The sequence below is a fragment of the Metopolophium dirhodum genome, chromosome 1 (genome assembly GCF_019925205.1).
Source record: "Metopolophium dirhodum isolate CAU chromosome 1, ASM1992520v1, whole genome shotgun sequence".
In the NCBI taxonomy this organism is placed as follows: domain Eukaryota; kingdom Metazoa; phylum Arthropoda; class Insecta; order Hemiptera; family Aphididae; genus Metopolophium; species Metopolophium dirhodum.
In genome coordinates this window covers 126,587,341-126,659,429 of record NC_083560.1, presented here as the reverse complement: position 1 = coordinate 126,659,429, position 72,089 = coordinate 126,587,341, and the positions used below count along the sequence as shown (strand labels likewise).

General features: G+C 33.5%; 7 protein-coding genes across 7 annotated transcripts in view; 2 read left to right on the top strand and 5 right to left on the bottom strand.

The window, feature by feature from the left end:
- LOC132933689 (uncharacterized) overlaps positions 1 to 474 on the bottom strand; it is a 769-nt gene extending 295 nt beyond the window's left edge. Inside the window, exon 1 of the mRNA XM_060999969.1 lies at positions 1 to 474. This exon is cut by the window's left edge and continues 132 nt beyond it. Coding sequence (XP_060855952.1) covers positions 1 to 474 — 474 coding nt within the window.
- Positions 475 to 728: 254 nt separating this feature from the next.
- Positions 729 to 1,827, bottom strand: LOC132937397 (uncharacterized). The gene is made up of 4 exons (XM_061004214.1): positions 1,141 to 1,827; positions 992 to 1,084; positions 878 to 934; positions 729 to 821 (listed from the first exon to the last, which is right to left on the bottom strand). Exons 1-4 carry the CDS (start codon positions 1,825 to 1,827, stop codon positions 729 to 731), a joined length of 930 nt encoding a protein of 309 aa, XP_060860197.1.
- Positions 1,828 to 19,311: 17,484 nt separating this feature from the next.
- Positions 19,312 to 20,305, bottom strand: LOC132953651 (uncharacterized; the record flags this gene model as incomplete). The annotated part of the gene is made up of 2 exons (XM_061026024.1): positions 19,312 to 20,073; positions 20,234 to 20,305. Coding segments are annotated over 2 exons (834 nt in total), but the record flags the coding sequence as incomplete, so codon positions are not given.
- Positions 20,306 to 25,672: 5,367 nt separating this feature from the next.
- On the bottom strand, positions 25,673 to 29,717 carry LOC132936742 (uncharacterized). Its single transcript, XM_061003492.1, has 2 exons — positions 29,607 to 29,717; positions 25,673 to 29,497 (listed from the first exon to the last, which is right to left on the bottom strand). Exon 2 carries the CDS (start codon positions 29,037 to 29,039, stop codon positions 25,686 to 25,688), a length of 3,354 nt encoding a protein of 1,117 aa, XP_060859475.1. The 5' UTR covers positions 29,040 to 29,497; positions 29,607 to 29,717; the 3' UTR covers positions 25,673 to 25,685.
- Positions 29,718 to 40,349: 10,632 nt separating this feature from the next.
- LOC132953650 (uncharacterized) lies at positions 40,350 to 43,898 on the bottom strand. The gene has a single exon (XM_061026023.1). The coding sequence runs from the start codon at positions 43,896 to 43,898 to the stop codon at positions 40,350 to 40,352; it is 3,549 nt and encodes a 1,182-aa protein (XP_060882006.1).
- Positions 43,899 to 44,445: 547 nt separating this feature from the next.
- LOC132953649 (uncharacterized) lies at positions 44,446 to 45,622 on the top strand. The gene is made up of 2 exons (XM_061026021.1): positions 44,446 to 44,461; positions 44,856 to 45,622. Exons 1-2 carry the CDS (start codon positions 44,446 to 44,448, stop codon positions 45,620 to 45,622), a joined length of 783 nt encoding a protein of 260 aa, XP_060882004.1.
- An 11,662-nt stretch (positions 45,623 to 57,284) lies between these two features.
- LOC132953648 (uncharacterized) lies at positions 57,285 to 58,022 on the top strand. The gene has a single exon (XM_061026020.1). The coding sequence runs from the start codon at positions 57,285 to 57,287 to the stop codon at positions 58,020 to 58,022; it is 738 nt and encodes a 245-aa protein (XP_060882003.1).
- Positions 58,023 to 72,089: the final 14,067 nt, after the last annotated feature.

The following is a 72,089-nucleotide window of genomic DNA, read 5'->3' as shown; positions in this document are numbered from 1 at the left end:
ATAATCTTCAACATCGTTTATTTTTGTATCTTTGGGTAACGGCATTTCCTTTCCAAGATACATTGCAATTTTACTTGCCTGATTTAATGCAGTAGACCGTGTGTATACATTTTTCATCTGAATGACTTCTTCAATGGCATCACTTAATTGCAAGATCCTTGAAACATTCTCTTTAGTTAATTGCACATCTTGATCCTGTTGCAAACACTTTATTGAGAGAACGTTGTCACCGTTGTATTTTTCTATTGATATCAATTTAAACTCCTCCAACAGTAAATGAGATGGTAGTAAAAAATTTATGTTGTTAAGAGCTATATTTAGAGATTTATATAATTCAACACTCATTTTAACACACTGCAAGTTATTTGAGACGCATATAACGCAATTTAACAAAAAATCAGGATCTAATCCTATATTTATAAAAATATTGCTATCAACAAAAAATGTAGTACAATCGATCAGATTATTAGCCATTTTTGTTATGTACGTTCACGACTGTCTCGATATAAGTTAGTAATAAGGCACACGCGACTCGTTTGACGGAAGACTCACGACTGTCTTGTAGTGTGATACCGGGGCGCTAATACCGCTAGTATTAATGGGGTGGGTGTCTTTAGATAGGTGAATCTCAAGGGGGTCCCGCCCCTTTTATGGGCGGGAGTAAAAACACATATGATTTAGAGAAAAAAGATTTTTTTATTTTTTAAATATTATACAAATTGTATATATCAAAACAAATATTGAGAAAAACAATTGTTTTCGTCTGCTATATTGTCGGCTTCTATTGGAGTCATCGTTGAATCATATGTCTCGAAAAAATCCTAAAAAATTAATACAATTATATTCAAGGTTTCAAATGATTATATACTTTCTTTACTTTTAAATTTTTTGTTTCGTCTCTGGCTGGGGCGGGTCCATCGTATTCATCGTTCACCTGATTATAAAGTATATTTATTATTATTATTATTATTATTATTATTTATAAGATTACCGTCTTCTTTGACTGTTTGCATGGCCGAGACATACAACTCTGAGTAAACGGAGGCGAGAAGAAATCTTCCGGACCGTAATTTTCTTCGACACCCTAATTAAATAGATATTTTAGTATAATTAAAATAAATAAAAATCACGCATTCATACTTTTAATGATTTATTAAGTTTCTCCATCCATCCGATTGCTAGTTGGTCAGTTGCAAGCAGTTTTATCTGATTTATAAAACTATATTTGTTCTTCGGTACATGTTTAGATATTAATTCAATTTGAATTCCTTTGATTATTGCTACAAATTCTTCGAGTGTCGCGTCTTTTTCAATATTATAATCATTTTTAAAATATTCCGTTATCTGATCAAGTTGTAATAGAATCATTGGCCGTACGACCATCGTTTTTCTGCTTACGGTTTCGAAAATAGTCCACTCCATGTTTTGAATTGCCATTAGTTCTTTCGGACTTAATAAAATTCTACATCCATGTTCAACTTTTGATTCTATCACCAACATACACTCCCCTCTATATATCATAGACGTAAGCAAAACAAATTCGTTCTCCAGAAAAATACATCTTTTGTATTTTACTGTAGTATCCAGTATATGTGATAGAATATGCCCCATCAATGAATATATACGTTTCAAAAAGTCCACGGAAATGTTTACAAAACGCGACGGAGTAATTATACGTACAGAGACATTGAACTCATGTGTAGGATCGATGCCGACTTGTAAAAACTTGCGGTTTACAAAATCGATTGTGTAGTTGGTACAGTCGATGAGTTCGGCCGGTGGTTCAGGCGCAATATATTTGTATACCCGTTCACTGCTTGAAGCCATTTTTATACACTGTGTTACAACTTGTCACTATGAAAGGAAAACTGCGACTGAAGATTGCGCGTGTTTCAGTCGGGGTTACAGCTATACAAGGTAGGGTGGTCTGCCGGGGTAGTGGGGGGGGGGGGGGGGGGGGGTGGACAGCCGAACATTATACAAGAATATTTTTTAAATAATTACTTTCTGACGTACACATATTAATTGTATTGTGATAACGCGTGATAGGGTTGTGCTGTGTGGTATGGCGGGGGTGGAGTGGGGTCGGTCCGGGTGGAGTGGCGGTGGTGGCGGTCTGCCGGGGTGGAGTGGTGAACTGCCAGGTGGGGTGGTGGTGGTCGGTCCGGGTGGAGTGTGTGTGACGGTGGAGTGGTGGTGGTGGTGGTCGCCCCGGGTGGAGTGGCGGTCGGTCCGGGTGGAGTGGCGGTGGCGGTGGTATGGGTGGAGTTTGTGTGGCGGTCCGGGTGGAGTATGTGTGGCGGTGGAGTTTGTGTGGAGTGGAGTGTCGCCTCTATGGACCCACTTACTACTAACTAGCTATAGTGTACTTTATAAAATTAATTCCCCTACCTATACATCAATAAACCGAATAAGCCAAAGTGTATTATGTATATATATGTATACTTCAACATTGTATATGTGTGTAGTTATATTTAGATATAACATATAATATTAAATTCCTAAGTATAAATAGTCAAGAATGTGCGTCTTATTGAATATTGACTGATTTCTCTTGATAATTAAATAACTTGTTTTCTTATAGATATTCAAAATGGATACAGTGTATTTTCCAAACGTATTGAAATAAAACGTTATTATCATATCTATTGCAATTTACAAACACTGATTTATCAAATATAAATATATTGTTTTAAGGTTTATACGAGTAGATTAGGTACTCACAATACACCGACGTCCAGCAGACATTAAAATCTTATAGTTTAGTAAATCTCGTTCATATAAATTATATGAATTATTGTACATAGAACTACAAGTACTCCTAAAGTATGCAATGCGAAAACATTTAAATATTTTTTCGTTGAATAAAAATTACTTTTTAAAAATAATATGCATTTAATTTTTTTGAGAATATGCAAAGAAAAAAAGCAATATGTTTTACTATTTTGTTTGTCAGACGGATGGCGGTCTTAGTGAAGACCACATTAGATTAAACCTTACAGTATATTTAAATGCGAGTACAACGCACAGGGTAAAACCCAAGGGGCGATTTTCTTTTTTGTTCGCCGTCACACCTCTCCCTCTCCCCGCCCCGCCCGTTAGATCGTAAATACGCCCCCACTGAACACACCGAGTGGAGGTTGATTATCAAATGCCCATTTCGTATATTACAATATAACGTGGCAATATCACCGACCGCGGTGGTTACCCTGCAAACAAAACGTTTTCACGCGCGCATATCGCGTGTCTGGTAGAGGTTAGGTATAATACCTAATAATAATAATAATTAAACGACTTGCAGGGTCGCCGAGGAAAGAGATGCGCGAGAAGTATAATATGATATTAAATTAGTACATGTGCACTATATGCATTATAGGTGATAAGTGTGTATACGCCTATGAGGCCTCCAAGACTTACGGTTATTCGCGCGGCGCGTAACCACATTATAGCGACCATAATATACGTTCGCGAGTTTATTATTATTTTTGGACGCAGGGGTGTTGGTTCTTAGTCGGCAAATATTTAAACTTACCGCCGCCGCACTTATCTCCGGTGCGCAGTTCCCTCCACACCGTCATTCGCGCGACGTCTCTCCTTCTCGCCCTCTCCTCCGCGTACTATCCTTCCATACACCAGCCTATATCTATACATATATAATATTTATATATTATAGGTATCGCCATATCCTTATAACGACACACACGCGCGCACGCCATATAATAATAACAATAACTACACGCTGTAATTCGGTGCTCATTACCTATATACGTAACATTATGTGTGTTTGTATGTGTGTGTGTGTGTGTGTGTGTGTGTGGGTCTGTATGCGTGTAGGTGTGGGTTGTGTGTTAAGTATAATAATATATTAATATCACACGATGAGGGTACACACGCGCGCGCGATAATATTGTACGACGAGCGTGGGTCACGTTATTATTATTATTAATATACGCGAGTATATATAGGGTGCTGGAGCGTGGTCAGATAGGGTGCGAATTGTATAGAAGGATCGCGTTGTTATTATTATTGTCTATCGACACGATTTTTCTCTCGGAAAACGCCATCAACGTTTGGTATATACCCGCAGCTATTGTCATCAGACGCCTTCTCGTAAAATTATTATTGCGCACGACCCATCGTTGAGCCGCGGCGGGATGACAAAAATCGATAAAAAAAAAAAAAATGAACAAATTGTTGAATTTTTCGACAATATCGTCAAAATATATATAGCGCGTGTTCGACGACTATATGCTCGATTTCGGTATAAAACTCGTCTGGGGTCACGCTTTACTGATTATATTATGCATGGAGAGTGTAAAGAAACCGACAATTACACACGCGTGAAAGCCATATGACTAAAATGTTTGCCCAGTGCGGGTTGATAATATATTCGATGGCGTTGACGTATGCGATAATAATAAAAGCTATAAGGACTAAAGCATCGTAATATATAATATACAAAAGTACCTAATAAAATTATAAGTGACTATTTTTTAAACGTAGGTATAGACACTTATTATTTTCTCGATAAGTAGGTAATAACGTTTTTGGAAATATTTACTTAAGAAAATTTCAAGACATTACAAAACAACGTTTTTGAGAAGAAAAATGTATTCTATTTTTTATTCTTATCATTATAATTTTTAAGATGTTTACTTTTATTAAAGACGTCATGCATTTTAAATTTCATGTGCTCCAAAGTAAAGTATTGTCTGAGAACTTAGTCGATAAAAATCGAATTTTGAACTGGTAGTTAATACTTAATTATAATCGTACGTACCTATTTAAAGTTTTGTATGAATAGGAGCAATGGAACAATATATTGCAGTTAACCACACAGATATTTGAATTTTAAGTACCTATCTTATAAAGAAAATACTAATTAACTACAAGTTGAAAATTTGATTTTTGTACATAATATAATATATTCTGGCTTTATAAATTTTTATGGTATGTAGACCATGATGGTATAGTATGTTTTTTTTCTTAATTTCACTTAAGCACCGCGTGATTATGGCCTTTAGCTGTTGCAGGGGTTATGAACTGTGGTTGGTAAGGTTGGTACGGTAAGGTGTTGTTACGGTTGTTACGGTAGGTAAGCAACACGTGTATGTGTGGCAAGGTTTTAACTACTACGAACCCAAGTGGTCGCCCATCCGAGAGCTTGTAGCCACAGTTGTTACTTACTCTCAGTCGCATTGCGGGACTGGGAATAGCCAACTCGCCACGCCGATAATTTAAATAGTAATAAACATAAAATTTATTTTTATTGGGCTTAATCCCGGCAACTGAGGCAATTAGCTGTAAGATGCTACTGTAGGGTTTTTGGTACGGTAGGGAACGGTTGGAGGAACACGTTTTTGTGTTTGGCTGAATTTTCAAGTGTACACCCGTAGGTATCTGCCATGCCCGGGGTGGGGGATGGCAGCCTCTCTCTCCGAACACCATGACTGCCCGAAGAAAAATGCCACCCATGGCCGGGACCGAACCGGCGTCTTAACGCGTCACAACAGACGCCTTAGTCCGCTCGGCCACTCCGTCCCCCACTTAAAATATTAGATCGTTAAAAATAATAAAACAATTTAGTTTTTTGATTACCTCGAATTATGTAAGTAAAAATATTAAAAATACATACTCACTTTTTTTTGTGACCATTGGTGTGTACTGTAAAGCCACATAAACATTTGATAAACGTTTAAAGTTAAATATTGATGGCATTTTATACTACATTTTTAAACATAATAAAATGATTTCTCCTTAAAAGATTTTTGGTATTCATCTTAATTCATAAAAGGTGGGTAAGTAGATGTCGCTCTGCTGTACAGTAGGTTACAAGTGGGTCACTGTAATGGATGGTGTTAAATTTGATTTCAATGATATAATATCATTGTGTAAGAAAAACGATTCTGAGCGAAAACGGTCAGTCAGCCTATGATATCACCAAGTATAATTGATGATATTATTGTGAATAAAGTAATTTATATATAACATTTTTACGTGGAGCCTTGTTTTAAATTTTCAATCCTTAGCTATAAAAGTTGAACATTTTATACATTTTCAACTTCAAAATAATTATTAAATTTTGTCAAAATTCTAACTTTAAATGCTTCTAAAAAAAAATTGTACCTATGTATTTTTAATATTTTTCAACTGGTATTGTAACATTATATCAGAAGTCTTGCATTAAATTTTCACGCTTTTTTACCAAACAAATAAAATGTTATTGATATATATAGAAAAAAAAACTAAAAAAATTGAAAACTGACTATATCTGTAAACAGCTCAAAAAGAGTCAAATTATTTTATAAATTTTATCGTGTACAGAAAATACTAATATAAAAATTCAGTAAAATTGTGAAGTATCTACAGTCATTCGTTTTTTAATTACAACAAAATAAGAAAATCGTTACATGAGAAATGGAGTGAATATCAAATGTTGTAAAAATATGAATTTTAAACGCTCATAATAATTTAATTTAACTTTCTTGAAGACATTTTTTTTTTTATAAAGGTAGACAAACGTATGGATAATCTTGTATTACATTTTCAAATTTTAGATTTAAAAAAAAAAATTTTATGAATTCTTAATTCAAAATAATTTGCTAATTTTCATGATTTTTCCGTATTTTGTCAAAATTTGAACTTTAAATGCTTATAATTAAAAACTGTGACTAAGGATTTTTAATTTTTTTCATCTGCCTTTGAAACACTAACCTAGGAGCCTTCTATTAAATTTTCAAGCTTTTTTACTCAACAGATAAAATTTTATTGATATTTATAGAAAAAAAAAAACTAAAAAAAATGGAAACTGAAAATGTCCGTAAACAGCTCTAAATAAGTTAAAATATTTGGAACATGTTATGGTGTATAGAAAATGCTAATAAAAACATTCAGTCAAAATTTCATGTACCTACGGTCATTTGTTTTAGAGTTGCACCAAAAACCAAAATCTATTGTCTCGAAAACAGATTTTGCCTAAAAATTCCCGTTTTTCCTTAATTTTTCATTTGTTTTTCATGTCGCTTTTGAAAAATACTGGGAAATTTTTACTTTGAACATGGATAAATTAATTTTCAGTTTTTTTATATAAATTTCCATTTTCTTACAGGTACATAGGTGAACTATACGATAAATCCGGTTAAACACGTTTTTTTTTAGATAAGATTAAATTAATATGTGAACTCCCAACGGACAAGGCATGAATCCAAACGTTCCAACCACATTTTTTTTTAAAGTTCTGTTGTACAATATTTACATAATAATATTAATATAATACATGTTCTGAAGTTTAAATATTCAACATCTATGTAATAAACATACTAATATATTATATAATGTAAATAAGGGAAGATATATTAAATATGTTAAACAATGCGTAAATGCGTATAAATACGAAAAATAAAAATGACATAATACATTCTGAATCTTTGTAAAATAAAACAATTTCGTTGCTTGGTTAGTATTGTATAAATATAGCTCTTATACGTAGAAAAAATAATACAAAATTCATCAAAATCCTTATAAAGTGTTGTTACAGTATTATTTGAAAATCATCAAAAATACATAACAATATCATGTATACAATCCTATTGTACCCCTAGATACCGCTTATCACTCGTGTAGTCTATAGTATTGATGATATTATGATCATCCCGAAATTGTGCAGATGGATTGCTATGTACCGCGTATATTGTTTTACTGCAGACTTAGTAAAACAAGGGTAGTGATATTGGCGTTAAGGTACATGGACGGTGGAACATGTGGCGCATACGATCGATTACAAATAAGTAATAAGAACGTACCTACAAATAACGACGGTGCGTATAAGTTTCATCCCGCGAAGTTTCAAAGCGGAGGTGCCATTATGCCGGCGGGAAATGAACCTGCGACGTTCGCATGTCGAGTCGCAATGACGTAGCGATATTAATTGATGTTACGCCTTCGCGTTTGATAATATAATAGCGCTATAGTTTAAAAACTTTTATTGCACCTATACAGCTATTATAATACATAGGTAACTATAATGTCGATTTCACTTTTCCAGGCCGGCAGACGATAACTCGCGCACTGCACATGACCGACTAATATTTTACGGTTGTTTATGATTGTGGTTTACCTACAACACTAATGTCGGATGTATCGTGTGGCTGCACGGGTACGGGTATATCCAGAATTTAATTTCGTAGCAGGTTACACGTGAAAAGGGTTAAGTCCATGTAAAAATAATGAGCATATAGAATAAACCACTGACCCGTCTTTATTTTAATAATATAATATAATAAGTTATTTTTGCGAAGGCTGAAAACATTATTAATGAGGTGACTTCGATGACTATAAACACACTTATATTTTTTCTATCAGTATATTTTATTATCTTGTGTATTCAAACCATTTATAGTACCTATTTAATTTTAAGTAGGTACTATTATAAGTTATAACACAATATTTCTGAAATAACCATTCAAGTCGCATACTAATTAAAATTGTTTTTTTTTTTCTTATCACAAAATGTAAAACAAAAATGTTGGCTACCAGCTTGTTGAAACTATACGAAATAAAAATAATAAATTGTCATAACCATTTAAACAGTTCATAAAACCTTAAATTTCAAGTTAGTAAAGCAATCACTTAGAATTACTATTGTAATTTAGTGAAAACTGTACTCTATATTTTAGTTTAATTACCTTAGTTACTTAGTTATCCAAGCTTAAATAAGTGCGTATTTAAGTTCGTAAATATTATGCAAAAAATCAATCTAAGAACGAATAGGAATAGGGTATGAACCGGTGGCCGGCCAATAATTGTCATAATGAGACAATCTTGACAATTGTAACAAAATTTGTATTAATTATTAAATTTAATATTTTAATTTTCAACACTTGTCTGGTGCACTCGTTTCACAAATAGCGATTGATTAGGTATATGTTTTTGAAAAAAAGCGGTGATCATATTTTTGTTACCTGTCTAGTACCTGTCCTATCTTATGTTTTATGCGATCTACTGATATACGTGTTAATAATTTAAAATAGTAAATTAATTTATATCTTGATTAAATTAACCTTTGTACCTAGCTTTAAAACTTTAAATCTTGATATTATGTTTTAATCGAACTACGCAATAAGTGGACAAATAATTTTACAGATATTATATTAAAAACTAGTGTTTGTCGTTTGAAAAAAAAACACAGAAACACCACTGCCCATCATCGAAGAAGGGATACTACCACGTACGTGATACTACCATAATATTATTTAGTAATAAATCAAATACAAGTACCACATTAAACCAACGTCCAATATGTCAACACAGTAAACCATTAAAGTCCATAGTGGAAACACAGGGGCCAACACTCGAACAATAAAAAGCCTGCGGAATGTAATTTAAAAAAATCCGAGATCAGGCTAAATGGATACAGTTACTACCATATTATCACTATAATGTCATGTAAATTAATTATATCAATCTTGGATCAATCTATAAAAAAAACGTAACTTAAATCATGTAAGTACCTGTAATACCTTATACGAAAGTAGAGTAATTTAGCTGATTAACATATGAGTATATGACTCCTCCTCATCACGTATACTTAGAGATGTAAAAGCATACTTTACGCAACTCATAAGACACTTGAACATTATTTAGTCACTCGAAAAGTTGAAGGGTTTTGTATATAAAATTGTTTCTGAAACATGAAATAAATGGCATAATATCCGGATTTCGACCAAAAACAGGCAAGTGCGCAAGTACAATTTTTCATAATATTGTGGAAGCATAGTATATTGAATTAAGTTAATATAATATATTATATCTACGAGTATAGAACACACAAAAGAGCTACAATAATAATTAAAACTAAATTCGTTCCATATATATATATATAGAATATAGGTACCTATACAATTACTATATAAGCAGCCGTTATAATAATATATTATAAGTCTAACGAGTGGGCCGTACATTAGATTATAACTTCAGCCATCGTATAGGTAAGTCAGTATAGTGTATAATGGACACAAACGCCATAAATTGTATCTTTATACAATGTAGATAAGTAGATACTTAATATATTATACGTATCAAAACATCAGCGTTAAACAAAAACAAAACACAATGTCAAAAAACAATCAAACTGGTACAGTTCTAAGAGAACACAAATAATGATACTCCGGTAGATGGAAAAAATCCTCAAGGGACGATGGCTCCGACGACCATTCATTTTCGAGCAGACTCAAACTCTCACAGAAAGTTGCAGGGTTGGCTATATTTGATATACCTATCGCAAATCAGTGGTTATACTGCTGTGGAACAAATCAAAATATATCACAATAATAGTAAAAATTAAACGTTCACGAAAATTCTTAAAGTTTTTGGAAATTTTATATTTTTTTCCCGAAAAGATGATAAGTAGCACAATATCCATAATTCGAGCAAAAAACGATTAATGCATATCTGAGAACAATTTCTTAACAATTATGAAGCCTATAATAAGGAATCAAATTAATAAAAACGTTTTATAAGAGTTTTTATTATTTAAATATATAATGGCTGCTTGTATTATTAATTATAGTCAGGTGGCGTCTAAACATAAGCGGCTGTATATATACATATAGTTTAGACTCCATAGAAGTAAAACATTCTGATTATATTACACTATTACCTATATTGTGTTTGATGAATTTATGTGTCGACAATTAATTCTAAGAATAATAAGAGATAACAATTTGTTAGCAAAAATAATAATAATAATGGTTCACTCATGTCAAAGCATAATGTGTGTTGTCTATAATAACAAGGCTTGCAAACGTTATAAGAACGTTATATTTGGCAAAAAACTATTGACGTTTGTAAACGTAATTATAACGGAAAGCTATAATCAAAAATTATTAAATACCGCAAAACAAAACATAACAATTAACAAAATATATTATACATCATTAAACAAAACATAACGCAAAAAGTAATATATAGAATATAATTAACAAAAAAAAAAAAAACGCAAAATGAAATATTTTAAGATCTATTTATTTAAAAGGCCTATTGGTTTCGTAGAAACATTTATTTCATGCAAACAATCTAAATATTGGTACTCCGTTTTTTTATATTCCGTATCTGTTCCATTACCTACCCACAGTAGGTAGTTATTAATTTTAAATTCAATAGGTTTTAACCCTATTTTAAATAGCGATAAACGCAACACTTGGATAACGTTTTAATTCTGTATAACGATAAACGCAAAAGTTGAATAACGTTTTTATTCTAAACAACAATAAACTCAAAAATTGTGTAACGTTTTAATTGTAAATAACATAAAATGGAATTTTTTTTTGAAATGCAAGACCTGGTCTATAAATATATAGGCTAAGAATAGTCTAAAATTGTACATGTGCATTTTAAGGGGGAGATCGTCCAGAATCAGTTAAATTGTTTTAATAGGAAAATTCGCAAAATAACTTTCTTTTAAAGTATTAGATACCTACCTGCCTACAGTTTTAATTAAAACTACCGAATGTCGTCGTCACAGATGATGTGAAACAATAATGTTTTCTGGTATATTTTAAGTCCTCTGTAGACTACGAGAGAAACGAGAATGGCTTCTCAGTGAATGCAAAATATTAGTACCTACATATTATTTAATTTTATTTTGTATTATTAGTTTAAGGCTTCGACGACTGAGGTCATTAGCCTAGCTGCTGTACGGTGGGGTAGGGTCGGTACGGTTGGAACTGCTGGTATGGTTGAAAATTGTTGGTCATGAACTACACGTGTATGTGTGGCAAGGATTTTGGACACTACGAACCCGGGTGGTCACCCACCCGAGAACTAGTTTCCATGGCCGTTGCTTACTGTCAATCACGTAGCGTGATTGGTTTCAGCCACTGCACCGCACCGAGCCACTTACATATTATTATTATTATAATATAATATGATATTGACATTTTTCAATATTATTATTATTTTATATATACATAAACAGAAATAACCTAGAGCTACTTATGAAAAGCCCCAGGAACACAATACGTGTGCGCTGCGGGTGATTTCTTTGTTCGGTTAACAGAAATATTCAATTTATAATCTCAAAAACGCATCGATTGAGTCACAAGCACATTTCATCGAATTAATATTTTATTATTATGATACATATTTTCTTTCAAAAACAGCGTAATATTGCTGTAAATATTATAATGATATAAGCATGTATGACCTTAATGGTTTATACCTCGGTGCATATAAGAATATAGTAAACTGACACTTTAATAAGATTATAATAACATAATAATAATTGTGATTATTATAAAAATATGTGTGACGAAAAAATAATAATATTATGTGAACACTCATTTGAATGCGCCCGCCTGCGTCGAAAGGAACGAGTGCCTTCGAATGGAATACGAAACAAAACACTTTAGGGCCCTAAGTCGACGTATTCGCGGGAACCAAATACGAAAACTGAAACGTATCTAATTGAAACGAATTCCTGGAGGAGAATTCGCATAATAATATTATATTGGTCTGGTTTTCTCGTACGGCTCCGACGAGCTGCATAATGTCATTATAATACGCATTAAAATAATAATAATAATACATAACATTATTATAATATGATACGTTACGATGTTTAAATTGCAGCAGGTATGCTATATTTAATATTAAAGTCGTATGCATAATGGTGATATTACGGAACTTACGACGTATAGGCACATGCTCTGTGTGCAATAAGAACGTTTCAAACCGCAAATCGTAATATCATTATACATTATAATATTATAATATATTGTACAGTGTAATGCCCTCGATCGCACTACGTCGTCGTTGACAGCGCGACGATACATAATGTCATATTAATAACTCAAAATATAATAAGCGATTTCGGTGGGGTATTTCGAAAAGTTGAAATGCCCAGAGGAACTACGTCTCTGAATGAATTACGGTAAGATCGATTTTCTTGTTTTGTTTGTAATCCAAGTACGATATTTTCTACACGTCACGTCACGGTTATAGTTTTCAAAATAGTTTGACTCGTCTCGAGCCATTTATTTAACTTTTCATTTTTTATACATATCGATAAGAGCTTTTTCTATCGGTCAAAAAGTTTGAAAAAATTCTTCGTCAGTTTTTATTGTAACTACTAGCTATATTTCCTCTATAGTTAAATCACAAAACTGTGACTATACGTTATATTGTAATATAATACCGCAGTGATCGCACAACGCCGTTGACAGGGGTACATAATATTATATCATAATAAGCGATTTTGGTGGAAGTTTTGAAAAGTTGAAATGTCCAAAGGTCCAAATGCATTATACACAATGCACCCCACCTTATTGTTGTGTTGTGTAGGACGATGATAGGTACATATTATTATATGGGTAGGAGATAAATTGTAGGTACTTATGTAGGTACATATTCTCTAACAATTTCTCGTCGGCAGTCATCACTCAGACATCATTATTATGGCAATAATTCATCCTAATTTAAATCCATGATTTTATGAAGATTTTGTACAAAATAATCATACTTTTTAATTCTGAGTGGAAAGATGAATTTTATTTATTGATTTTACAGTGGCAAATCAATATCTTTTTAGTGGAAAATGATGGTATTTTAGGATGTTAAAAGCAAAAATAAATTTTGTAAAAATCTTGAATTTTTATGTAATGTTGGTTTTTGAAAAAAACCTATTTTCTTATTTTATTGTAATTTTAGAAAAAACATGGATAATGGAAAATTTCACTTTTTATTAAATATACGGTGATATTATCAAAATATTTTGAATTTTTTTTGATCTCTTATAAATTATAATAGCCATTTTATATTATGGAGAGAGGAATCTATAGTGGTTTTACAATGATCTTTATTTTTTTTATCCTGTAAACAAAATTTCTACCAGAAGGAGTGCTTCGATTTCAACATATAGTATCTTATCTTTTATAAAATTGGATCAAAATGGTACTTTAGAGGGGTAATTTTTCGATTTTCTCAATAGTTTTTTAACGCCTCGAGAAAAACCACCAAAATACCCTAATGCTAAGCTATTTTAACGCTTTGTTTATCACCATAGAAACGAAAACAATTTTAAGCTAACCGCTAAAAAAAATGAAAATTTATGAATTAATAATAAATTAGTAATTTTATATTTATTAAACATAGATATTAATTTATATATTATATAAATAAATATATTGTTACATATAATTACTAATCGTTACACTGATCCTTTTCTCAGATTCGTTTTTTATCGAATGAAATCATTGCATTCAAATCGAATACCGTAGTCTGTTATAATACACTATCCTGTCCGAGGACCGAAGGGACGTTGGACAAACTTTCAACATCGCTAACATACTACACCCCGATGAACATGTTTTTCTATTAATATCGATAAAAAAAACTTCATTCGGTCAAAAAAATTAAAAATTGGATACAACATTTTTCGTAAGTTGTTATTATAGATGTTTTATCGAAGTTTTTTCCAATTTTATTCCATTTTTTTTAACACCGATTATGATGGGAATTTTAAAATGTAGAAATTCTCTGTTGAACGTCTAAATGAACTAATATTGTATTGTCGTGTAGGATAAAGTCATGAAGGCATATTATATAATTATAATATATCTAATATATAAAAATCTAGTGTCACGGTGTTTGTGGTCGCACTCCTCCAAAACGGCTCTGAAACAGACAAATATTTATATCTTCCCTAAGCATAGTCCATATTTTGTTCTCGCCAGTATCATATGAATTATGGATTATAAAACTATTACGATTATCACAATTAAATTTAATCTCTCCACAAAATTATTTCATGACAAAATGTCCTAAGCAAATTTATATTATAGTTCAAAGTTTTAACATTTATTATAAAAGTTGCGGTTATTAGTAATTTCCAAAAATCCATATTAGGTACCTAAAAAAAAAAAAATTAAACACCATGCATACATCAATAATTTAAATAGAAATACAAAAATTAACCTTCCTTTTCAAAAATGCTTTAGTAAAAATGAATAATAAAAAATGTTAAAAATAAATATTAAAATACATTTTTTGTCAAAAATTCTATTTAAAAAATAAAAAATACTATTATACCTGCAAGTTATATGCAATTGATTATATTATATATTTATTTTGATTTGTTTCATCGTAACATTTTATGACTGCATTTATTCGCCTTTAGATTGGAGAAAATATTTTTTAGTTTAAAATTAGAAAAAGTGTTGGAAAATGTAAGTTATGACTGTTTAATGGCGACACGTGATATAATAGTATAAAACGACACACTACCTGTATAAACCGTTTTGAAAATAATGGATAGCAACAACACTTTAGATAAAATGTGATAACTGTTGCTCGATCAGAACTTCTAATCGCAACTTTCATAATAAATAGGTTAATATTTTGAAATGTAATATTTTATCGGGGATATTTTGGTCTTGGGATATTTTGATGTGGCACCTGAAAATATAGCTTGATATGACCTGACGTAGCTGACGACGTTCTCAACCTAACCATCGGCGCCTACCATTGGGGGGGGGGGGGGGGGGGGAGAGAGGTGAAGACGAGATATTTGCCAGGAAAACCAGGAAAACCACGAATACTTCATATTTTATTTAATAAAGATGTTGTATTTTTTTTTTGTCGTCTTATCATTTCAAGAATAATAAAATCAAATTAAATTAAATATCCATTAAACAATATCCAAACGTACAAATATTTAGAAAATAATTCATTTTCCAAACAAAAATTCTGCAATTCTGTATAAGCAGTTGAATTGCGTGAAATACAATTTGAACGTCGAATGATATTATAACGTACCTATTATTGAAACATCAAAAATAAAATGGATTTATGGATTTGATTAAAAGCTTGGTCAAACAATACACAACAGTAATAAATATATGTATTATGTGCATAAATAATATTAAATATTTAATATATACATAAAATATGAATGTATCTTTAATAATAGTATTCTATGTTCAATGAGAATAAACATATATGTAGTTATCATTCTATATGCATCTCCACTAAGCGGATATTCACATGAAAACTTCAAATCTCTACAAACTGAACCGAAAAAGGCAAATCCGAGAGTAAAATGTGAAAAGAAAGAAAAACACTAAGCGAGTATTAAAAATGCGACGAAACGATGTTTTGATTTAAAAAGGCTCTTAATCACTACAATGAATATTATTTTCCTTTTTAATAAAAATTATAAACACTTATAAAATATCGTTTTTGCCTTGTTGTAATTATTTCGGAATACCACTAGGAATTTTCTGAGTACATAATATGTACATCAGTTAAAAAGTATTTAAGTATCGAAAACCGAAGTGGTATATTATTGTGTTCGGATCTCATTCGGAAATGAATTTGTGAAACTATTATACACATATTATTATTATATATAATTTAAAACAAACAACCATACGAATACTTTTAAGCTGTAATACGTCTACAGAAATATTGCATTTTTATGTATAGGTGAAATATTAATATTTTTTAATTATTTGAAATATAAACTGTACCTACTCAAATATTATATTTGTTTGATACCCATACTGGTCATTTACTTATATTTATCGATGATGTACAGTGATCTATGGACTATGGAATGATATTTTTTTAACTGAAATCTATGAAAAAATGTATTTCAACTAGCCGTGAGAATATATTAGTTCAATAACTTTTTGTATTTATTAGTAAACATTAAACAAAAATAAAAACAAAAACAACTGTTTTTTATTTAAATTAATTTATAATATTATATATTACTTATTTTTATTCCTGATATTAGTTTTTTGGAAAGTGCAATGATAATACAAAGATTAAAATAATATAATACTAATATACTATAGGTATAAATGTTATATTTATAATCTTAATTAGTTAAATCTATATAAAATTGAAAATCATGTCCAACACTTTACATTTTTTAAGGTGGGAAGGGAGGGGTACCTAAATATCAAAGGTTTTCGACTAACAACTAACAACATAATAGATTACCAATGGAAATGTTAAGTCTCTGATCATCATATAGTTCTGGGTGTTTAGTAAATTTGATATAAGAATAATACAGGATATTTATGATTCGTAGATTTTCTTACGTCCGCTTAGGATCGGTTTTAAAATTGCACTTAAATCGAATACTGTAATAATACACTATCCTGTCCGAAGACCGAAGGGACGATGGACAAACTTCCCCCAACGCTGACCTACCTATTTACCTACCTATACCTTGCTGCTTATTTTGTAATTTTTTTTTTATTTTTGTGTATCTTCAGTATCTTGTTCGATGGGAAAGTGAATCTAGTTGGTGCATTTGGGAGGTTAAAATTAAAAATTCTCAGAAGTTGTTGAAAGCATCGGAAAAAATAAATATTTATAATACGATTTTCTATAAAAGGTAACTTGTACATTTTTGAAATATTTTCGCTCTATATTTGAGCTGTTCAAAACTTTGAGACATTTTTCAAATGTTGTAAATTTTTTAAAACTATTGTCCACAAAAACATTTTCACAGAGTAAGAAAGCTTTATAGTTAAATGCAAGGCGCCTCTTATAATAGTCTCTTTAATAGCATGTGGCATGTCAAAAATATTAAAGATACAATACCGGTTATATTGTAAGTGCATTTAAAGTTCAAATGTTGACAAAATCCCGAAAATTTGCAAATTAGTTTTCAATTAGAAATTCATAAAAGCTTCTCTTTGCATAACTAACAATAAAAATCGTATTGAAGATTTCACTAAAAAGCCTACACTATTTATAGCCATGGATAATTTCAATTTAATTTTATTATTTATACAAGTATGGTAAGATGACACACTACAACGTATTTGCTCGAAATCGTTTTTCATATGCAATGATTTGATATGAATTTATCATTGAATTTAAATATGACACATCCATTATAAAATTACTTGCTCAACTACAGCAGAGCATTACCCACTTGTCCAAATTTTAGATTATGAACGGAGCAATTTGAGTTGATGTGTGTTTTGTGTGTGTGTGTACGCTGTAAAAAATTTAATTAATGCTTAGATTTTTAACTTAAACATCTTTTCCTGTGGGAAAAAGAATCTAGTTGTTGCAATGGGGAGGTAAAAATTTAAAATTCCCAGTAGTTTTCAAAAATGAAAAAAATTAAGGAAACACAGGTAATTTAAAGAAAGCCCTCGTTTAACGTCAATGTTAGATTCAAAACACAACGTAAGCAAAAAAAACGTTGAGTAGTCACATTTTACACGCACTTATTTTAAATGTGTTCCTAAAAATAAATAAATAATACGTAATAATTATAAGAAATATGAGGTGAAAACTAGTGCAGGACAGGATAAGACGTGTCGTTAAATAACTTGTTGTCGATCAAATGAAGAACTAATATGACATACTACGAAATTAATATGTTACTTTATTACAGTATAATAGTGACTCCCAGAAACACATTCCCTCCATGGGGATGATGCCTGGTGACGGTCTTGAAGGAACTGTATGTAGAAATATGTATTAAATATAAGCACAGTCTATTACAGGCAGACACAGGTCTCGCTCACCTCGTCCGGGAAACGGACCGTTGTCTCCGGATCTGAGAAACACACTGCTTGTCTGGATGATGACTCTCGTCCACATCTATAAAACCAATAACAGTATATCGAACCGTCGCGGGACGTCTGGCAGATGTGAAACATCTAAATTATTTTGTATAGAAAATATACATGAAAATTTAAAGGATGGTTTATTTGACGAAATAAACATGGCAGAATCAAGAACAAAATATTCAGATTTTTCTAAGAAAAATAATTCTTTTTTTTTTTAAAGATACATTAGATGTTTTACATCAAACAATAGTATTTACGTACTAGTAATAATAATACAATCCGAGTGGGGAGGGGTAGACCGGGGACTCCCCCTGGTTGCGCCACTGATAAGTTCGTATGCACTGCACGCAAGGTTGACTAAAATTAAATTACATGCTGTCCTATAAAAAACAACGTTCTACTGAAACTGTTGCATTGTTAAAACGAATACGTTAAGGATTTAAAATTTTACGACGTAATGGTGAAACATATTTAAATAAGTCAATACTAAACTAGTCAATGTTAAACGAGGATTTGAGGTTATGCTGTACAGTAATAATTACGGTTTTATGTATAATCCTAGTGTGGGAATAACTATACACGATTTGGTTTTTTTTTTTTTTTTAAATTTGTATATTTATTTACGATTAAACAAGTCAGGGCAATAAATAAGAATCGGAGAGGGGTCGTTTTAGATTGAAGTGGAGGATGGACGGGTCACCATGCTCGATGTGTCTTAGGCATCTCCCTGAGTGCTATCGGCTGTGTCAGGTTCAGCGCTATTCGAAGTGATACATATGTGGCCTAATATTCCGTTTGCCTGTGGTGACACAGTAACCACTACTACTTCTCCTTCTTCTCCTCCTCTTCTTGCACCCCGGTTTCCGTCTAATCTAGGACCTACTCCTTCTCCTCCTTCTCTGGTGACGTCTGCTTCCACAAGGATTTCCGCACTTGGTGCCTGCTGTTGTGAAAATGCCACAACCGCTGCCGATGGTCGACGAAGCGTCTGCGTTGGTCTCTGCATCGGTGTCATCTGCGTCGGTGTTATCGTCGTCGTCACTACCACTGGTTTGATATTGAAGGCGACGTCGCCGACTGCCCTTCCATCGCCCTCTTGACTGGAAGTCGTGTCCACAGTTGACGAGTCATCGTCGCCTTCTTTAGTGTCTGTAGTCATGTCATAGTCGTCTCCTTCGTATTTTTCTTCGGTACCGCTAACGCTACGTCTCCTGTCCCGACGGCGACTGGACCGGGACCGGCTCCTGTGTCTCTTCTGCCTACGCCTCGTGGATCGGCGACCACGTCTCATTTCTACTTGGCCACTACCGACGGCCAATGTGATGGTGAGACCACCTGATACGTCTTCGTGATTTCTCAGCATCTCGCATCGTTTTGCTAACTTGTTTGCCGTTGATTGCTTTTCAATGCTTCGTTTGTCAGCCTCATCCATAATAAGCGATGCGGTTTGTTCCCAGGATACAGTGACAACTGACAACTACAGACAGCACTCATAAGATTTAAATACTAATATTTTTAATATTCTTCCCTATAGTAGCATTTTGTAATGATAATATTATAATATTATTATGATAATGTTAAACTAATATTATAATCACAAATAATATAAGTATAATGTATAAACAAAAAATTGATACCTGGGATTCATTCACAATACTATCGGAGAATAAGCAATGTGCCCGTACAACGCACCGTGTGAATTCCAAACACGGTGGTCATATTTTTATTTCGGCCAGCAACAAAAAAATTTAAATGAAATCCGATCGTCATAGGCGTGTTCAGACTTTAGTCACCGAGGGGGCACAACAAATTTTTAAATTGTGAAACCTATTTTATTTTTTAGAAATGAAAAAACATTCATTTTTTATGTTACAAAATTCACAATGATAGGAGTATTTTTTAATTATGATCAAAAAGTATAACCATTGTCAAAACAATAAAAATACTTTTTTCCCATTAATTATACAAGGTAAACAACATACAAATTGTAAAACTAATAACTAATCAGTAGGTAATATATTATATTTTGAGTATCTGACAAAATTTAAATTATTTTAACAAGTCGTAAAATATCTAAAAACATTTTTGAAATTATAACTGGTAATTGGATAATATCAACTGATAAAACTATAATATGATGAACATAATATTATAATATGATAATATAATCACTAGTTAATAAATGCGTAACTAAAAAAAATACAATTAATCAAAATCTATAGGTACTGCAGGGTACACACCGCACGACTTTTTTTTTTATCCTGTCATTTTTTTTTTTTTTTGGAGGCACAGTCTGCCGGGGGGGGCAGTGCCCACCCGGCCCCTCCCGTAAACACGCCTATGCCGATCGTCACTAGTGTAACTTTTTGTTTTAGTGTGTTTATTAAACATAATTTTACAGTTAATTATGGCCCTATACCTAGGTCATCTTACAACCGTGGCGTTAAAATGCAGTCCTTTGACTAAATTAAGTAGGTATGATATAAATTAGTATAAAAGCTTAACACCCTGCAGAGCTTGCATAACATGGTACCACGCTTAAAAAATAACCTAAGCGCCATAGTTATTTTGCCATGCTTTATCAAGTCACAATACTTAGTACGTATTACGTAATATTATAATATGTAATAGTCTGCATTAAACAATTTTGGTTAGATATTTGCTTATTGCATGTCTTAAAAGATGAACTGTGGATTTTCTACATTCGATTAATGTAAAAGTGACATATATAGTTTATAATCGTATTATCTAGATATCTTACCAAAATGCTATGTTATATTTTTGAATTTGAACAATATTTAAAAATGATTTTGTAGTTAAGGATTAAAAATTTAAAACAGGGTTTGGTTATTCTATAGTTAGTCTTCTTTTATAGTTATTTTATGTTCGAATTTACACAAAATTAGATATTTAAAAGAAGAAGTTGTTCTTTTAGTTTCGTTTTATAATTAAAGAATATTATTATTGGATACTTGAAACTTCTAAAATATATTATTATATATAAAGTATGACAAATATGATAAATATGATAGTAAACAAAATATAACAATTCAACTTAACCAGCTACCGTATTATTAATAACAAAATAAGTATAATATATAATATCCAAGGCTGACAAACTGTTTTCGCTCGGAATCGTTTTTCATATACAATGATATTATATCATTGAATTAAAATTTAACACTATCCATTATAGTCACCCACTTGTAACCTACTGTACAGCTGTGTGATATCCACTTACACTCTTTTTATTGTTGTGATAAAAATTCCAATGAAAGTACTTGATTACACAAAGCGATATTACTGTTGTGAGGCACCTAAATTACTATACTGCCTTAATTTTTCACCAAGTGTCAGACGTCAGTAGTAGGTAGGTACTCAATACTATTTCGTATATTTAAATTCACCTATGTGCATATTCAAACAGTTCTGTTTGACGAAAAATGTCAAATATTATGTCTGACCACGATTTCGTATGAGAAGATGCAGGATAACACAAAACCCGACTGTGTTGTTGAGAAGGGATGTCAGGGGATGACGCAGGATAAGGATAAGACCAAAACTACAACCGATTGATATTTGTATACAATCAAATTATGATAATTGAGGTAATTCAACTCTAGAATTATTTACATTGATAAACGGAAGCCGTATTAGTTATTTTATTTGGGTTCTTTGTAATGTTTGGCGGGTCTTTGACCTTTAATCCGCCACTGCAGACGGAGACGCCACCTGGAAAACGGTTTGGCAATAACAACTCAATATAATAATATTATTATTATCGTCTCGTTACCTATACATATTATAATAACAATATACTTATCGTCGACGACAGACGCGTTATCGGTTATCGGCCGCGAAGGCGACGATTCGTCTGTGGTTGAAATAGCTGCGCTGTATCTGTAACAGCAGCTTGTCAGCGTATAGTTGTAATATTATAATACATGTTTGGAGAGTACTCAAAGACCTACGTTTATATTATTACTATCGTATAACACACGGGAGCGGAAGATCTGTAAAGATTTTTTGGAGTGCGTGGGTAGGTAGGGGTGCTCGCGTCCTGCTCTCCTGCTCCGCCCGTGCCGTCGTCGTCTATCTCTCCGGAACACGTCAAGTGCATTCGTCGTACAACACAAACCGCACACGCACAGACTCGGGATGGAAGCCGTATCGTTATTATTATTATTATTATTATTATACCGTCATCGTGAATCGCACAATAATCATCGATACGCCTGATTGGACCGACCGCCGCCGCCGCCGACCGACAAACGCCGGAGACGTCGGTCGGGGATATAGGAACGCACTGCGCCCCTCAGTGTTATCAGTCTATTATACAATTATTATTATATTATTTTGTCGACGACGACGACAGTACAATACGTTTCCCGAAAACGAATATCAGCCGCAGTCAGCAGTCAAGGGTTGGGGCGGAGAGTGGCCTGCGATAAGAGCGTGGAGAACGATGTCTTTATAGCCGTGCATGAGTGTATAGTGCACGGTGTATAATAATATAATAGGTATACAGACCGGTAGAATATCAACGTCGACTTTGTAATACGTCTGTTATATTATTATTGTTGTTAATTCGTTCTTGTGCATCTCAGATATCTCTTTCAGCGCGTGTCTCGTCTGGTTCGTTGATCTTACAGTCACTCTCTCTCTCTCACACACACAGTATCTCACTCACTCTCTGACAGCTATCATCTTCGATGACGTTACACAAAATTTGAACCATATATTTTCTCCCATCTACTCGAACATGTTATCATCAGTAACCAATGGCGTACCTATACACGGCAGGGTGACTTTTTTCACTATAATATAAAAACCCGAAAATGTCTTTAATTTGTATAAAACATAATTTATAGTTTCGTAGGAACGACCCCTCCCCTCAAGTGAAAATTCCTGAATACACTGTACACTGCTACCAGTAATAGGAAAAGTAGACAAATTCAGATCAATAATTGAACAGTGTTGTAATGAAAACAGACGGTTGTCTTTTAGGTTATACTTGAATAATTCGTTTATTTTCATCAACTAATATTTTAACAATATTTTTGATCCAATTTTTACAATATTTTCTTTTACTGATCAATATTAAAAGAGTTTACAAAAATACAAATGATTTATCTGGGAATACATTTAGTGGTGGGAATCATACATTGAACTCACGATGTGGGTCTGTGGATTGGTATGAGGTATATGTCTGTGGGGCAGCCTCGTGGATGTCGTACTGCTCCGGTCGTGATGGTACAACGGGGTACAGTCGGGTGACGGCGGCGGCGACGGCTCGGCGTTCTCGGATAGACCTACGTAACGGGTTGGACGACGGCGTCGATGGCTCGACGTTCTCAATAATGGTAGCGGCACAACTGGGTCCGGACGGCGGCGGCAACGGCTCGGCGTTCTCGGATAGACTTACGTAACGGGTTGGACGACGGCGGCAACGGCTCGGCGTTCTCGGATAGGCTTACGTAACGGGTTGGACGACGGCGGCGATGGCTCGACGTTCTCAATGACGGTATCGGCACAACTGGGTCCGGACGGCGGCGGCAACGGCTCGGCGTTCTCGGATGAACTTAGCGGCACAACTGGATCAGACGGCGGCGGCGATGGCTCGACGTCCTCAATAACGGTAGCGGTACAACTGGGTCCGGACGGCGGCGGCAACGGCTCGGCGTTCTCGGATAAACTTACGTAACGGGTTGGACGACGGCGGCAACGGCTCGGCGTTCTCGGATAGGCTTACGTAACGGGTTGGACGACGGCGGCGATGGCTCGACGTTCTCAATGACGGTATCGGCACAACTGGGTCCGGACGGCGGCGGCAACGGCTCGGCGTTCTCGGATGAACTTAGCGGCACAACTGGATCAGACGGCGGCGGCGATGGCTCGACGTCCTCAATAACGGTAGCGGTACAACTGGGTCCGGACGGCGGCGGCAACGGCTCGGCGTTCTCGGATAAACTTAGCGGCACAACTGGATCAGACGGCGGCGGCGATGGCTCGACGTCCTCAATAACGGTAGCGGTACAACTGGGTCCGGACGGCGGCGGCAACGGCTCGGCGTTCTCGGATAAACGGGCGTAACGGGTTGGACGGCGGCGGCGATGGCTCGGCGTTCTCAACAACGATAGCGGACAGGGTAGCCAACTGGACGGATGAACGTCACTAGTTGGTGGGAACAGTCTGTGGCATCACCGTATCTGCCGGTCATTAAATACCGGCCGGCTTCTGCAGACTGGAGGCAAGGCGCTGTTCTATTGTTTGGCGGAAGTTCCCGTGTCTACCGGTCACAAAGTACCGGCCGGTTTACTAGCTCGCCGCACTCAGCGAAGGGGACGAAGGGTGCTGTTGCTGTGCTCGTTGGCCCATACTTATGTTAAGTCTGGCCGTAGCGATAGGGGTGGTGTTATGGTAGCGGTTTTGGTCTCTTTGGGTGGTCCGGTCGTACCTAAAACCACTTAAAATATCCTGGGAGATAGCTCTACTGGTCTGGATTCTGGATTACTTTCAACTTTGGTTTTAAGTTGAGGGGTTTTTATTTAATCAGTGATTTCCCGGAGGGCGGCAGGCGTCCGGAAATCGGGTACTGCACGGGCGCTATCTGTGGCTGTGTGGTGCGGTTGGGTTTGGGCGTTCGCCGGTGTTTCGCCGGTTCTACAATCGCAAGAGCGCGCGGTAGTCTTTACAGGTGACGGTGTGGTAACGGGCCACGAGAGTGCGCCACCTAAATGAGCACTCCGTTTTATCCCGTTACATAGTCCCCTTTTTTAGTTTTACATGAATAGTGAGATCCGAGTTATTCTGTAAAACTAAAAACTTTAGATGTGGCTTGTTTCTTCATTGCCGATGCTGTTGTTTTAACGCTTTTATCTGTCTTGTCTTTTCTTTGTACATCTGTATTTTGAGCTGGGTCTTGGACATTCCTTCGAACTCTTTCATGAATTTCTTTGCTGTGAATACTGTCTCCTTGAGCTTACTATAGGCTCCTTGATAAGTTTTTTTTTTTTTGTGTTTTTTTTTTTTTTTTTTTTTTTTTTTTTTTTTTTTCTTTTATATTTTTTTTTTTTTCTTGTATAATTGTTAATGTTCAACTGGTACCCCAGCAGGCCGTCCCACTTCGTGGTACAGTTTGATATTTTTTAAGTTGTATGTGCGTTGGGTTCCACTCTGACTACGTATGGTTACCGTATTGTTTTGGTGTACTTCGTGGATCTGATAGGGCCCGTGGTACAATAAGAATAACTTATGCGTCTCGTGGTCCTCAGCTGACGATAGCCGGTGTTCTTTGACTAGTACTTTCATTCCGACTTCGTATTTCGGAAAAGTTTTGCCTTTGTCCTTTAATCTGTTTCGCAATTGTGCCTGTTTCTGAGTCTTCTTGATCACGATCTGAATGACATCCGGGACAGGTTGATCATCTTTGTATGGTGGGAAAGTGACGAGTTTGGTGATGGGCAGTTGGGTGTTTTGTCCAAACATCACATATTGAGGCGTGTAGCCGGTGGATGAGTGATTGGTGTGGTTAACCCAAAATCCAATATTGTTCAACCATCGCAACCAGTTGGTATGCTGTTTGTGACAATATGTTCGTAGTAACCTACCAATTTCTCGGTTCGTTCGCTCCACCGGGTTACTTTCAGGGTGGTATCCAGTGGTATGTACAATTTTGACTTTTAATCCTTCCATGATCCTACTCCACTTATGGCTTGTAAACTGCGTTCCATTGTCCGTGAGAATCTTCTGGAACAGTCCAACCGTTGGTATGTAATCCGTCACTATCCTCTTGACTATAGTGTCCGTTGTTGCGCGTTTTAGTGGATATAGCTTAACGTACTTAGAGAATAGGTCCAAAATGGCTAGGATGTATCGGCACCCTCCTTGTCCCCTGGGTAGTGGTCCCATCAGGTCTGCCGATACCATTTCGAGTGGCTTCTCTGGCAACAGACTCAGTGTCGGTCCCCTGGCTATCCGGTTGCTGATTTTGGTCCGCTGACAAAGATCACAGGTTTTGATGATCCTTTTGATCGTTTGATACATGTTTTTGAATTGGTGATTTTGTTGTAGCAGTTTGTATGTTTTATAAGTACCGCAATGTCCGTAGATCTGGTGCGTCTCGACGACAAGTGGTTGTACGAGTTCTTTCGGCACAATGACCTGATATTCCCCTTGGTGGGATTTGCGGAACAGCAATTGATTATGCTCGATTAAGTTGTGATCTGCTCGGCGATCTAGTCGCTGTTTCAGCTTGGTAATATATTCGTCGGCTTGTTGTACTGTGTGCCGTTCCTTGAATTTCTCCCTTAGTTCTGGACTGTAGTTTAATATGGCTAATTTGTTGATGACGATGGTCCGATCTTTTATCGACATTTCGTCCGTGGGTGATTGCGGGTAACGAGTCAATGTGTCAGCTCCGACATTTTCTCGACCTGGCACATGTGTTATCTCCCTACACTCCTCTTTTAATGGACATTGCCAGTATCCGGCGGTGAGATCAATAGAACTAAGGTACTTCATGCCGCGGAACTTCATCAGTGTCTCCTCCATGTTGGTGGGGCACTCCCGGTCTGGTATAATCATGGTGTTGATTTTCCGTGCATCAAGACAGAGCCGGATGTCGCCATTTTTCTTCTCTGTGCAAACAATCGGTGATGACCATGGTGATGTAGATTTTTCAATAATTTCTAATTTGAGCATTCTCTGTATTTCTGCGTCCACTTTGGGTATCCTGGACACTGGTATGGGATACTGTTTTTGATGGATAGGGTCCCCTGCCTTCACTCGTATCTGGCACTGGAATGTTTTAATTTTCCCTGGTTTGTCTGAAAATATTTCATCATATTTGTCGAGTAATGATATAAATTGTTGTTTCTCATCACTGGTAAGATCTACTTGGTCTTCTTCTGGACTTTCGTTTATCTCTACATTGAGTAAGTGCTCCTGGGCGCTGATCACTCTTGGGTTTTGGTTGGCGAACGGTATTTTGTGTATGGTCTGGTCAATCTTGAATTGAATAACTTGTTCTTTGAATTTGATTTGAGCGTCATATTTTTTCAATATATCAGCTCCAATTATCCCTTTTTCATTGAGATTCTCCACCTGAATGAAATTGGTTTGGATATACTCGTTCCCTATTTTGCACTCACAGAAAATCTGCTTTGATACTTTGCATATCTTTTTTCCGACCGCGTTACTGATTTGGATCCCGGTCACTGGAAGCTGTGGGATTTTTGGATTTTTGTTAGTGATAATATCTACCACCTCCTTCGTCAGTACACTGATTGTCGCTCCAGTGTCGATGAGTAGGGTGACTTCCTCCCCTTCTATTGTACATTGAATATACGGACTAACTGATTGATTAGTGGTATTCAATGAGTTGATTGCATGTTGTTCATTGCCACTAGATCCTGCTTGCTCTTCACTATTCGTTGCCACCTGTTGGATTTTTTCCGTTTGTGGTGTGCTGTTTTGTTGGGTCTCTCCTCGCTTGTCATTGCTGCGGTATGGTTGGTTGTTCCAACGGTTATTGCGTGGTGGCATATTGCTCCAACCATTACTCCGCTGGTTGTTCCAACTGTTGTTGTTTTGAGTATGGCTGTTGTTGTTGGATTCGTTTTGGTTAGTTTTTTGATTATTTGCTTTGTTTTCCGTGGGTTGATCACTTTGCTCTTCCTCACCTAGTATCTTCATGGCTGTGAGTATCGTACATTCGGGTAGTGACACCAATATTGCTCTGAGGTATCCTGGGTAGTGTCTTGCTATGTGCTTTACAATTTCGTTCTCAGACAATCGTGGTACTTCTAAGTGTCGAAGTTTGGTTGCCCACGTGGCAAAATGTTCACGGTAGTTGGTGTTGTTTGGTATGTGCTTTGTACTCAGACATTGACTCCATACCTGGATTTGTATTTCCCTGGACCAAAATTCGTCAATAAACGCCTTCTTGAAATCATCATAATTGGTGAGTTGGAATCGGATGGTAGAAAACCAATTTGATGCGGTTCCTTTTAAACAATCACCCACAATAATTATTTTCTCACCGACGTATGATTGTTTTACTGCAAAATATTCTTCCAGTCGGTACAGAAAATCTATTGGGTGTCCATCGCGGTTGTTTCCATAGAATATCGGACGCGATATCTCAGTGTTGTGTATTTGTTCCTTTTTATTGTTACATTCATTATGTACTGGTTGTCTACTGCTATTCTCATATTTCAGTTTTATATCATGGAGTTGAGCTTCAATCAAATCGATTTTCCTTTCGTAGTTTTCCGCAACTTCTCCGATTTTCCGGTTACTCTCGTCTTCCAGGTTGTTGCACTTTTCTTCTAACTTGTAAATTTTCTGCAACAGCTGGTCAGCTAAATATTGACCGTTTCTCTCCACTTCCGCTCTGAACGCGTTGAAAGCCTCTTCGGATATGTTTTTCTTCGGTGCCATTGTTAGAGATGTAGTTTTCTTCTTAATTGACACGAAGTAGTTTTTCTTCTAAAAACGATGTAGTTTTCTTCTCGTAGGTCGAAGTGGAATTTCTTCCTAATCGAGCACTGCAGTTGGGCGCCAATGTAATGAAAACAGACGGTTGTCTTTTAGGTTATACTTGAATAATTCGTTTATTTTCATCAACTAATATTTTAACAATATTTTTGATCCAATTTTTACAATATTTTCTTTTACTGATCAATATTAAAAGAGTTTACAAAAATACAAATGATTTATCTGGGAATACATTTAGTGGTGGGAATCATACATTGAACTCACGATGTGGGTCTGTGGATTGGTATGAGGTATATGTCTGTGGGGCAGCCTCGTGGATGTCGTACTGCTCCGGTCGTGATGGTACAACGGGGTACAGTCGGGTGACGGCGGCGGCGACGGCTCGGCGTTCTCGGATAGACCTACGTAACGGGTTGGACGACGGCGTCGATGGCTCGACGTTCTCAATAATGGTAGCGGCACAACTGGGTCCGGACGGCGGCGGCAACGGCTCGGCGTTCTCGGATAGACTTACGTAACGGGTTGGACGACGGCGGCAACGGCTCGGCGTTCTCGGATAGGCTTACGTAACGGGTTGGACGACGGCGGCGATGGCTCGACGTTCTCAATGACGGTATCGGCACAACTGGGTCCGGACGGCGGCGGCAACGGCTCGGCGTTCTCGGATGAACTTAGCGGCACAACTGGATCAGACGGCGGCGGCGATGGCTCGACGTCCTCAATAACGGTAGCGGTACAACTGGGTCCGGACGGCGGCGGCAACGGCTCGGCGTTCTCGGATAAACTTACGTAACGGGTTGGACGACGGCGGCAACGGCTCGGCGTTCTCGGATAGGCTTACGTAACGGGTTGGACGACGGCGGCGATGGCTCGACGTTCTCAATGACGGTATCGGCACAACTGGGTCCGGACGGCGGCGGCAACGGCTCGGCGTTCTCGGATGAACTTAGCGGCACAACTGGATCAGACGGCGGCGGCGATGGCTCGACGTCCTCAATAACGGTAGCGGTACAACTGGGTCCGGACGGCGGCGGCAACGGCTCGGCGTTCTCGGATAAACTTAGCGGCACAACTGGATCAGACGGCGGCGGCGATGGCTCGACGTCCTCAATAACGGTAGCGGTACAACTGGGTCCGGACGGCGGCGGCAACGGCTCGGCGTTCTCGGATAAACGGGCGTAACGGGTTGGACGGCGGCGGCGATGGCTCGGCGTTCTCAACAACGATAGCGGACAGGGTAGCCAACTGGACGGATGAACGTCACTAGTTGGTGGGAACAGTCTGTGGCATCACCGTATCTGCCGGTCATTAAATACCGGCCGGCTTCTGCAGACTGGAGGCAAGGCGCTGTTCTATTGTTTGGCGGAAGTTCCCGTGTCTACCGGTCACAAAGTACCGGCCGGTTTACTAGCTCGCCGCACTCAGCGAAGGGGACGAAGGGTGCTGTTGCTGTGCTCGTTGGCCCATACTTATGTTAAGTCTGGCCGTAGCGATAGGGGTGGTGTTATGGTAGCGGTTTTGGTCTCTTTGGGTGGTCCGGTCGTACCTAAAACCACTTAAAATATCCTGGGAGATAGCTCTACTGGTCTGGATTCTGGATTACTTTCAACTTTGGTTTTAAGTTGAGGGGTTTTTATTTAATCAGTGATTTCCCGGAGGGCGGCAGGCGTCCGGAAATCGGGTACTGCACGGGCGCTATCTGTGGCTGTGTGGTGCGGTTGGGTTTGGGCGTTCGCCGGTGTTTCGCCGGTTCTACAATCGCAAGAGCGCGCGGTAGTCTTTACAGGTGACGGTGTGGTAACGGGCCACGAGAGTGCGCCACCTAAATGAGCACTCCGTTTTATCCCGTTACAGTGTATAACATTAGAATATATAGATAATTATAGATTTTGGATGCTTGGGCTCGGAAGTTGAAGCATTTTTTTTTTTTTTTGATACTTTTAAGACGATGTTTTTAGGACGTTTTTAATGTTTTAAAGGTTTTTAAGTAAACTTTCAAGTCATAGTAATAACATTATTGTGTATGTCTTCAGAATAGAGTTTTTAACTGCACGCAAGGCATCGTTAACTGCAAAAAGGCGATAAGTCTATTTTTATCATTTTTTGAAGGGACACAGAACATTATTGTATTCATAATATCCCTGTTCTATTGTAAACTGTTACTTCCAAACGCTATTTTCCAATGTTAAGAACGTCGAATTTTTCTCTGTTCTACAATAAACGATGAATTTAACATGGTTTAATAACAGTTTACAATAGAACCGGGATATGGATTACATGTGTTTTGTCTCTCTTAAAAAATGATAAAAAGTGGACTTCTCCCCTTATATCTGCAGTTATTATCTGCGATATTATAATACTTTATGAGTCGATTTCTTAAATTCTTTTTAACAGTTATTATTTATTATTTGCTATTAAAGTACCCACTGACTTTTACTTACAATCTATTATTTATAACTCGAAAGCATTTGACGTTCAAATAAGATTTATCAGACCATATAGAAGCGTGTTTAAACCATATTTTATATTAAAATTAAATTAAATAAAACATAAAAATTCACAACAAAAAAGCGCGTCACGTTAAAAAAATTAACACGTATAAACGCGAGCTTTTATTTTTAAAAAGCGCAACCCGCACTTGAAGTGATAAGTAACAACTCATCTCTTGACAGCTGCGGATAGGGTTTAACAGAAGTAAAATGATAAATGTAGCAAACTAACTTATATGTAATAAGTGATGACTTATAACTTTTGCTCTTAAGTCTAAACAATATTTTTAAATTTATTTTTTTATTGTTTGAAATACATAGAACATTATGTAATAATTTATAATTATACAAATTATGCTAATAAGAAATTTCAATTTCAGTTAGAAATATTGATTAAAAAAAATTATTACATAGGTATAGATACCTAAATAATATCAGTTAGGTAGTTTATAATATTTGTCAGTTATTTCTATTAAATTCTGTGTATAAGGTATAAATATAACAATTAAGCGATAAATTAAAACTATATATTTGAAACGTATGCACTTGCATTTGATTCGGGTTTTTTGCTAAATATTATTACACTTTGAATGATTGCAATTTTTCTAACCCTTTTCTAAATATTTCGTGTTACTTTTATCGATGATCGTTTTACGTGTTAAAGCTTGCAAACGAAATACAGCTTATCGTCTCGGCAGTTAAGCAATGACCGTCATTCTTATCTACTTATATATGTATATATAATTTATATTATGCGTATATAAGTGGACGAACACTACCGACCACCTGCGAATCTTAACACAATATTCTACCGCTCAACTCCACCTCTACCCCCTATCGTGCTGCCAACATAACCATCTAAATTACCTTCACCGCCATCCTGGACTAGAGCCGTACTGCTATAATATTAGGGTGGATAAAAAGCAAGCAATTACCATAAAAAAAATCCTAAACTTTGTTATGGCCAAAAACTATTACGGGACATGATTATTATAAGTTATACGGTTTTAAATTAGTCGGACGTATTATAAATAATTCACAAATACTCGGTCCATTATATTAAATTTAAATTTTGGAAAAAGTTTATAGTTTATCTGACTTTTAAAAGGTGGGGTGTTATGTATTTTGAAAACAAATCATTAACATTTTGTTTTAGTTTCGTATAGAGGAGTTGTGCTTTTCTCCATTATCGTGTATCACATAATCAATAAAATAATATATTAATATGTCGGTAGGTTTTCGCATTTAATAAATTCAGCTTTAGAGTTTCGCCGTTGCTTGTAAATATATGTACCTACCTATAAATTAACGAAAGTTTAGATGGCGCACGTGCAATTTGTCCCCAATACTAATCCTGCAGCTCTTAACTTTTTATTTATTGAATGCGCATAATTTTTAAAAGATATTTACATTTTTCGAATTTTCTTTCATAATATAATTTTATATAATAATTGGACGGACACCTGAGTAATAATAATATCATTATAATAACTTAAAATTTATAGTAGTTAATTTTTCTTAAGGTCGTTTTTTTTTTTTTTCTTAGATTACTTTTGCTGCCAATAATATTTACGGAATCAAGTTGAGCAGTTTATTTTATCATACAACAATAAATTGTAATTTTTCATTACACGTGAAGTGGTCACAAACACACCACAGTTACAAATCATACCTCACTTCATTGTAACACCCGGGGACTACTTTGATAGTTTATTTGGATTTTGGGTGTTTAGGGATGTTTGATGACATTTATTTGGGTGCTTATAACTGCTATGAGATATGTGAAAGAAAATTAATTGAATGGAAAATGTATCGAATTACGGTAAAACATTTATTTATTTTAGAATAATGTCTAGAAATATAATTGTGGATAAATAAGTTGATTATTCTTCAAAATACATTTTGATATGTATTAAGTCAAAATTTAACTTACTAAACCAACAAAATTTGCATAGTTTATTCGTGTTAAAAACATCAAAAGTTAGACCATCATTTTGTAATCGGTACCATAGTTACATATTTTCATGCCAGTAGAATAATTTTCGTAATTTTTCAAGGGTATTATTGCGTTAAAAAGTCATTTTTTAGGGTATTATTAATTTTTAGAGAATTGTTTGATACTTTTATTTAAATCTGAGACCTAATCATCACCTATAATAAACACATCAATTCACCATTGAAATAAACATGAATATTATGATGAGGTGGTTTATTGGTGAGTAAAAATACTGGTTACTAGCTATATTAAGAGTGGAGATTTTTGTTACAGAAAAAAAATAATGTAATAGTATTTTATTTATTCTGCTTAAATACATTATAGGTATACTGGGTTTTTATAAAGGTAATTAAATAATATATTATCGACAGTAATAATATGTTGTTGATATGATGATGTTCTATACATAAATTATTTAGAAAATTGTAACCAACGGGTTCAATGTCCTAACACTCTCAAATCTTTAGAATAATAAAATTTAATTACTTTTATATTCAGAGTGAAGTTTTTATAGTTAAACAATTAAATGTTACTACTTTACTGGTTTTTAAAATACTCTACAAAATAATGTCATTCAATAACGCGACTCTGAATATAATAAAATGTCGCATGGTACTTTAAAACAACAATCATTTCACAATTTTGCAGTATTTTAAAATAAGATCGAGCGCATTAACAGGTCAAATTTCAGAGTCTCGTTTAGTACCATATTTTAAACACAATTATTTACCATTTATGTCAATACAATTTTTCCGTCTAATATTAAATAAATTTAACGTGAAGTCGATGATTCAACGAATTTTTTTTTCAATATACAATATAATACAAACAACAATATTGTTGAATTACAAAACGTGTGCCTGTATAGTGTGTACATATTAAACGCAGTGTTGTTATATTATTTTCATTTTCAATAAAAATTGTTTTTTACAAAATAAACTGTTCGAGATCTAAATCGTTTAAACAGTTTCAAACAATATTTATTTTTGGTAAGAGATTTTTTTACCATTTGAGGAAATTGAAAATAAAATAATATTACTGATATTTATTATATTTTGTATTATTACGACAAAAACAAAGAACTATAAACAAAAATCAATAATTTTAAAACTAATATTAATATTTTTAAGTATCATATTTTAGAAAAAATCAATATGCAAGAACATATTTTGTGCCCTTATATAATATTTTACTGTCCGTAACATTTTAGTTTTATACATTGAATAAGTTTAAGAAGACGTATCACCCATATTCTGAAGCAAACCAAAATATAGTTATAATATCGTTATTGGGTATAGAGTAGTAATTTATTACAATATTAAGCAGTACAAAGGTCAAAACACATCCGCCGATGGGTGCATAAAATTAAATGTTGACAAAATTCAAATATAAGAATAAAATAGGTCTATAATAAAAAAGTGCTCGTGACCTCACCACCGTACCAAACTTCGTAATTCATGATATAAGTAAGATGGACGACGCAGTAAGTCAATGACTGGCTATCAACCCGTTGTCGACTGAGTTGCATCATTCCCCACGTGGTTACAATGTCATAGATGGTGGTGGACCTTATAGAAAATAATCATTATAATTTATAACATTATTAAATGTTGAATTGCATTATATTAACTAGAATTGTCCATGTTTTAGAGTGTGTAGGAGCGCTAAGTAACAAGTTAATTAAATTGTTATTTGTTTTTTTTTGTCATTAATTAAATATTTAGTGTCTTATACAACTGGCCATCACGTTCTTGTTAACGGTATCGTTTTTAGTTATACTTTAGCCGCCATAGGTATTTGGCGATATATTTTACGACCTCTTATAGCCTCTTCTTCGGTATTATAATACTATTATAATATTATAAATACAAATTATAACATAATATCTATATGAAGATTGTAAACTTGGTAAATTGCTGGTCAATCACTAATTAGTTATATTTTTTGCATGACAACCAAATAAATATACAAAAAAAATATATTAAACTTTCGTTTGCCAAAACGAAATCCCTGTGTATATGTGCACAACAATTTACTTTAAAACGTGATTTTTAAAAATATATTTATTACCTAGTGTAAATTATGGTACAAAGATACCAATAGAAATGTTAAGTCTCTGATCATCATATAGTTCTGGGTGTATAGTAAATTTGATAGTCAGTCAGGACATCTTACTTTTATTGTGTGGATGAGTGTAATTAATCATAATTACTCAATGACATGATCTAGAAACGCTAAACTTAAAATCTAAACCCTTCAGATATTAATGAATATAGATTTCAAGTTTCATAAACATTTGTCCAGTTGTAGTTTTGCAGGTGATGATAGCAATAACAAATTAAATCTAACTGGAGGCAGAAGACCTATGCTTCACTACGTCCAATAAAAGTGTTTTTGCGTTTTAAATAAAAATAACAAGTGTTTGTTTTTTTATAAACTATCTTCTCAAACACTTGTTTGTATATTTATGTCAAACTTGTGTCGTGTCTAACACTGCAGCGCTCAATTCAATGCGCATTGCGCAGTTGCCTCTGTCTTACAAATGTAGATATAACATAATATTATATGTGATAAACATTTAAAATTTTAATGTCAGAAAGTTATCCGTGGGTTTTTTGACGATATTTTAATTTTTAATTGAGTTATGAGATAAAAAAATGAAATAAAAAATGCTCATCATAATTAGCTTAAAAATTGTAAATACAGAGATAATGTTCTTTTAAATTTAATAATAAGTAAATTAACTTATTAAAATAAATAAATTCATAATATTGAATCTAAAAATACAAAGGTGGCACTGCTGAACTGTATGGTATATAGATTTGTAAGATGATGACAATACGTTGTCAGTCCTCTTTTTAAAACTATTTGATATCATGTACATTATTAATCATATATGTTACAAACTAAGCACTGTAAAGTGTGACTATACGTACAATGTGAGTACCTCGGATCATTTTTAGAATACATTTATCGTTAATATGATTTTAAATTAACTGTTACTAAAATCAAAAACTTTGTAAATAATTGATGATTCACGATAAAAAAAAATCATCAATTACGAATATTATCACAAATTACAAATCTTAGCTTCTGATCTTTAATATGATTATATTATTCAATGAGTAAACCGAAAAAAGCGTTTTAAAGTAATAATATACACCTAGCTGTATCTAAATACAGTTTTAAACATATAGGTATTTTAATCATTTTAAACAATTTATAAAACGTTTAGAACAAAGGTTTTAAACAAATTGTTTCAATTATTGTGTTTAAAACATAACAACCCTGCATTTTCACGTAAATGATGCATGTAACAAAATAAGTACCTATTTCCATCGTAAGACCGTACATCAAACAAAAGTTCTGAAAAAAGGAAAAATGAGAACAAGTACAACTTTTTGTGGCATAATATATTTTTATGATGGAGGATATAAAAAAAATATTAAGTTAGTCATTACTTTCCCCCCGTCTTATTCCTGTTATGCGTAATTATTCACATTTAAACAAATAACAATTATTAAGTTTCAAAAAATACAATTGTATTTTTTTTTTTTATATATATTATTTACGATCTCTTTTTACATTTTAGGCTCCTATTATGATAATGAGGAGCCATTAGTTTATAAATATTTAGATAAAATTAAATAATAATAATTGGCTATGCAATTATATTTCTTCGAATTTTTTTGACAAGACATTAATCTTCCACATAATATAATTCGTGATTTCATTAATATAAGTATAAATAGTTTAAATGCGTGAAACTGTTTGTTTGCATGTAAATACTGTGGAATAATATTTAAATATTAATGTATGTAAATCAATTATTCTGTTATTATTAAAATATTTGCTGATAAATATATTTAAAAAAAACCAAATTATGAAATCTCATTACTTTTGCTCTCAATACTTTGCAAAAAGCAAACGAACAGTTAATTTTTTTAATATTCATTTCAATACAACTATAAATATTATCAAGCAGGGTCAAACTAATTAATCGTTTTTCAAATTTTCCCAGATTTTCCCAGATTTTCTTAGATAGGATTTGAAACGCTTCAGACTAGAAAAGTGCCTTTCAATTGAAGCTGTTGTCACAGTTTGAATTGAGTATCTATATATTTAAAAAAAAATCTTTTAACATAATTATGCATTATATCCCAGAGGTAATATATGGTGTGAGTTTTTTTTTGGTTTTCCGTATCATTTGCATGTTCGACTAAAATTTTCATTTTAATGTGGATGTTTAATAATATAATTTAATCAATTTTATTTAAATCTTCTTTATACCTAATTGATATTATAGGCCGGTTAACATCATCAAAATATACTGTTCCATATTTTAAAATACGCAAGAAAGTTAAAATGTTTCAATTTAAAAGTAAAATATTCATGGACAATGGACTTAGCATGATAACCGAGAAAAACAAAAAAAAAATGAGTAAAACCTGTTTTCCACAGAAAGTATATATATTTTTTTTAAATTCAAAATTGTATAATTGTAGAGATGTGAAATTTTAACCAAACACTTATATTATAATTTTCTAGACATCATTATGTAATTTAAAAATATGTTGATATGTTTGCACTTTTTGTGTGATAAAATTGTGTCGAAAATATTTGATATATCATAATAATGTAATATTATGTTTTACTATTATTCGGTTTTTTTTTTTAAAACAATGTTGAAATTGTAAAAGAAAGTTCCTCATACGTTTTCAAAACCTCAAATTAAAAATATCAAAATACATTGTCACAATTCATTTTATGAGCATTTAAAGTTCAAATGTGTAATAAATTCATCAAGATTTTGAAATCTTCCTATTTATTTGGTTATCAGAAGTTCATAACACTTACAATTTTAACACACGAGAATTAATAATGTAATAACAATTTCTCATAAGTTTTTACTGGATAAATAAAAAAAAATAGAGTAAAGGCACATACATTATTTATGAACAATTCAATTTTGAATTTTTTAGTAACGATTTTATTTTGTAATTATTCTAAAAATGCATTTATCGTAAGAGTTTAAACTGTTCACTGGCATTTAAATTATAATTTTTTATGCACAGTGAAATTTTTAAAATAATATTTATACAAATGTATACATATTATGTATATTAATTTAAATTTTACTTTCTTGATTTTTAATCAAGTATGGTTATTGAAATGAAAAAAGTCTGAATTTTGAAAACTTTAAGAATTTGTGTTACATAGGAAAATAAGAAAAATGTAACTCAGTGTTGACCCGACGATCCTTAAAATCGGATATCGCCTGGTACAAGGTCCTCAGGGTTGTTGTGGAGTAGGGCAATTAATATAACATCGAATAATAACAAATGGTTTTACTATCAGGCGCATGTATTATTGTACAACACGAGCAATGGGTACAAACAATTATATAACAACAAATTCAGGGGGGACGGGAACACCGACTGAGCTGCCTCCCTGGCAGATGTCTTGAGCTGATGAACGGCGATGGCGGAGCTGCTGTACTGGAATTGCGGAGCTGCTATTCGGGAGGTTTAAACACCGGTACGAATGCGTGCACCGACGTGAGGTGGAGCAACGAGTGTTCGCCTGCGTACACGGATACGCGGTGTATCTACCGACGTACGCGGTTCAGAACTGAACGACAACGAAACACTAACAAAGATCAAACACAATAAAACGGCTAATCGGCCGAACAACCTCTAGATGGTAAACCACGTTTTTTGCGTCGCACTTTCAAACGGGAAAAGATGGCGGACGGGCGAGCGAGCCGAGCACCAAACGTATCGACGAGCTGTCGAAAAACCGTTAAGACGGAGAGTGTGGCGCGGACGACCGAGCTCGCCTGCGCCGAGCACCGGTACCGGTCACCGGTAGTATTGCCAACCTTGCGGCTGCCGGCGCGCAGCGCACACGAACATGGTTGATGCGGCGGTCGGCTGAGCGTGACCACCGACGGCGGCAATTCTGTTATCAAACGGATCGAACATACTCCCCCTTGCAAGTTCCAGCTAACTTGGAATAAGAAGTTCGATCTGTGCTAGATGATGTTGGAGCTGGGAGCAATGTACGGAGCAGTTGAGCAGATGAACGGAGCAGTTGAGCAGATGAACAGAGCAGTTGGACGGAGCAGTTGAGCAGATGAACGGAGCAGTTGAGCAGATGAACGGAGCAGTTGGACGGAGCAGTTGAGCAGATGAACGGAGCAGTTGAGCAGATGAACGGAGCAGTTGGACGGAGCAGTTGAGCAGATGAACGGAGCAGTTGAGCAGATGAACGGAGCAGTTGGACGGAGCAGTTGAGCAGATGAACGGAGCAGTTGAGCAGCCCAGAACGGTGATCGGTTTTTTTACAAAGGGACAACATCTTTAACATTATTATTTTTTTTTGAAAATATAACAAATTAATTTCATTAGGTAGCATTACCCTGAGCTACGGCCTTAGCTGAACTAAAATAACAATATTTACAACAAAACATACAAAATTAATCATCAGTCTTTAGTTACAATATTTTCTTTTTATCATCAATAAGAAATAACAATTTAATAACAACAACATAACTGAAAATAAGCAAATGTAAAAACAAAAACATTTGCCTTACCCCACTGGATCCAGAGGTGGAACAACCGACCCATCATCCGGAGCAGGCGTGATGGCTGGTCAAAACAATTAATCACAATTTATAACACATAATGATCCCAGTCGTAGCAGACGAGTATAAGGGTGCAAAGGGAGCTAGAGGACGGAAATACATCTATTAATACCTATCGTGTTTTACAATTCTGTAGGTAACGGTACTAACTTTACAACTGGTCTAGTGAACACTCCCTGGTTGGTCCTTACCTTTGCCACCCGCACTATATTATCTGTGCCCGGATACACCTCAATCATCCTACCTAAAGGCCAAGTAAGAGGGGGGGTATCGCTAATTTTTACTACCACCATATTACCAACTTCGACGTGGTTGCTATCTTTAGTCCACTTTCCACGAACTTGGAGGGTATTTAGATATTCTTGAGACCAACGTCGCCAAAAGTACTGGAAAGACTGCTGGAGGAGCTTCCAGCGAGTCTGCAGTCCCGTTTGCGCACTGTCCAACACAGGTTCCGGAATTGACATCAGAGGACGACCAACTAAAAAATGACCGGGTGTTAAGCACTCTAAGTCATTTGGATCAGATGATGCTGGTACTAAAGGACGCGAGTTCAAAGCAGCCTCTACCCGACATAACACCGTTGTGAATTCCTCTAACGTCCAAACTTGGGAATTCATGGCACGTAAAAGCAACGACTTGGCCGATTTCACGGCGGCTTCCCAAATTCCTCCGAAGTGGGGAGCACCAGGGGGATTGAAATGCCACTCGCACGCAATATGCCCGGATAACTGATCCCTAGTATCCGGATGATTGACTAATTGTCGCAGCTGCCTCGCTGCACCGACAAAGTTGGTGCCACAATCGGAGTAGATCGACAACGGTAGACCACGACGAGCCACGAATCTATCTAGCGTTAACCGAAAGGCCTCAGTCGAAAGGGCCGATACCGGTTCTAAGTGCACCGCTTTGGTGGTCATACACACAAATACTGCAATGTATACCTTCACGATACGTGCCTTTCGCAGGCTAAGTTCCTTCATCTGCAAGGGACCGGCATAGTCTATCCCAACTACAGAAAACGGATGAGCTTCCTGGACACGAAACCTAGGCAGATCAGCCATCATTGGTTGAGGATTTACGGGCTTGGTCCTAGCGCAAATTATGCATCTGCGAATCACCCGATGGACCACAAGGCGAATGCCAACTACCCAAAAACGTCTCTGAACAAGTGCGGTTAATAACCGCGGACCGGCATGGCATGCGTAGCTATGCCAATGGCGAGTCACAAGCACTGCCAAGTGAGCTTCCTTCGGTATCAGCATCGGGTGCCTTCGACGTTCGGACCAACTCGTGTTTTGGAGGCGACCTCCTACACGGACTACCCCGAGCGAGTCCAAGAACGGAGAAAGGCGAGCAATACCCTTACGCTGAACTTCCTCGCCACGTGTTAAATTGCTGATGACTTCACGGAAAAAGCAGTTCTGTGCGCTTTTCACGACCATGATTAGAGCAGTGTCGAGCTCGGACTGCTTCAAGAACCCGGTTTCGACATCCATCTTACGGCACCTCGATATGAACCGGCGAAGTCGAGCTACTACCCGGATCATATGGTCGAAAGAAGAGAACCGAGCATACCATTCTTCTGGAGGGTGGCTTTGCGCCACTACACATGCAGGCTGCACCTCCGGCAGCTGATCCAGAGATATTCTGCTAACTCCCGTTGACCAACTGTCGGCACTCGATAACAGAAAGGTAGGTCCCTTCCAATACAATGTCGCCTCCTTGAGTTCAGACGGGCGAAGTCCCCGAGAAGCACAATCTGCAGGGTTATTCTCCGACCGAACATGTAACCACTGGCAAACAGGAATCGTGGTTTGAATTTGGAAGATACGGTTGGATACGAAAGTCTTAAACGAGGTATGAGTGTTGCCCAACCATGAGAGCACAATGGTCGAGTCCGACCAAGCGAAGACATTCGAAATCTCTAGTTGAGGCTCCAGAGCGCGTTTGATTCTTCCCAGCCATAGAGCAAGTAGCACCGCTCCGCTCAGTTCGAGCCGTGGGATCGTCGAGGTTTTCATTGGAGCCAACTTCGTTTTGGACCCTAGAAGATAGACATCAACACTTCCTGACTTTGCAGTGACACGGAGGTAAGCGACCGCTGCATACCCTTTCGTGGACGCGTCAGAGAAACCGCACAAATCATAGCTACATCCAGCGGAACAACCGATGTAGCGTGGAATCTTCATTCCGACCAGCCAACCTAAAGAATGATAGAAGTCACACCAATCTTCAGCTATATCTGATGGCAGTTGATCGTCCCAACTAATCTGTGCGACCCACACCCGTTGCATGATCGACTTGGCATAGAACGTTGCCGGCGCCAACAGGCCTAAAGGATCAAAGATTCTGGCAATCATCGACAACACTCCACGTTTGGTAGGAATCATCTTGAAATTGTTAATGCCGAAGGAGAAATAATCTTGATCGTGATTCCACCGCATTCCCAATACGACGTGCGTAGCATCATTTTGCTCAAATGCCAGCAGATCTCCGGAGCAATCTTCAGGACGTAGTTGTTCCAACAATTCTGGCGTATTGCTGGCCCACTTCTTTAACTCCAAACCGGATCTGGCGAGAGTGTTGATTAGATTCAACTGAAGCGTTTTAGCAGCTTCCAACGACTCTGCACCCACACATATATCATCCATATAAGTCTGATGACGCAGAGCTCCTTTCACATCCGGAAAACTTTCACATTCCGTGTCGGCGATGTAGCGGAGGACTCGCAACGCCAAATAGGGCGCACTATTTACTCCATACGTGACTGTATTAAGTGTATACTCTTTTAGCGAAGCTTGTGGCGATTCCCTCCACAGGATGTATTGGTAACCCCGGTATTGAGGCAGCACCTCAATCTGGCGATACATCTTGCATATATCCGTGGTGAAGGCCACTTTGTGTACGCGGAATCCAATCAAAACATCAACGATATCTTGCTGCAGTTTCGGCCCGACCAACAAACATTGGTTGAGAGAGACACCCGAATGGCACTTTGCCGACGCATCAAACACCACTCTCAATTTGACACTGTCCCCTTCGGACTTCTGAATCGCATGATGGGGAATGAAATATTGACCGGGACCTTCTGCGAGAGTCATATGACCTAGTCTCTCATAATCGAGCATGAATTTGCGGTATGTATTGTAAAGGACTTCATCGGATGACAGTTTTCTCTCCGGCTGCAGGAATCTGTTTAACGCCACTTGCCGTGAACCAGGAAAATCTTTTAATGGACGGCCTGTGCGGAAGGGAAGAGGTACCGCGAACCGACCTCGAGCATCCCTGCGCATCTCCGAGTTAAACAATTCTTCACACAATCCGTCTTCGGTGAACTGAGGCGGAGCAGCTTCAGGTTCCTCTACCTTCCAAAACCTTTCCATGATGGATTCCATGGACGATACCAGCGATACCAACATGGCCTGTGCACCAATATCTGGATGCTCCTGAACTGGACCAATCAGCACCCAACCAAATACCGAGCTGTAAGCGGAAGGGAAACCTGGACCCAACGAGCTGCACTTGTTCTTCCATACTTGGGGAAATATATCGGCGCCAATAAGCATCTCGACTGGAGCCGGTTCATCGAAGCTTGGGTCTGCCAATGTCAGATGGCTGCATTTGGCTCGTACCTGAACTGGTAATTGTCGAGCTGGCATATCAGACATACTTTAATTACCTATTACAATTAATTAAATTATGTTATTATACGGTGCTCTCTGGGTCAATTTATTTATTGTTTAGTAATTGTATTATTTATGGGTAATAACACAGGGTATTTGCTAGTATAGGTTTTTCACTAGTTGCTGGTCTAGTTAGCACCTACTTCATTGGTTATACTATTGATTTGGGTTTTTTATTATTATTATTTTGTTGTCATGATATTGACACCTGGGTTTTGATAGTATTACCTTAAGTGCAGTAGCTTTAATTGCATTATATAGTATAAGCTTTAGGTGTGCGTCGTGAGTCGTGCCAAGGATCAGGTATTGTACTACCACTCAATATATTATTATTTGATTGTTTTATATTATCTAGGTTGCTCAATTGAGGGTTTTATAGCACATGATTGGTTATTTAACTTGTTCTTAGTTAGTATAATTAATTAAATATTATATTTAGCACTGTGTCACCTGGGTACACCTGAGTTCTATTCAAGTTTATAATAGTTAGGTGCTCTCCTGTTGTTTGGACTTGTTTTAACTGTTAATAGTTATGATACTGTTTGTTGGTTAGTGTTTGTTTTGGTCGTTTGCTTAGTTATTGTCTACATCATCGCTACCCCCTATTCATATTGTTTTTTAATTGACTCGCTTATAGTCTTTTGATATTGCTCATCCGGTAGTCATTTATTTTACTCATTCAGAGTGGACTGATGTGTACCTACATAGGTACTGCCTTTATAAACTATAGCATTTGACGTTTAAGTCAGCATTTAATTGTTTTTGGTTTTTTATTCGGCATCGTTGATCAACGTTTTGTACTGTGTGGTATCAGTATTAGTGATCTTTTGGTTTTAGTTGGCTTTTGATCATATCCTTCAAGTGCCATTGACTTCAATTAGCAATTTGTTCTCGTTCTAGTTCAATATTGTTATTCTCTTGCATTGTAAATTACTGGTGTAGGTAATATAATGGCTGGGGAACGTGATGCTCGTGCGAAGGAGCGTGCAACCCTACGTAGGGACCAAGCCATCGCTCGGATTCGTCAGATACATGTATTGGCTACAAGCTCAGCCACCGATGAAGCTAGTCGAGCTCAATTAGCTGTGGCTATTGTTGACATTGATAGTTTGTGGGCCAACTTTATTGTTGAGAATAACAACCTTCTAGAAATACTTTCCGAATTGGATTTGTTGGGGGAGTTTTCTGTGAATGTAGAAATTGAGACCCGTGCTTTGGTGGTAGAAGCTAAGGCCTTGTATAAGGCATCTCAACCAACTTCCGCCTTTAGCGTCGGTACGGTTCAACAAGTATCGTACGAGGGTATAGTTGACCAAGCAAGTTCTTCTGCTGAGGGGTCATCTAAGGACTGCTCAGCTCCCTACACACCGATGGCTGTGACACCTATGAGGTTGCCTGAAATCCCTCTACCGACTTTTGATGGTGAATGTCAGAATTGGCCAGCCTTTAGGGACATGTTCGGCAACATGGTGGCCAACAACGATAAGATTCCAAATGTTACCAAGTTCTATTATCTGGTAGGATGTTTACATTCTGATCCGCAGGAAGTCATAAAGGGATTTTCGATATCGAATGAGTCTTTTACTCTGGCTTGGGATGCGTTGATCGAACGTTACGATAAACCACGCTCTGCTACCAAAATGTTGACCCGACGATCCTTAAAATCGGATATCGCCTGGTACAAGGTCCTCAGGGTTGTTGTGGAGTAGGGCAATTAATATAACATCGAATAATAACAAATGGTTTTACTATCAGGCGCATGTATTATTGTACAACACGAGCAATGGGTACAAACAATTATATAACAACAAATTCAGGGGGGACGGGGAACACCGACTGAGCTGCCTCCCTGGCAGATGTCTTGAGCTGATGAACGGCGATGGCGGAGCTGCTGTACTGGAATTGCGGAGCTGCTATTCGGGAGGTTTAAACACCGGTACGAATGCGTGCACCGACGTGAGGTGGAGCAACGAGTGTTCGCCTGCGTACACGGATACGCGGTGTATCTACCGACGTACGCGGTTCAGAACTGAACGACAACGAAACACTAACAAAGATCAAACACAATAAAACGGCTAATCGGCCGAACAACCTCTAGATGGTAAACCACGTTTTTTGCGTCGCACTTTCAAACGGGAAAAGATGGCGGACGGGCGAGCGAGCCGAGCACCAAACGTATCGACGAGCTGTCGAAAAACCGTTAAGACGGAGAGTGTGGCGCGGACGACCGAGCTCGCCTGCGCCGAGCACCGGTACCGGTCACCGGTAGTATTGCCAACCTTGCGGCTGCCGGCGCGCAGCGCACACGAACATGGTTGATGCGGCGGTCGGCTGAGCGTGACCACCGACGGCGGCAATTCTGTTATCAAACGGATCGAACACTCAGTAATGATGAGTTGGTGGGTAATTTAGGTAGCTTTAATATAAAATATAAATGAGAGGGATTTGATATCACACCCAAGTAGTATAACCACTTGAATCCATAAAAACGACGGTGTAAATAGACCCAGAATTTCTATTTTTTAACATTTTTCCTAAACTACGATAGCTAGAAAGTTGGTTGATAACTCATTAAAAGAAGATTATCAAGTGAATACTAAATGTGGAATTATAGTTTTAAAAAAAAAAATTATTTAATTTTTTACAGATAAAAAAAAGTTATTTTTCGCTAGATTTTCATCTAGAGAAGTAATTTCAAAAACTAGAGAACGGATTTTGTTGTTTGGGGTCTTGTTGGATTCACATTGGTTAGGAGAAGTGCAGTGAAAATGTTCAGAACTTAATACTCAATCGTTAATTCACTACAAACCTGTAAAGCTGAAAAACATCAAAAAACACCCAATCTGCTCTCCGGTTTCAGAGATCTATCTCACTAGATGAAAACGTAAATGATTTTTTGTTGGGCTATTCACATATACATTTTTCTGGATTCAAATTCTTATACCACTTGGGTATGATATCAGTTAATAAATTTCTAAAAATTAAAAATCAAGAAAGTTTACATGCCGATATTTGACTTGGCAAGCGTTTTTTTTAAGTGTTTTGACATTAAAATATTTATTTATTTTTTGATGTGTCTATAAAAAAATGATTGATTATTCAATAAATACGAAAATTAAAGAAAAAAATTACTTGTAAGTTTAGTTTATAGCAATTTGAAAATATTAAAAATACATAAAGTTTGCACGAAGCGTTCGACCTTCAAGTTAAAATTTTAACAATAATCGTCATAACAACGAAATAACATTTTATTTAGTAGTTAAAAATATAAAACATTTTACATTTCTAAGGTTCCACTATAATAATATAAGTCTTGACGATTTGATATAAGAGTCCCTGTTAATAGGTGGGTAGTTCTTAATGAAACATTAAATTCTTAAAAATATGTGAACAACTTATTTTCACTAACATTTGTAATTTATATTTTGACAAATTCACATATAATATATTAAGCTAATAATATCGATTTTCTTGAAATTCAAAAATAGCTATTACCTATTTTAAATAGTATATTAACTATACCATGAACCTATATAAATCGATCAACAGTGAGTTGTTATTGACTTTAAAGTTTATAATAAAAATGATTATGATATAAACATGTATTAATGTATTAATCAATAATAAATGTGATGAATTCGGAATACGTTCTGTCTGACATCACGTTTAGGAGCATTAAAAATGCATCAATACCCATTCAACTTTGTTTGGGTTTCCCGTTGATATTTTTTCTTATAGGTAGGTATATAAGTATATAACAGGCAACAGCTTAATAATAATTGCCTATTGTTCTAGTATTCATGTACAACACAGTTCCACAGATCATTAATATTATGCACCCATTGGCGGAAACAATAAGTCTTAACCTTTGGTACTGCTAATCATTATAATTAAATATCTAGTTTGCACGTACATCATAATACAATGACGATCATATAATAAGACAGTTATATATTCAAATAATCTATACTAACTGTATTGTTGGTTTACCACAACGGTATACCTGACAGTTTGACAAATATTTTAAGAAAATGTTATCTCAATGAGTTTTGGACTTTTTGAATTTTGGACTTCATAAATATTATTATAATATACATACCAGTTAACCACATTTCAAGATTACTATCCGAAATTCGTTAATATCTGAGAGAAAAAATCGGTTATTTGGTTAACATATTATATATTTTTGCTTACAAATTATTTATTTTCTTTCCGTGAAATTACGTATGTGTTAATAGGTATATACATTGAATAATACGCGTCGTTCGAATGTTGTATATAATATTTTGATCACGTAAACACGAGAGCCGGATGTTCCAAATCTCATGGGGCGCAGGAAAATTGAAAACGAAAACGGTGTTTTACACAGGTCATTTATTATACCAGTAAAAAAATGTTCGTTTTTTAGCGGCAGTGCTAAAGGTTGTTTCGACATTAATTCGAACAGAGTTGTTTTGGGCATATTTTTTTCAGGAAATAATAATGAAAAAAAAAAATAGATTTCAATTTAAAATCGTAGAAAGAAAAGCTTTTCAATTCCGAATGAATACGTATCGCACTCGGGTACACTTGACATGGACGACGGACGTTCATCGTCATGTGTGCATACGACACGTATCTCGAATTTTGGTATTTTATTCTGTTCCATACCTACGTGGAGTTCATAGCAACCTATTTAGATACACTTGTTAAAATATTGTAATGTTTTGTTTTACTTCAGGATTGTAAATTACGTTCAACACCAATTTACAAGTAAATATAAATCATCGAAGAACAAAGCGTAAAGTTATGAATATAAAAAAAATATGACGTTTTACCGTTTCAGGTTACCCGCAAAATGTTTTTAAAAGTGTAGGTAGTTATTAACGATATTTTACATGAAACAAAATAAACGTGAAATTAATATAATATAATATATATATGTATATAGGTAAAGTATATATTATTAAACTTAACTAAACTAAATTGAATTCAGCGTTTATACGATTTAAAACTGGAGTCTCCATTGGATATTAAATCAAAAAAGAAAAACAAATTAAAGTCCAATATTACATATTATTATAAACAAACTATCTTACGATTATCTGGAATAAAAATAGTATCAGATAGGATACAATTATTATTAGATGGTACATCGTTATATATTCGATGATTTACCTAGATGAAGTTCCGCAGACATATTATATTAAAGAAGATTTTTGAGAGTTACTTATTGATGTACCTAGATCTATGACAGAAGTTGAAAAAAAATTAAGAACAAATGGGAATTTCTACGCAAAATAGGTTTTGGTTTTTGGCGTAACTCTAGATAAGTACTTATATTATTTCAGGGTATGATTGCTTCATATTCGATAAAAATTCATTCAGAAATATAATATTAATGATATTATATCAAGTGTAACATTTAATATAAATAAAAATAATATAATCTATGTAATACTAGTATTACAGTAAATACGATCCCAGGAAAATTAATTATTAACGTTTTTGAAATAATAATACAATTATAATGTTAGTACCTACAGAAACATAATTGATTATAGATAACATTATAGATAAAAATGTATAACAATATTAACAAATTTTATTTATATTTTTAATTTATGAATCTTAAGACATAATATGTACTACACAAGGTATTTTTTTTATTTTATAAATACATTTTTTTATTATTTTTATAAATAAATACATAATAGATAATATTTCAAAAGGGGAAGGGGGCTAATAATTTTAAGCCACCCCTGAATCTATGCCTGGTGACAATATCAATGATGTGCAATGAAAATATGAAAATATGAAAATTTTGATAATACTAAAAACAATAAAACAAGTTAAAGAACATTTTAAGAAATAGAACTAATAATAACTTTAAAAAAAATAATAAATGTATTTCAAAATTGTATTGTGAATATCTTAATGTTCGTTTGGTATTTGACGTTTGATTTGACCGGACCTAAAAGTATTTTTTATTAAGAAGTATAAAATGTCTATATCGATTATCGAACGTCTGCCTCAACTTTTAGTAGCTAATAATAATGTGCCACGAATAAAATAAGTTTGAGGACCACTGACATAAGCAATTTAAAAATGTTTCCAAGTTACTCTATTTTATTTTCAATTGTGATTTGTTAATAACGGTAAAAGTAGAGTTTCGAGTTATATCTACAAAAATGTATGCTTTTTGATATATATTTTTTTAATAACCTTTCTGATGATTGGCACAATACAACCTTATCAAAAAAATATTTACGTACAAGTGAGCAGAATTAAGTTCTATATACTTATAATATTATTAAATTGCGTAGGCTTAGAATTATAATATTAAAACTTAAAAAAAAAAGTTTATATTGAATAAATATTTATAAAAATATTATATTAATACAAAATATATAACATGTTTATTATTTGTATATAAAACCAAAAGAGATTAACTTTGAGAAAAGTAATTAACAAAAAGTATATTGTTATCTATAAATGTATTATATTTCCATCGTAAAATGGTACGTTTTCATAAAATATATTATATTTTGATAATGTAAAAAGTTGATTCCTTTGGGAATTGAGATTATGAATTTCGTCCCAATGCGAATACGGTTAAAGGTAGAAAAAGTACTATCCGTAAAACATATTAACTTTTTTCTCGTTGCCCCGTTAAGTATGTTAAATTTGTTTTCGTTTATGCATTGTATTCTTTAATGTTAATCTTCCAGTGGTGGATCAAGGATTATGGGAACAGTTGGATAACCGATTTAAAGATGTCCCTTTTAAGGCCAAAATTTAAGAAAAAAAAATAATAATTTGAAACGAAAATTAACTCCTTACAATAATTATAGGTATAATATATTTTTCAACTATTGTTTGTGATTTTATTATACTGTTCAAATTTTTTGTACAAAACTGTAATATCTAAATACCTAGGTTACGCAATTATACTATTTTTTTCTCTTTTAAATTTGTGGCCAAAAGTACGAATCACTTTGTAAAAATTAATTTTTTCAGCTGTACATTTTCCTATGCTCGCATTGCTTAGTATAAAATATTGCTTAGTTGGAGAATCTTATCCAATCACATTTCTGTTGACCGAAAGTACTATTTTAATAATTATTTCAATTTATTAAAGTTTCTCCCGGCCACTGCACTACTCAAAAAAGTGTATAATAATTTGTAATTATTGTAAAAAGGGCTCAAAGTATTAAGTAGGTCACCGTTTAGAAGTACAGAAAATGTCAAGGTGCAGTGTTGAGCAGTATCTCGATAAATGTATCTAGATAAAACTACAGAGTCTTTATCTCATCTAGATAAATAAAATATTAGGTATCTCATTGTCATCTAAGATAAACTGTATACCTATCTAGATAAATATATCTAGATAAATAAATAATTTTTAGTTTCGATTGATTTGTTGGTACTTTTAATTTTTAATTTTATCTTATCATTGATCAAACAAAATATTATTACACTATTTCTGAATTAAACGTGAATATATTTATTTTTCTCATAGCAGTAATTGTATTGATAATAACAATCTAATACTATAAAATCACAATATTATAATTTATAATAATATATTATTCATACGAATGTGTTTTGTTATTTATTATTACGTTTCTCGTGTAATGTAGATTACTGTTTTATAGAAATGGTTTCAATGAAATAATATCGTTCTTGTCTATTTATTTAAAGCTAAATAATATTGTTATTACGTAAAAGTGTAAAACCCTCGTCCAGCAGCGCACATTATTTCGTGAACTCGTAATGGAAATATTCTGTACTCTATATAGTTATAGTACATTATTATAAATTATAGTATAGTATAGTCTTCGGAATTCGGCACTGTCCCGCTAGATGTTCACAACTTCACGTTAAAATAATAATATTACCTTGATTTTTGGATAATGAGACGGTGTCCGGAGAGTAAATCGAACATAAATAGCTCAGAACATAATAATATTTAGTATATCTCGAAAACAATAATATTATATTCTTATTCAATTGCTCACGTTCTCGCAGTCGTCGCTCAACGTTGAACCTTCAACCTTGAACGTATTTATGTATATTAGCTGTAAAGTGTAAACTGTACTGTCGGCTGATTTATTTTAAAATAATTTGTTATGTGTATTTAAAAAAAATCTTTAAGATATTATTTTTGTTATCTGGGCTCAACACTGTCAAGGTGGCTTGAGCCCTTTCATACATTTTCCTAAAAAATAACCACATGAAGCTTTGCCCTTTCCCCTATTCATTGTCCATTTATATTAAACAAAAAATAATAAATAACAAAATCGTTATTTTTACTCTAGTTTCATTTTTATTTTATTATTACTACCTAATGAAAGTGTTCACGACTTGTTTCAAGTGTTACTTAACAAATTTAAAGTCAAATGTATTATAATTTACCAAATTTTTAAAAAGGTATATTTATAAAAATAGGTACCTACATAATATACTTTTAACTTTGACTGACTAGTGACTATGGTCTGTAATTTAAGTTATCCGCGATTGTCAAGTATTTGACTTGACAACAAAATATAAATACACTTTATAGACTATTAAACAAATAAAAATTACAAAACGTCTTATTAATGTATGCCTATATTGCGCGGTGATAATATAGTTGACATTGGCAGTGAATATGTGCGTGTCAACATTTTTTACTGACCAATATTATGCTAAAATATATATTAATTTTGAATTGTCATTATACGAGTTCAAAGATTAATATTAAATATTTATCTTGGGATGGCTAAGCCCATCCTCTCACCTAGTTGTGCTTATTAGTAATAACAATTCGAACATACGATTAATTGTTATGAATAACTCGTCTTGGGGTTAAGGACTCTTATAAATTAGGGACCTAACTACATTAGAGAAACCGTCACCGGAACTTACGTAGGTATATAGAAGCCACGGTTATAGTGCGAGGAGTTTGTGTTTCCTCTCGTCCTTTGATGTCCATGAAATAATAACGTAATGTCGTGATTTACATTTTTAATATGAAAATTAATGATGCACCACGTCACTTTATATTAATTTCGAAATGGTTTTAATAAAATAAATGTACATTCAAATGAGTTAGTATAATTAGTATTTAAAATCTAATATGTACATATTGTACATGAGCCGTGGCTATACATGAATCCATTCCAAATTATATTAAACTTAATTACGTGCAAATATCCTGGAAATTAATAAAATTTAACGGCTAATTAATTCAAGCGAACTTTCAACCCTTATTTGGAGCAGAGATAATTTAATATACGCGGAAAAATATGACTTAATGTGTAATGTTCTTCGTACGAGTTAAACAGAATAAACTACAAACACAGGCTTTATCTTCATTAACTTGGTTGTAAATAATTTTAATGTGAACTACGTATTATGTAAACAAGTCTCGTATAACTTTTCTCTACTGTATTAAATTTAAAAGATTTAAACCAATTATAGTAAGTATACAGTAATAACTTTACCACTATACTTACCTACAGATTATATAAACATATTATATTGTAAAACAATATTAACACAAGTGAAGAAATACACTCTCTCACAGGTGCTTATTTTCCTGGCTTCTATACATTTTTCGAAATAGTTGCTATTTGCCATTTCAATTTATAAAATGTTTAATTTTTCTTAATATTATTATTAATTGTATACAATAATCTTATTTTAATTTTTTATAACAAGAAAAATGAATATAAACATTTTTATTTTATTTGTCGTGAAATAATCATTTCGAACAAATTAATTGTGGTTCGGTGTGTGCATTCAGTTACGAACCTGTTCTGAATGTACGCACTGGACGGTGTCACTAACTCCGGATGGGTGACCACCCGTGATTTTAAGTGACATATCCTGGCCACACATACACACACGTGTTAAAAACCTACATACAGTACCCTCCCCCACACTACCCAAGGTTAATGACCCCAGTTGTTGAAACCTTAAGCCCAATAAAAAAAAAAAACTTATTTTGATAATAATAGTGTTAATGGTAATAATAGTATAATGGGTGATTTTAAACTTTGCATTGCCTATTTACAAAAAAAAAAAACTAGCCAAAATATGTTGAAAATTGTATCATGTCTAGAATAGCTCTAATAAATATTTGAAATACAAAAAAAAACTAAATTAATTTTTAGCAAAACCTTGTAGGTATTGCTTAGATATTAAGTTACATAAAAATAAACATAACACTAACTTAACGTATTATTTTTCAATTAATTGGAAAGAACTATGTTATGACAATGGATAGGTATTTTAGCTAGTTTAGTAATTTAGTTGATTGGAAAATTAATCAAATATTTAAGTTAAAAAGTTTTAAACAATTATCTCTTTAACTTTGATTCACTTTTTCTAAGTCGATACACACAGAAATGTCTAGACACATTGTTATTTTTGTTTAATATTTTGAGAAATGTATTTTTCATTCATTGTAACCACCACATATGCGAGTAAAATAAAAAGTTAATATATCATAGGTGCCGCAGACATTTCTCGATGAGGGCAAGCCTATACCTAATTCATTATAATAAAAGAAAAATATTGTCATGTATCATATTATGCCTAAAAGTTATTTCAAAAAGCCGGGATGAGGGTCAAACGAGATCCGGGAAATCTTGCTACTCCTCCGAACTCTTATTATAATATATAATATTTGTGACAAGTGTTATAGGACAGAAATGGAGTACCTAAGTAAACAAAATACGATTGCAAGATATAAGATAAGTAATATTCCTATTTGTAAAAAACTTAAATATTTTAAACACAACACTTATAAAATATGTCCTATGATTTTTTTTCTGTTATGTGACGAGTCGAAAAATGCATTTATGTGCACCTATAATAGTATGTTATTGTTTTGACTTATAATTAATACGACTTCGTTTATTTCAACACTACAGCTGTATACGTTTAAATGTGTGATCTACCGTACTGCCTTTTTGCGATAAATAACTTATAAATACTATCACATAGCTGAACGAATTTACAATTTAATTAAAAGTTTTATGAGATATGAATGGTAGGTATTCAGTACATTTATATAGGTAAATCAATTTCGAACTAAATGCGTTTTATTTGAATCGACAACATTCGAACACCATACAATTTATTCGACTTGTGCTGCATTACGTCGTATATTATTATTATATTTAGATGGCTTCTGTACGAAATTAACGATCGTTTTGACGAACAATTTACGTTAATGTTAATACCTCGGATGAACAAATTTTACACGACTGTTTTAAGCGTAACTCGGCCAGATTATAATTGATTTTACACTATAGATGGTATAACGGTATACAAATCAAACAATGAATTCGTTAGCAATAATATTGAATAAAATATATTGAATATGAAAGACATTAAATGGGTTAAGAACTGGAGTAGCTAAAACAAAAGAAAACATGATGAAATGGGGATATCAGAAAGAACTGGACATACTATGCGAATGTGGCGAAGACCAATCAGATGACCACTTATTACAGTGCACACTAGCCCCGCCAGGATACACGACCGACGACTAATTGGCTTTAGCCAACGGAAAAGCAATATCAATTGCCACTCACTGGCTAAAACGAAAAATCTAAACATTTATTTTATATTTTATACTCATATTTTAACCTACTTGTTTTTAGATAACTTTTTGTATTTATTTATTAATGTAATACCATATAGCCCCAGCACCGGGCACGATAAGAAGTTGTTGAAAGTATGGCAGAAAAGGATAATAATTATAATACTGATTGTGATTCAAAACTTATAAATTAAATATATTTAAGATAATAATATGATAATAGGTAGTAGGTACCCAATATTATTCACTCTAATATTAAAGCAGACAACACAATTAATATTAATTCAGCTGAACGAAAATTTGCTAGATAATATGTTGTACATTTTGTAAGACGGAGACAAACATATGGGTGTGAAGTTCTCTTAAACAAACAAATAATTAATTTAATGTTATGCCAGATGCTGAGATAAAACAATATTGAATTTCCTCATTTCTGCAGTGTCATAAGATCCGAGTTTCAGCAAGAAACAATGACAGCAGTATATTCATAAATTATTTGCTATGTTTATTTCAATATAAATTGTCGAAATAACTTTGCATACAGGGAAACGACACTATATTATTTATCTATTGCAATGGCAATATTATGCAGGACGGCCGCCACGAATATGAGCACGCTTACATTGTTTCCTTGTTTATAATAAACAATTAAAATATTGTTTCAACATTTTTTTATGAAAATAAAATCTTTAAATTTTTATGTCACTACCAATATTCTACAACAATATTAAACAAATAATGAGACCCATAGTCATATACGTAAATTACTTCCTCAAATGTATGGGGCTTGAGCCCTAAAGGTTTCAAGAACAAAAATAGTGGGAAGTTCGTCTTCCACCCAATCCATACAAACAATTATATCAAATATTATTGAGCTGTTTATAGACATAGAACATTTTCGAGTTTTTTCAAGAAATGTCTACAAAAATATTTGCTTAGACAAAAAATTAAAAATGTAATTCAAGGTTCCTAATAAGTTTTTATAGCTAATTAAACATATAAACAAAGATATATAATATCATGCATGTTTTTTTTTAACATAAGTTCAAATTTTGATAAAATCACAAACTTATTGTATGATTTATCATTAAATTCAAACTGAACACATTCCACGTTTCTGTGATTTACTTAATGATGAAGTTGTCGTCTACTGCACTGTAGAGTGGTTTTCTACTTCCTTTCCTTTTAAAATTAATTTGCAATAATTGCTTACCTACTGACATTGTGTTGATAGATCTAGATAATACGATTTTATGCCACTTTTAGGTTAATCAAATGAAGAAAATTCCCAGGCCATACTTTAACACACGTGATAACCAAATTATACTAGACTAATACATATTATAATATTACATAATGTGTACTAAGTATTGTGACATGATACAGCATGGCGAAATGATAATGGGACTTTTTTAAGCGCGATACCATATTATGCCAGCTCTGGGCGTTTGGCTATTGTATTAATTTATATCGTACTTAATATAGTTAAAGGACTGACGTTTAACGACGCTGTTATAAGAATATCTAGGTATCACACCGTAATAATTAATTGTCAAACTATATGTGTAATAAATAATATATTATCACATTAAAATACATAGTTACACTAGTGACGATCGGATTCAGTTTATATTTTATTGTTGCTGGCCCTAAATAAATATACGACCATCGTCTTTGCAACGACACATTATTTATTATCCGATAGTATTGTACGGAAGAATATTAGTTAGTTGAAAATCGTACGAGTGTCGTCTGTATTTGTCACTTTATGCTGGTAACAGACCACATCGTTTATTATGGCTGACAGACGGAGCACTATAAAGCATTCGATGGCAAAAAAGTTAGCAGAACGTGAGACTTTGAGAAATCGCGAAGACGTATCGAGCCGTCTTACCGACGATTTGGCCGCCGGTGGTAGCGGTCAAGTAGAAATTATGCGTGGTCGCCGATCTATGAGGCGTAGGTCGAAGAGACGCAGGAGCCGGTCACGGTCCAGTCGCCGCCGGGGCAGAAGACGTAGCGTCAGCGGTACCGAAGAAGAAGACGACTACGACACGGCTTCAGACACAGAAGATGACGATGATGACTCGACAACGGTGGACGCGTCTTCCCGCAGGAGGTCGAGAAGGCGGCGGAGGAGTGGTCGGCGACGTCGTCGTCAATATCAGGCGAGTGGCAGCGACGATGGTGATGACACAGAGGCCACTGATTCAGAGAGCACAGAAGACGGTAGAGGTCTCACGACGACAGTCGACAGCTGCGGAAATCCTTGCGGCAGCAGACGTCGCCGGAGGAGGAGGAGGAGGAGGAGGAGTAAGTGCGCGGCTAGACGTCCGAGAAGACGGTCGATGGGGTGCAAGAAGAGGAGAAGAAGAAGGAGGAGGAGAAGTAGTAGTGGTTGCTGCCGTGTCGCAAGCATTGATGGCCCCCAAGTTCGATCTATCCGACGACTGGCAGGGTCGAGTGGAACAGCAGGCCACAGGTGCACCACGTCGAACAGCACTGGAACGGACACAGCTGATACCACTCAGTGAGATGCCTATATATAGAGCTCGGCTATCCTGTCCGTCTTCTGTCTAATTTGAAGAACGCAACCCTTCCGACTCGTGTATATTGTTCACACTTATTTAATCGTAAATAAACATCCAAATTTTCAACAACGAAAAAAATACCAAATCGTGTATAGTTATCCCCACGTTTCGATTATGCATAAAACGGATAATTTAGGTAACAGACTAGTCTAGTCTAGTCTCAGGTCCTCGTTTAACGCTGATTCGTTTAATATTGACTTATTTAACGATGTTTTACTATTATGTCCAAATTTTTTTAAATCTTTAACGTATTCGTTTTAATAATGCAAAAGTTTCAGTACAACGTTGTATTTTATCAGAATGCGTGCAATTTAATTTTAGGAAACCTTGTGTGCTGTGCATACGAACTTATCAGTTGCGCAACCAAGAGGTGGTCCTAGGTCTGCATTTCCCCACTTGGATCGTATTGTTATTACTAATACGTAAATACCATTTCTATCTAATGCACCTTTAAATTAAAAAATAATTTTTCCTAAAAAAATCTAAATATTAGATTCTGAACGGAGCAAAAAATGTATTGGTTATATTATAATGATGTGTGTTCGATTTTTGAGATCAGCATCTTTTCTGATAGAAAAATGAACCTAGTTGATACTTTTGGGAGTTCAAAATTGAAAATTCCATATAGTTTTAGAAAGCGTCGAGAAAAACTACCGACAAATTACGAAAAACTGCTAAAAATGGGATTTTAATTTCTAACGCTTTGTTTTCACCATATCGACGAATAAAAAATAATAATATTATAGGACTACGCTAAACCAATCAGAATTGTTTTTCGTATACAATGGTTTATCATTGTATTCAAATATAACACATCCATTACAACTACTGTACAGCAGAGTGGTACCCACTTGTCCACCTTTTTTGTTATTGATTCTGTGATGTTTATTTTCTTTAATAAACTATCCTATAATTTATTTGCATATATTCTATATATAAAATAATTTCGATGTTTCACTGCTGTCAGGCGTCCCTGGGCGGCTCACTTTTACACAAGTATACGGGGACCCACCCTGCTTGAAAAAATGCTGGTTGTCATTTATATAGAATCCAAAGGTTTTTTTCGGTTAATGCTGTTATTGATTTCATAGATGTTCAAATCATATGTGTCTTACTGACATCCAGACAGACAATGTGTTTCTCAGAGCCACAGACAACGGTACTCCTCCGGGACGTGGCGAGGCCTGTGACTCGGGGGTGGTTTGTAACACACGATTATAAATGCAACTAGGGTAAAAATTCTGGGGGAGCTAACAAAACTATTTATTTAAAATAACCCATAGAAGGCTTATATCTAAATTAAAAATGGTTAATTTTGGGGGGATAAATTTTAGTCAGGGGGCTATGCACACGATCCGTTAGACAATAGTTTATTTGCGCTGCAACTTATATTTGTGGTGTAAATTATTAAACAATTTAAATTATTGTGGACGCAATTTTATACACTGTGCCTACATTTAATAAAGATGTCTGTACATGCTGCTGCTACGCACCATATAGGTGTTTTAGTTGCTTCAAGGCCATTACGTGGCATCATCTCCATGGTGGCCATGTGTTTTTTGGAGTCGTGATATGACCGTATGAATTTGGTTCTAAGTCCGACGCGGTAAAAGTTTTCGAAAATGACTTTGGAGCACACAACGTTTATAGACACTATATAGGTGTTGTTTTGCTGAAATCCTAAAAATGTATTTTTATAGTATATAATATTTTTGTCATGTTTCTGATCAGTTTATTTTTGGAAAAGAGGCTCAGATCCCGCACTCCTATATGTTCTACAGTGTCAACGTTTTGGTGGAAATATTCTTAATCAAATAATTAATACATTTGGAACGACAACCCAACTAGAAATGTTTACTTACTATCGTACAATCCAATTACTACAAAAAATATTCTGAATTTGAAATAAGCAAGAAAAAATGAATGTTGTCATTAAAATTAAACAATTTTAAAAATTAAAAAAGTCAATAGAATGTTTTAAAAATATTTTTTTTCATTGAATATGTAAAGATAAACCCTCTAATAATAATTGTATACGATCTTGTATTATATTTTTATTTATATTTTTATTACAAATCGTAGACTAGTTCGTTTATATGTAATTTTGATTTAAATTTTTTTTTCATATTTAATTTCTTATCCAATGGAAATTCCAGTTTTAAAATGTATAAATGCTGAATACAATATTATATTTGCAAAAGTTAATGATTTTTAAGTTTTGTAGGTATATTAATATTGGTTTCACTTTTATTTTATTTTATTTTATGTGAAATATTATTAAAAACTATACTTGTTTTAATTTAGTTTATAAAATATGGATTTATATTTTATTTAAATTTTAAATATGTTTATAAAAATATAATTAATAATTTAACATATATGATCTGCATTAATCGCATTAACCATCCGCATATTTTAAATTCCTTACATTAATATTTTTAATTTTTAAACCTAATACAATAAGTAAAATAAAAAATGTTATCCACCAAATACCAGTATATTAAAAATAGTTAGCTTATCTCAAAAGTTACACATATTTACGGTCGTTCTACTGGATACACGAGTTCTACGAGTTGTTAGTACCTAGGTAAGTAATAGGTACAGTTAAAACTATTGTGTCAAGCATAATAAAATATAAAAACATAAATATTATTAATATTTAAACTATAAAATAGATTAAGAAAATATTTATGCAATGTATTATACAACTTATATACACTTAAAATTATTTATGTTATTAAGTCTTAGTCATTCAGCTGTAGTATATATAAATAAGAAGTAGCAAAATAGAAACTAGGTTAAATTGTATTTTCTTAGTTCTTTCAATTTCTTTAGCAGTGGTCGCCTTATGTGGTTTTAGTAGAACAATAAGCAACAAAGTGTTCTATTTTAATTGTGTCTGTTGATTATTGAATGTCGGAATAGCGATCGACGTGTATGGAATACAACTTTTTAAATTTATTTCAATCTTGCTTTATAATTAATCAACATTTCTGATAAGCATCTGAAATTAATTTAAAGTTGACTTTGTTCACCTGGATATTATACAACATCTTTTAAAAGTAGAAAACGCCACTTTTAAAGACCATTTTATGGTGGCTCTCTACTTGCGTTAAATATCGTATAGAATTATACCAATATATTCCTTGAGCCTGCAGGGAGTATGTTTATAACGTATTTTTTAGCTCATAAATTAAATAATGTATTATAATAAAGGTTATTTATACGGTTTTAGTTATAATACAATTTGTATAATTTTAAAATTATCTAACATACCTTAGGATGTGTTTAAGAGGACTTAGAATGACCCCTATTTCTGTATAATATAGTACATACTATAGTATTAAAAAAAAAATAAAACTAGGTACTTTACAAGAAATTAACAATCTAAGTCATGCTATGAATGCGATGCTATCTATAGTTTCATGATATGAATTCTATTTCTAGTTCAAATCAGCCAGTGTTAAAAAGTACTCAACTGAATAAAAATAATTGCACTAAATGGAATTATTGATATGGATATAATTGAGAGAGGTGAGGTGAATCACGTCGTCTTTAAGTCTGAACTATTATAGCAGTAATTCAAATAAATAATATTATGTTATTTAATATTTTTTATTTTGATTCTTAGATGTGTTCAAGATTTTTTATTATTTAGTTATTTACTCTAGAAATCTGAAATAGTGTTTCACTTTACATATTTAGTCTTTACCTAAGCACTTTTAAAATTTAAAAACCTTTTAATTTGAAATTTTCTAATTTTCATATTATAAATTATTATTTTGATTTAAAATTTAAATATTAAGAATAATACATTTTAACTTCTAAGTGTATTCCTGTATTGCGCGTTACTATTATAAGTTAAAAGAAGATATGTACGTACAAAAAAAAAAATTTTAAAAAAATTATTTAAAACGTTATTTGGAAACAATAATATAGAAAAATAACGTTTATGAAAACGTTAATCAAAAACGTAATACTCAAATACAAAAGCGAAAAAATTAAAAAGTTTTCCATCCCTGTTTTAAATGGTTTTTACTATCTATATATATTATACACTACATATATTTATAGCTACCTAGTAAAAATTATAATAAAATATATATTTTACTTGTAATATAATTCTCACTTCAGTATAAATAATATATATTATAATCAGTAGTTAATAAACGAGTGGTTTTTGGACCTTTTTTTTTGTACATTTCATTATTTTATGTTTTTATATTATTTCAATGTTTTATGAATAAAACAAAAAATACGTCTATAAAGTTCAAGTAGTAGGCATGCATAGAGGAAGAGGAGCACGTTCAAATAATAATGATCACTCGAGTGAGGATCGAGTGGTCTGAAAAATTAAATAAATACTCAGCATTTCTGAATTACTTGGTTAATATTGTCGGATTTATATTTTTTTTTGCACAATTTCTGTAAACAAGGTTATGGCTTAAAATTGGCAATGAGTTCTCGTTAAAAAAAATCCTATTAAACTATGAGCTTGGCTTTCATCGTCAGTCTGCAGAACTGATGAAATATATAACGCCCACAATTCATACTCTATTGACGTAGAAAAATTCAGTTTTTACATAGGTACTTTACATAAGCTAAAATGTATATTATGCTATTTAATAGTTTTAAAAAAAAATTTACAATATCTTCATATTGACAGAAAAACAACGTCTTAAGTGATCGATCGGTTACTTTTTCCACGACGATACGAAACGTCGTATACTGCCATAAGTACCTAATAATTTGTATTGTTTCTATGTCATATAAAAGGATAAAATCTATGATCATTGTGTTAAGGTAATTCACAGTATTTACATGCCGGCTTTGTGGTGATAGATTTTTACAGGGATGGCAGATCACGCAAAGCACGTGAAAACATTTTGAGAGCATCTTAAGAAGTCGCAACCGGCACACGCAAGTATAGTCTCCATCTTATAGACGGATAACATAGTAAATTTTGCAGTGGATTGACTTACCTATTATTAAACTTTTACGTAACAACATTATCTTTGTTCTCTCTCTGGTTTTTTACGATATTTTAACGTTTAAGTGAATTATAAGCATTTTAAAATAGTATTGTTTTACATACTCATAACTCACTTAAACCAACAAGAGAACATAGGTAATGTTGTTACTTAAAAGTTTTATAATAAGTCAATTCATTGTAATATCAAAACTGACAGCACCCTATTGAAACTAGTGAACGAAAATTTCCTAGGTCGCACGTTTGTATGACGTAAACAACAGTTTTTGTCGAGTATAATAATATAATGATAGAAAAATTTGTCATCGCTGATCTAGGTAATACAATCTTATATGCCACTTTAGAAAAGTATAAGTATAATGTAGAAAATCTACAGTCCACTTGTAAAACATGACAACCAAATACCTATAACCAAAATAGTTTACCCAGAGTAGTACCTACTTACCTACTTAGGTACCTATTATGTACCTATTACCTACCAAGTATCGTGACTTAGCATGATAAAATTAAAATGTAACTTAAGTATATATTTTATAAGTTACCTCAGCTACCTAATCTGAGCTCAAACGAGGAGAAAATTAATATTTGCAGCTTTAAGATCATCATGTATGCTTTGGGCGCGTAGCTTTTATACTAATTTGTATCATACTTTATTGCTAAAGGACTACGTTTTGACGGCTATACGACACATCGCTTACTTCCACAAGTACCTAATTATTCGGTTTGTTCTCGTATCATATAAATTAACAAAATCAATGATTGTTGTGTTACACTAATTCACTTGTTCTCACACGTTAGTTTAAAAAGATTTAATTACCATTAATTATATGTTTATAATATTATGTAATAACAAATATTAAATAATATGAATATTGAATACTCTTAATCTAAACGATTTTTGGCTAAAAACCTGGTTACGGTACATGTGGAGGACTTTTGGTTGGTTTTGCATTTTTTAACACAGAAGTATAATATAATGGTTTAAGTAATTTATATGTTTGCTAATAATGTAAAAAAAGGAACTTAGATTTTCTATAATAATATATAAAAATGAATGTGTGACATAATATTATGATTTAAAAATGGTGTGTGGCCGGAGATAATAAACATTATGTTTTAGATTCTGAGCGGAGCGAAGAATGTAATGGTTTTACAATGATGTTTATTTCTTTTTTATTCTGTTAACACTTTTTCTCCCTCTAAACTTGCTCAAAAGTATCAAGTATAGCATCTTTTCTGAAAGGTAATGTTCTTGAGCTGGTATTTTAGAGAGGTCATTTTTCGATTTTCGAAACGCTACTCGAAATAAAAGCCGTTAAAGGAGGAAAAACGTACGATTTCACGATTTTATAATATTAAATAATTACGGACGACGTTTTCTACCAGAAATATTGCTTCAAATGAAAAATATCAAGAGATATTTTGTGTTGTATTTTGGATTTTGTTCCTTATGTTTAAAGTTTGGAACATTTTAGCCATTTTTGAGCTATTTATAGATATTTTAATTTTGGGAGTTTTTTTGTTGTAATTCGGTTAAAAACATTCGTAAAAATTTGAAATTTGGGTTGTTTACTTATATTAGCTTTACCTAGAAATGGTAAAATTTTCAAAAAAATTTAGCGACTTATGAGCTTTTTCTTTTCTTTTATATTTTTTTTCATTTTTATGATATTTCCTTATTATAAATTATAATTATAATTATATATATTACCTATTTATGTAAATCGTTCTTAAGCTGTTCTTAAAACGCTTTGTTTATCACCATAGAAACGAATAAAATTAAATAAAAAGATTCCCTCGTCCACTCAGAATCGTTTTTTATCGAATGCAATCATTGCATTCAAATCGAATACAGTAGAATTACACTATCCTGTCCGAGGCCTGAATGGACGATGGACAAACATCCACCACCGAAATGCGCTGATCTACTTTTTTATCATACAAACCATAATATATTATAATAACTATCTCAAGTTCAATTAACGATTAAAATTATTTTAACTTTAATGTTTTTTTTTAATAAAACTATAGAAGGTTAATAATTATGTTACCACTCTTTCCCCTGCCACAAAAATATAAATATGTATATTTTTCTGGTACACTGTGATCACGTACAAAAATTGAAGTATAACAACTCCGAGTATAAAATATTCAAAATCATGAAAAAACTAATTATGATGCGTTCTATATGTAAGGAATTCTATTTTAAATTCTATTTTGAACTGGAAAATTGTTGACATTAATTTAAACTTGTTTTAAGCTGTTTAACGTTAAGTATATTATAAAATATGAAATACCTGGTATTTATGTAACTGTTAGTATAATCATTTACGATTTACAGAGTTCAAATTACCTACTACGATTAAGTAGGTGTGTCGTGTCGTGAGCTTTTTCAAAACACTTACCGACAGGGTTCAAAAATATGTATTTTTGTGGTAATTTTTAGAAATTCAAAAATAAGATTCGCATTAATTGTTATACACTTCCGTCATGTCGTATACGAAATGTTATTTTGCTAATCTTATTACGGTTCTAAGTGGTCTAAGTGTTTCTATTTAGGTCATTTCGAATTGTAATGCTAAAATGTTTGCTATTTTTACGTATATTATCTTATATGATTGGAATCAAACACATTTTGTTGACATTTTTTATATTTGTTCATCAGTGTCTAAAATTAGAATTAGAATTATTTTAAATGAAGGAACAGCCGCGGCCATTACCTAATTCCTGTGCAATGGTCACATGATATCGACCATATTATAAATTATGATATATTGTACCATTATACTTCTATACGTGTATACATCAATAATAATAAAAATAGTATTAAAACGAAAATAAAAATTTTAATGTTTCTTTCTTAAATTTTATTTTTCAGGTACACCTAAGGTATACCAGGTGTACGTATACGTACTTTTTTTTAACTTAGTCCAATGTTTACTTTACACAATTTGTGTTTATTCTGTACATAGTAAGTACATATTGTTTCATACGAGTAAAGTGCAAATATTTCATAAATTTCACAAGACATCGAGTAACATTGTGCTGGTTTAATATTAACTGTTTGCGGTGTACATGCAAATATTATGTCATAACGAAAGTCAAGCCGAATCACTTTAATAATGATGGCACTATGAACAATTGTGAGCACGATCACTTATAATAATTAATAATATATTATATGAGTAGTGCATGACGCTCTTCCAGACTTATGCTTAAGCTGTATAGACTTACAGAAACACAATTTATTAATAAATAGGTGACAGTTAAAAATATTAGAGGCAAACCGTATAATTATTGGGGTTTATGTTTATATAATATTATCAAGAAAAACAATCGACCGATTTTGTGATAAATTGAAGCGAGACAATAAGAACAGACTGTAAGGTTGCTGTCTTCACTGACTATTGTCACAATGTCACGTCTTACTCCATTTTTTTAAGGTTCATTTTTCTTCTTATACGCCATTGCACTGGCTCTGCACTAAAAATACAGTTTGAAAACGGAAAAAAATGAAAATAATTGATCAAGTGCAAAAAAAAAAAAACTTTCAAAGTAATCAAATGAGCCTATAAATAAGCTAAAATACAAAAAAAAGTCAGTCAAAATAATGATTTCAATGTCAAAAACAAAGAATTCGTAAGACTAATTTTGCAGACATTTCGATTTTTGGCAATACTGTTTTTGAGGTACTGCTTGTTTAAAGTGTGTGTCCGTTTGGATACGTTGCGGACTCCGTGTACCAGGGTCGCACGCACTACTCGCTACTGTTCTTCGATTTCGGTGCCAGTGATTGTGACGGCGGCGGCAGTAGTTGTAGACACTCGTTCGGCGGCCGTCGCGATACAGCATACGCTCCTGTTACATGCGCTCTGATCGGCCTCCGTCACGGTTTCTGTACAGTCCCAGCACCGTCCCTACAACGTCCCTGCAACGTTCCAACAACATCAAAATATGAAAAACCGAGTAAAAAAGTAGACCAATACGCCCCGCGTCGTTTTCAGCAAACTACTATCACCCAAATTGAGGGGTGGAAATCCAAAACGTACTTTTGCAAAAATTGACAAAATCGCGGTAGGTGCACCATGTCGATTCTCATGGAAAAAATATCGATTGGCGTCGTCAGAATAGATCAAAACGTACTATATCCTGGTCAAATTTGTGATTCAAAATGACTGATTAATGCAGAACGAACCTTTTCCATAGATACATAAAAGTGATATTTAGAAAATCAAAACGTACTTTTGCCAGTTATACTCAAAAACTACGTACTATTGCCCATGTTAAAAGAATAGGAACAAATCATTACCTAACTATATCAAAACGAACTATTTCCAAAACGTACTTTTTTTTATGTTATGCCAAAATGTACTATTATTACCCGTGTTATTCGAAAACGTACTAAAAATGAATTGTAAACATTTTAATTAAGTTGAAAATCAAATAACTCTAGAATATTTAACACATTTGAATCGTTTTAAATATAAATAATATATTATTAAATAATTTAAAAAAAAACCTTTTTTTCAAAATGATTTGTCTGGTTATAAATGGTTTGTTTTTATTGGAAATGTTTAGATACATAAAGTCGCTTCTCCTGAAAAATCAGTATTTTGCAATAGTACGATTTGGATTTCCACCCCTCAATCACGCTCATTGCGATAACTGATAAGTCAACAAGTCCACCTCGTAACTATGGTGGATGCAAATAAAATTTAAAAGGGAGTATATATACATATATTATGACTTTGCTGTACATTAGGAATGTGTTCAATTTGAATTATGCTGAAATTTGTGAAAATTAGAACTTTAAATACTTATCGAAAAAAATCGCGCCTATATATTTTTAATCTTTTTAAATTACTATTGTAATTGTATAATAAACCTTGTATTAAACTGTCAAGCATTTTGAATTTTTGCAAAAAAAAAAAATTAACGAAATTTTAGAATAAAAACAATAAAATTCAAAATTCAAAACAAAAATTGAAAATGTCTACAAATAGCCAAAAAAGAGTCAGCGTCTAGTGTCTACAGTCATTAATTTTTGAATAACAAAATTATAAGAAAATCGTTTCATAAGAAATCATACGAATTCACATTCGCATCATGTGAATATCCAATGTCGAAAAAATTTGAACTTCAAACAACAATACAAAATTATTTAATATTCCGGTAATTTTTTGTGTTAGGTTGGAAAACGTACGTGAAATCTTGTATTAAATTTTCAAATCTTAGATATAAATAGAAAATGTATTATAAGTTTCTAACCCAAAATAATTAGCTATTAATGTATTATTTTGGCAAAAAATTATTAAAATTCTAACTTCAGACGTCCATAAAAAAATTGTAGAATTACGCTCAACTTTTTTTTTAATTTCCACTTACAATAACTTATGAGGAACCTCCTATTACATTTTCAATCATATACGAAAAATGATTCTAAGCGGAGGCGGTTTGTTAGCCTAGGATATTTTATAACCTATAACCTATATAATATAAAAATAAGTGTACATTTTGAATACATTTTATAACTCAAGATCCACCAAACCGATTTCGATAAAAATTTGAGGACATATTAAGATTGATATGTAGATGGTTTCTGTAAAGTTTTTACGCTGTGGGATAAGTGGTTCCAGAGTTATGGCCTCTTAAGTGCACACCTGGCGACATGACCAAAAATAACAACAACGTCTATACTTATTTTTATCTATATACTAGCTAGTAGCTGAACCCGTGCACTTCGTAGCCCGTTAAATGTACTAACTCTATATGATCAAATTTTGCTCAATTCGTTATCTAATATGCGGTGTATGGTGTTCAAAATTAATCTTAACTTTTCCGTTGTTCAGAATAAAAATTCTGATTTGCAGCAGTATATTATCAGGTAAGCAATCTACCTGCGGTAGATCACGGACACCATGCTGTTTGCATGTAAGTGTATGATTTAATTCTAAAGTATAAAAGTTATACAAAGTTTGCCATATTCTACGTATGGTAGATTTATATAATCCATTAATACAAAATCCTAACCTAAACATACTAAAATCAGATCAATAAAAAAAACCGAATATTAAAGTCAAAATTCTAACTTTAAATGCTTATAAAAAAAATGTATGCCAATGTATTTTTAACATTTATGATATTGAGACAATGTGTGAGGAGCCTTGTATTAAATTGTCAAATATTTTGACCCAGATAATACAATCTTTTTGACATTTATAGAAAAAGAAAACTAAAAAAAATGAAAATGTCCGTAAACAACTCGCACCGGGTAAAAATATTTTGAGAATCTTATCAAGAATACAAAATTATAAAATAAACATATGGTGTACATTTCAAGTATCTATTGTAATTCGTTTTTTAATTACAACAAGCTGTAACTCCAACAGTTATAGGTGTCTAGAGGGGTAACAGTAATGGATGTGTTAAATTTGAGTTCAATTTTATAAAATCATCGTATATAAAAAACAATTCTGAGTGAAAATGGTCTATCAGACTGTATTACAAAGTATATTTTATGATATTATTGCAATTTATTTTACTATTGGACATTTATGGCTAATATTATAGTAGGTTGGATTAGTTTTTTCAAAGAAAATTGAATTTGAAAATGTCATTGTGTGTATAAAATATTATATTGTATAAGAGTTTCAAGTACCCGCAAATAATATTTTTAAATTACAACAAAATAATTAAAATTGTTACTCTTATGCAATAATTGTGAATTTACCTTTTTAGAAACACGATCATTGAGCATAGAATGTTTTGAGCGATTATGTTGCTATGTTCATTTAAACAGACATTTTGTCTAATATTAACATCTAATATTATTATTTTCACGTATTTTCGATGATAATATACAAGGTATTATTACACACAGCATTTTGTCGTTCACGCCTTCACGGGAACAAACCTCCTATGTGAAAAAAGTGTAGTTTTTCACAAAAAAAAAACGTTTTAAATAAAGGAATCACCTAGGAGTTATTTCATAAATGATTTAGGTATAGTTGGTAACATATAGTAGGATTTTTCTATATATTACATAGGATAATTTATTTATTATTTTTCATTAATTTTACGATGCAGATATCACATAGGAAATTTTGTAAATAAATAGCTAATTTTTTTCTGAATCCAGGGATACCAAAACCTCAAACCCATAAATTATGCACATAGGACGTTTGATCCCCTGAACGACGATAGGTATCATAATATAATAAACCCGTACTTATTGAAAATATTATAACGCATAATTATTATTATAATTTATATTTATCTATTTATAAATTAGGTATGTCAAATATACTTGCATTGTAATAATTACAATGTAAGTTTTCTCCGTCAGTATGATCGTTATAAACTCGAAAAACCCACTTAAACACTTGGCATTCTAGTCTGAAATACACAATATGGGTTTTAAAGTTGTCAAGGTAAATAACTAAAAGTAATTCAGATTAAGGGTAATGAGTGTTCGATCACCTATAGTGACGTAAACATTACAATATGCAGTAATCTAGCCTGATTATTTATTATTATTAATATCAACGATAATATCACGATTGTGACTACAACAATAAAATATTGGTTTTTTTTTAATTCATACCAAACGTCTTGTATTATTGTAATTATTATTCATTCAATATTTTTTGTATAATACATTTCAGAATCGTTTGACATGGCAGATGGCAAAATTGATAAATTATTTTATGCTCCATCGAGAAGGATTTATTTTATATTTCTATATTATATCCCACGATCCGCTGACAAATTGGCTCAATCGTGTCGTAAAAAAAGTGTTTTATGCCCAATCGTGTGATAATCCTATTACAGCCATATTGATTTTATCACGGATAATAAAAGTGAAATCATAATAAGGGTTAAATGGTCGTATAAAAGGGTTAAAAGGGTAATTAAACGGAGATTTCAAGGAAACAGAATAAAGGATAGGTTAGGTATCTAACCTATCTAGTGAAATAGTGAATAGAATATTCTATTAATATACGCATGACTGTGTATAATATGTTATGGACTATGGTATAATATTCAAGGCTGGGCAAGTTAATGATTTTTTTTAACTCAGTTAAGTTAAGTTAATATGCACCAATAACAAAAAGTTAAAAGTTAATTTGACTATAGGTTAACTCAGTTAAGTTAAAAGTTAATACACACTTTTTGTTAACTTTTTATTAAGCTAAAAAAGGTTAATTTATTTATACAACGCTAGCGTACTTAATTTTTTTCCAACCCAAAACTAAATTATAGGATATAGTGTTAATACTTCATACAGTATTTCCATATAAGTTGATTCGAATGATTTACATTTTTAACTTTAAACAATTTACGATACATATTTTTTGACTTGAAAACGAAATAGACTGAAATAGCGAAATATTATAAAATTAAAAACAAAATAAATTTACTTAACTTACTTCTTAAAATGAAAAAATTAATTCGTTAATTTTACGTTAATTAAGAAAGAAATTTAGTAAGTTAACAGTTAAATTAACGAAAACCCAAAAGTAACTAGTTAAGTTAAAAAGTTAAAATAAAATTAACTTTTTAACTTAACTTTAACTTTTTAACTCGTAAATTCCCAGCCTTGATAATATTACAGTAAATACTGAATCGTAAACATAACTGCCGGTAAATAACTTAATTATTTCGGGTTTTTGTCAATTGATATTAGTAAACTATAGGATATACGAAATAGTTCAGTCAAACCACAAATGATTATTATTTATCGTGGTTCGAGATTTTACAAACGAGAAACGGTAAATTAATTAGTTAGTTAAAAAAATATTATAGAAAAGTCACTCTAATATAAAGTAGATTTCAAGTGGACATGATAATATTTTCAAAATCTTTTGACTCGTTTTAAGTTAGGTTTTTATAGACATTTGAAATTTGAATTTTTTTTCTAAATCTAATTATCAATTACATTTTTTTTTGTCGATATGAAAGGCTTGAAACGTGATGCGAGGTTCCTAAAAAGCAGTTATAATAACATCTAAGAAAAATTA

What these genes read in the sequence shown, in the direction of transcription:
- LOC132937397 (XM_061004214.1), bottom strand. Translation starts at nt 1,827, where the DNA reads ATGGCTTCAAGCAGTGAACGGGTATACAAATATATTGCGCCTGAACCA. An exon ending in AACTTAATAAATCATTAAAA is followed by an intron (nt 1,085 to 1,140) that starts GTATGAATGCGT and finishes CTATTTAATTAG; the next exon opens with GGTGTCGAAGAAAATTACGG. An exon ending in GCAAACAGTCAAAGAAGACG is followed by an intron (nt 935 to 991) that starts GTAATCTTATAA and finishes CTTTATAATCAG; the next exon opens with GTGAACGATGAATACGATGG.
- LOC132936742 (XM_061003492.1), bottom strand. Translation starts at nt 29,039, where the DNA reads ATGGCACCGAAGAAAAACATATCCGAAGAGGCTTTCAACGCGTTCAGA.
- LOC132953650 (XM_061026023.1), bottom strand. Translation starts at nt 43,898, where the DNA reads ATGTCTGATATGCCAGCTCGACAATTACCAGTTCAGGTACGAGCCAAA.
- LOC132953648 (XM_061026020.1), top strand. Translation starts at nt 57,285, where the DNA reads ATGGCTGACAGACGGAGCACTATAAAGCATTCGATGGCAAAAAAGTTA.